The following is a 72,089-nucleotide window of genomic DNA, read 5'->3' as shown; positions in this document are numbered from 1 at the left end:
GCAACATTTTGAGAAAATCCATATTCAAATGATATTTTTCATTTCTTTTCCTCCCTTCTGTTTCATTTCCTATAAGTACACAGTGGAATAATATATAAACTACAGCCACACATCAAAATTAATGAATCATTTCACAAACCAAATGGATAGCAAGCAAAGTATGATGCATATATGCTATGTCATTTAAATAAAGAGTAAAAATTGTTAAAACTAAACTACATACAGAAATGTACACTGAGAGATAAATTATAAAAAAACAAAAATACATATATATTTAATAATTACCCATTTTTTAAAACAAATGCATGAGACACAGAAGAAATACTAAAGATGGCCTTTTACCTTTGGTTATGGATCATTTGGTGTTGTTTAAATGTACATGTAGTATTTTAAAATAAAATAAAATATTCAACACTCTGAAAAATACACAAACTTAAGTATGTGAATTTAAAAAGAAAAGCCCTTTTACCCAGAATGAAACATGATATTGAATGAATACAGACAAAAGAAACAAAGACCTGTGACTTCAGGGAGGCCTTCAGGTGGTTTGATGCACTTGGATCAATCAATACCTTTGTATAAGGAAGGCAGTCTGAACTCTGGAGGAGTTGCTTTCTGAAGGACTAAACATGGACTACTTAAATGTAGTTTGAGGTGACATACAATTCCATGGTTGTATTATTTGACTCTGATCTTGGTAAACAGACAATGTCCTAAACCCCATAAGAAGTAACAATAAATTCCACAATTCATAGCAGTTTTAACTACAGTGACCAAAGAATTGATGAGGACTGGAGGAAAGGTCTGCCTGTAAACCAAAAGCTATACATTTAAGTCACCTTCAAGGTAATCTTATAGGGCAAACTGCTATTCATGCATTTGTATGCAGTTAATGAGTAGTAGAAATTCCTTTGAGAGTTCATAGATACTTTTCATTTGCACAGAGTTAAAATTAAATTGCAGATTAACTGTGAAGGGCATTCTTCTGTTATCTTTTTTCTAGCACATCTATGTGTGAAGAAGAAAGGTCTCTTTGTCAATATAGGGTTTAAATTGTTGAACTGACAAATTTATAAACTTGTATTTCCCCCCAAGACTTTGACATGGCTTCTAAACTCCTGGAAGGTCTCAGAATGTGTCAGTTTAATAATTGTGTGCATAACCTTCAAATGTACAGTTAGATTCTGGTAAAGAAACTGACATTCACAGGAGGAAGTATGAAAGTGATTGGTAAATGTTTATTTTAGTAATTGAATTTTAAAAGATACATGTTTCCTAGGTAAAGTATAAGACAATAGGCAAATTTTCTTTTCTATTTAATAATCTTAATTTTTATTGAAAACAGATTTTTTTCATATAATATATTCTGATCATGGTTTTGCATCCCCCAATTCCTCCTAGATCCTCCCCACATCCCCATCCACCCAAATATATAACCTTTCTTTTTCTATCTAACTAGAAAAAAAAAACAGGCAATAGCAACAATAATAACAAAACAGAATAGGGTAAACCAAACAACCAAACAGGAAAACAAAACAAAGAAAAAGCACAAGAAACACATACAGATGCAGGATATACACATCTACATATACAGAAATCCTATAAACGTAGTTCCACCATGTTGCAAAACTGAAGTGGATGGAGCCAGCAACCAAAGCTGCTATTTTAGTCCTAGTAACGCTACCGTTTAAAGCAATAGGTTCACAATAAAATAGATTCAGATGAGACAGTTTACAGTGTGTATAAAAATGTACATAGGATTGAAAAAGAGAGGAAAAGGAATATAGACAGTTATATAAAGAAATAGAAAGTTTTAAAAACTAAAGTCTTTACAGAGATAGTAAAGGTAATATAAAAATAAACCATGTAAAGATGGATATTACAGAAAATCTGGAATGTGTTGTCTTTGGGATTTTTTTATTTTTTTATTTTATAATTTAATTTAATTTTACATATCAGCCACGGATTCCCCTGTCCTCCCTCCTCCCGCCCCCCTTCTCCCCACCCCACCCCCCATTCCCATCTCCTCCAGGGCAAGGGCTCCCCTGGGGATTCAGCTCAACCTGGTAGATTCGGTTGAGGCAGGTCCAGTCCCCTCCTCCTAGGCTGAGCAAAGTGTCCCTGCATAGGCCCCAGGTTCCAAACAGCCAGCTCATGTACTAAGTCCCAGTCCCACTGCCTGGGTGCCTACCAAACAGTCCAAGCTAATCAACTGTCTCGCTTATCCGGGGGGCCTGATCCAGTTGGGGGCTCCTTAGCTGACATTTGATTGTAAAATATGCTGAGTTATATCAATATGTATATTTTAAAGGTATCTCGATTTCAAAATCTATGTATCCCAGTTTAAAAGCTGACAGAAAAGCTTTGAAATTAGAATGACTCAATCAGAAGATAGAAGATAGAAGAATATCAGTACTCAAATATAGAGTAAGGGATCTAGATCCAGTTAAGATGGAAACCATAGCCCAGTAAAACAGGTAGGCTGCCCACAGACCTTCTCTTCTTTGTCACTTTCTCCAGACCCAACTCCTCAAGTCTTGTTCCTGGAACAGCAAACAGAATACCAGCTGCAGCCTTATTTCCCCACTTCCCACATCTTTTGTGGATCCCACAGAATATCCCTTCCTATTATCCCTCCTCCAACTTGTTGCTTTTTCTGATACCCCAAATCTGGAAGAAATCCATTACTCTCCCAAGGGGAACTTCAGCCAGGGAACAAGTAGGTTGAAGGCAGGACCAATACATTTCCTATATTTCCTGATATCTGATCTCCTCAGCCTCATCCCTAGCTTTATAGCAGGAAAACTAATGTGCTTTCACTTTCTTCTCTGATCCCATACCCAGTAAAAAAAAAAAAAAAAAAAAAAAAAAAAAAAAAAAAAGAAAAGAGGTTCTGCTTTTGTTTCCACAAAAGATGAGAACCTATGGATTGCTTCCAGGCTAACATGGTTTGACCAGCCAAGACCCCCTGAAAGGTCTTCAATGACACTGTGGCCCAGATGATCTGACATCCAAAATCAACTTCAAGGCAACTGGCTCAGAGAATACAGCCTCACAGACTACTCCGGTCATGACTTGACCATAATTCTAAAATTTTCTTTGTATCCCTATAAGAGTACATTGCCCTATATCAGCAGAAAGTAGCCTAGAAAACTACACCCACTTTCCCAAAAAATGAACTATGGATGTTTGTCTTTGTTTAGGTTGTTGGTTACAAATTGTTATTGGTCATAGTCAATCTCTTTCTAAAAGAAGAAAGGGGGATATGATATGGATATATAGGATATAGATATGATAGGATAAAAGGGTAGATTGTTGAACCTACTTTTGAAGATCAACTTGCTTAAAATGTTTTACATTGGTATAGATTTTGGTTTATCGATACAAATTTAAAGTTAATTTTGTTATACCATATATATTTCCACTCTCATTTAAGGTATTATGCTTATGTAACTCATTTAAATTGTAATGGATAACTAAGAAATACAGATTAATAATTAGTCTTTTATGATACTCAAACTTATAGTCATGTTTAGTTTTCTAGATATACATACATATAATTCAATTAAGTATACATAGATATAATTCATTTAGGTAGGTCATCTTCAAGCACTTCAAAGACCTACAGAATATGGCATTTAAAATGTTTTAAAAACTTAGACTTTCTGGACAATGAGACATGTCTGCTCCTGGCAGCACTGGTTTACTTCAAAGAGAAACATAGGCACCAAAGACACTTCATATAGAGTTTATCTTCTTCTTGGCAAAAATAGCCATTTGGGCAAGAAACTGTTCTTGCCTATACTGCTTGACAAAATGTTGTATCTACTGGACATGCAGGACCCATAAGAAGGTGACCACTGAACTTTGCAAGGCAAGACAGTCCTTCAGGTTCCTGCTTCATACAAGAAACTGCCAGACATTCTACAGGACACGGAAAGAAATGACTAAGAGACTAGGCCTATGGGATGAAGAGGGATGCCCTAACATTACAGAGGAACTTTTGATGACTGTCCAGGTAGGCAGCTGTCTCTGTCATTCTAGGTTTTTGGAAGTTACTTACAATGCTCTTTCTGTTTACTTAGGTAATATTATATACTTCTGAGGTCTTTGATGTGGTTTAAGACTAGGTAGTTATAATTTTCCTTGCTTATGATAAAAGATACATTAGATAAGAAACTTTAGACTCAAAAATATAGGATAAATAGAATATTTTCTTTGAATTTGCCAAATTCAAATAGACTAGATATTATAACTGTAATTCTTGCTTGATAACTGTTTTGTTATATATATTTTTACTATGTTAAAGTTAAAACTTTCCTTTTTAATTAAACAGAAAAGGGGAACTGTATGGAATAATGCTTTTGTACACTGGTTTAATAAAAACGCTGACTGACTAGTAGTCAGGCAGGAAGTATAGGTGAGATAAGCAGATGAGGAGAATTCTGAGAAGAGGAAGGCTGAGTCAGGAGTCACTAGCCAGACACAGAGGAAGCAAGATGCAAAGGCAAAACTGAAAAAAAGTACCAAGCCACATGGCTAAACATAGATAAAAATTATGGGTTAATTTAAGTGTAAGAACTAGTCAATAATAAGCCTAAGCTAATGGCCATACAGTTTGTAATTATTTGTAATAATAAGTCTCTGTGTGTTTATTGGGGTCTGAGCGGCCAGGCAGGACATAGAAAAACTTCCAGCTATAGGAGAGCTTTCATGGAGTCATCCCATGTAGGACTGACTGCTCCCAGGCTCTCACTCTCTGAATGCTATCTAGTTGTGGGTTTCTGTGTTAGTTCCCACCAACAATGGATGAGTATTCCCCTTTCCCCACATCCTCCCCAGCATGACCAGTTATTTATTCATTGATCTTGGCTGTTCTGACTGAAATATGATGAAATCTCAAAACAGTTTTCATTTCTAGTTCCCTGATTACTAAGGATGTTGAACATTTTTAAGTGTTTCTCAGCTATTTGTGTTTCCTCTTTTGAGAACACTCTAGGTCTGTAATGCATTTTTTAAATTGGGTTATTTGTTATCTTGATATCCCGTTTTGTTTCAGTTCTTCATATATTTTAGATACTATCCTTCAAATTGGTGTATAGTTGGTAAAAATCTTTTCCCTTTCTATAGGCTGCCACTTTCTCTGAATGATGGTGTACTTTGCTGTAAAGAAGCTTTTCAGTTTCATAAGGTCCCATTTATTAATTGTTGATCTTAGTGCCTGTGATATCAGTTCAGATAATCTTTGCCTGTGGAAATGAGTTCAAGGCTATTCCCAACATTATCTTCTATCAGATTCAAGATATCTGGTTTTATGTTGATTCCCTGATCCATTTGGAGTTGAGTTTTGTACAGAGTGATAGATATGGATCTTTTTGCATTGTTCTGCATGCAGCCACCTAGTCTGATCACCACTAATTTTTGATGATTCTGTCTTTTTTTCCAGTTTGTGTTTCTGGCTTCTTTATCAAAAAAATGAGATATCCAAAGTGTGGATTAATTTCCTGGTCTTCAGTTCAATTCCATTGATCAATATTTGACAAACTTTCTAAGTGTAGTGCAGATTTAAGTTTGAAAAGTTTATTGTGGATTTAAATACCATACCTAAAAATTTATTCAGGAATAATAGGGAATACAGCAGCGGTGAGGCAATGAACATTGAATCTTTTATAATTTCTGTTTGAGAAGTCTAAAGTGGTGGTTATGAGCATGATTGATACAGAATGTGTCTTTTCAAGCCCACATATGTCTGATTAACTATCTTCAGCTTTAAAGAAACTAATAGTCATAGGTCTTGCTTCTTAGGCGTAGCTGCATATGTGATGTTTGCTAATTGGATGTTTAAGAATTTCTGTTTGTAATGGCCTGCTCTTTCCTGAATGCTAAGCTAAATTGTCAACTACCCTCTGAAACCTTCCCTAATTCCATCATTCCAAAACAGAGCTAATGTATCCTCTTCTGTGTTCTTACAACACTCATTTATACCAGTAACATGTCACATAATTCACTACTCACTGAGCCACTACTCTCAAATATGAAAACTGAAAGGTTTTCATGTTCATCTAGTTGTTTATATCATCTGCACTGTGAAGAGCTGTCCTATATTTGAATTTACTTATGTGTCTGCTTATTATTTACTTATTTGGGGGAAAAGAGGGAAAATAAAAGTTAAAAGTATTATCATAAATTGGCAAGAATATGACCCATTCTCATAGAATATTTGGGAAAATATTTAAAAAGATTCTACAGATATACTTGTGAAAGAACATCTCCATTTTGGAGACATATGAGACATTACATTTCAAGAAAATTAATGCTGTTCTAGGAAGTCTCCCATCTGAAGCCTCTACATGATTTATAGGATAAAAGGGGGAAATAGAAAAAGATAAAATAAGTGGCTAGCCAATGAGGGGAATGAAAAACCCACATGCATGTCTTCAGACCTCTAAATGGTACAATTATTCATTTTGGAAGACTCATTAAATAATTAAATCAAGTCACAGCATGTAGATAGTATAGGATTGTACAGAGATGTCCAATATTATCAGCTGTTAATATGGAAAAAGTTCATAGGAAATAGTAAGTAGAAAATATGTACAAGCTTTGATGTATTCCTAAATTTACTCAATATGCAAGAAAACACAGCCTTTGTGTCTTTGCAAAGCAGGCAAAATGCAGAATTATGTTTTCATAAATGCATAAAAATATAAAAGGTATCATACCTGGTTATCCAACACATTTAATCAGCACATAAGGAATAAGAAGGAAGAAGATAAAATGGCTGGAGAATGTCAATTCTGGATAGTGAAAAGGTCTGCTTACTTGTTACCTTTGTGAATTGCTTGGATTTTCAAAAAAAAAAAACCTAAACATTTTATTTTTTAAATTTCAATTAAAATCATCACATCTAGTTCCAAAATTAACAACTTCTCAACAAAACCTAAAGTATAGGTGATATATACCACTTCATTCAATGTGAAATTTATCATTGTTTTTTGTATTTATGTTTGGGTGAACAAGTATGCACAGGTATGTATGTATATGTGTGAATGCACGTGGAGGCCATAGATCAACCTCAGGTGTTATTCATCAGGAGCCATCCATCTTGGATTTTGAGACACCATCTTCCAGTGGAACTCAAGTATCACAGATTCAGCTAGGCTGAACAGCCCATGAAATCAAGGTATCCACTTGATTTCAGAGTTAAGATTCTAAAAGCAAGCCACCACAGTCAGAATTTATGTGGTAGCTGGGGATAGAAATCATAGCTTCTTGCTTGTTTGCATGGAGAGTACTTTACCTGTTGTGTTATCTCCACAACTCTACTAAAAATATTTTCTTTCTTAATACTGAAAAAGGTACTCAGACCAGCTACTAGGAAAAGCTGATAAAACCAGAATTCAAAAACAAACAGCCAGTTTCTATTGAAGGTTTATGAGACAGAGAGGAGATAGAAGTTGGGTGATCATGAAAGCAACAGGTATAAACATCATGATAAATCTATGTCTTCTTGTGGTACAAATAGTAATATCGGGGAATATTTTGACTATGGAAATTAATAAAGATATATGGCTAACTTTGGTGCAGATAAAATTGAAATATAAAGCTATTTCTCCACATTAATTAATCCATTTGCTCCTTTATCTATCAAAGAAATGAACACAATACCATACTTGGCCTCTCTTTGCATTTTTGAAGCCCAGAATCTAATTTATTCACAATTTTGACTTTGAGACAATCTCTAACAGACTAACTCATTGTGTGAAATAATGTTGATCTTTTTTTTTCATGTTACTGTCATTAGAGTCTCCCCTTAAATATAGCACAAACTCAACTTCTTTTGTATAGTGAGAATAGACATGTATAGAAGATCCCTCTACAACTTGTTCATTTCTCTGTTTTCTACATTCAAGTACAAAATTTGACAGTCTTTTGTTCTGCATTGAGCCACACAGTAAATAATGTAAACTGTATGAGCTAAAGGGCATGAAGTCTGAATGTCTCTAACCATCTCAAATGTAAAAATAGTTATTATCTTATAAGGCATATGAAAACAGGGCCAGGTGTGACACACAATTTACCAAGTCCTGTTTTATTAAAGCTATGTGGGATACCGGAGAGGAGAGAAAAGTTGTTCTTCCTCTTCAGTTTCTTTTAAGGTAAGATAGTCAGTTAGGCTCTGGTTTCTGAGGAAACTAGTCAGCGTAACAGTTTTCTTCAGACCTTAGAGACAGCACATACCTGGAACAGAAATGCAGCCTTTGCACCTTTTAGGAACTCCAGTCCTCTGTGTGCATATCTTTAAGCCATTTTTCTCAAATTCCACAAAATAGTAGCATGTTGAAAGTGTGTCATGATTTACACAACTACAATAAAATGAGCTGTTGTGTACTTGTATCCCCACTAGGGAAAAAGCTTGAATGAGCCAAGAAGCACGTTTTATTTATCTTTATATTCTTAGCACCTAGTCCCCCCTTGTCCTTCTACATATTATGCACTCAATAATAGCTTGTCAGGCTGAATGGAACTATAGTGCTTTTTATTATGTTATTTAGGTTACTTTTTATGTGGCCACTTTTCCTTTCGCAGAATTTAATTCTATTGTAGGAAAGACTCTGAAACCAAAGCCTTCCCTTTTGAGAACAGAAGGAGGTGTATTTTCACTACAGTTGACATTATCATAAGGTCTAAAAACAATCTTTGTGACATCCTATATTTTCAGCTGGTATTTGTGTCAAACTATTGTTTTCATTTACTTGAAGAAAAACTCTACCATTGTGATTATTCTTAAAATATTTAATGCATATATGTTCTCTGAAAGATGTTCTCACACAGAGTACATTATCAGCAAGCATTAGACAATTCTTATTTTGCAAATATTTTCTATGTAATTAAAGCATTTTAGTTCAACTAATCACATTTTTGCCACCTTTAAAGTAAAAGTTCAAGGACAACTTACTTAATGAATTTAGAATGATTAATGCTTGTATCATCCCCAGGATTGAGGACATGAAATTGATACCTATTTCAGTTCTGAAGTGTGCTAACTGCAGTAGTGAATGATGGTACTAATATGATTATCATGCCAGAGCAAAACAGAGCTTAAAGTTTCAACTGTAGTTAAAAGAATCACTTCTTATAAAAGAACCACATGTAGCATGTGATAAAGATAAAGGTGATGTGTATGAATATGATTGGAAAGGCTGTTAACATACAGTACATTCACATGAAAATTTAGAGACCCTTTCTTGTCTTCCATCTTTCAAATAAAATGGGCAACAACCAGCCAGTACTGTTCAGGGATGTGATAAGTTGTGTCATTATATGGACATCAGTAGGGTGGAAAAGAAAACATGAGGAATTCTCCAATACCAGCAATTTAACGAGCAATTCAGAAAGGCAAAATCAGATATAGATATTCAATGAAAAGCAGGCTTCATAGCACAGAAAAAAAATGAATTAAAAAAAAGATGAGCTAAAGGGCTTGTCTCACCATGAGTGATATTATGTCCCACAGCAGTCCATGCAGAGATGATTATAGATAATTACATAGATTAAAGCACATGTGGTTCTCAATCTCCTTGTTTCTTCACATGCTTCAGTAACATATTGGGCATTTTTTCTATCCGGACACTACTCAAATGGCATTGCACTCATTGTTTTGTATATGTTGATTGGCATGCCTGCATTTATGCTTAGAATGATAATGTTTTATACGACAGAAAAAAGCTTATCTTATATAACCTTATCAAATTGTCATGTATAACACTATAAGCATTCATACCAGAGTAAAACAGATTACAGTGTATCAAATTGTGAGAAGACACATATCTTGTGAGATCCCTTAAAGATCTCTTACAAATGACATAATTGACAAGTTTGGTCTCTTATAAGTACCTGGCTCTATTTCACTAACTGATGTCCATCTAATGGACCAACCTTTATCTTGAATGCCCTACTCTGACGTTGAAAAGAGCAAATATTTACACAGAACTTAATCAAACATCAGAGGAGCAACAGGAAGCTTAGTTTAGGGAAATCAGTTCAGAAAATAATAGAGACATCAAATTCTCAAAACCTTATCATCTCATTATATATGTTCAGTTATGCAAAAAAACATTTTTTAGTTATTCAATATCATATCAATTTAAGGATGTTGCTCTTGTCATAGGGTTTCATGTAAACTTTATAACACAACTATTGTGTGAAGATACTGTTGAGGAAAAGGGTCATTCCACTCATGGTAACATTTGTGCATGTAGACAGCTCTTATGATGGTTAATTTTATTTATTCACTCTATGAATTTTATGAAATATATTAATCATTTTTATGTCTGTGTTTTACCTCCATTGTGTACCAAGTGCATGCAGTGCCTGTGGAGGCCAGAAGAGGGAGACAGATCCCTTGGAACTGGAGGTAAAGTGTCCTTTGGGTGCTGAAAATTGAACCCTGGCTCTCTACAAAACCAGCCAATACTCTTAGGACATAAAGTAATAAAAATTTAAAAAATAAATAATTTCAGAGATTTTAACCAATTTTAAACAATGATTATTTCAGCATGAACCTAAAAGCAACAAAAGTGGGCCTGAAGAGATAATTTACTCTTTCAGAACACATGTTCCTTTATCGTAAGGACAGAAATTCAGATTCCAGCACCCACATAACAAGATGGGTGTGAGTAGGGCAGGAAAATGACTGTGTTTTACTGGCTTCTTGCCTACTCAAGAAGATGAGAGTTCCAGGTACAGGAAGATACCCTGTCCTCAAAATAAATGGACAGAGAATGGTAGAAATGGACATGTGCTACCCTCTTCTATCCTTCAGGATGTTCACAACATGTGCAGTCATACAGATACAGAGACACACAAATCAATCAGTCAATCAATCATGTAAAGACCTCAAAATCAAAAAAGTCGGGATACATAAAAATAAAAGAAAAATATGAAAATCTTCATAATAAAAATGTCAATAGAATAAAGAGACTTTGGGCAGAATGGGAAAATGTACTTTTAAGCCATATATTTGATACTGTCCAAAGCATCAAATAAATCCAGACAAATCAATAGTTTAAAAAGTAATCTAATTAAAAATATGTTCAGACATTTTAGAAAGAAATCATGAATGGCCAGTGAATAAATGGAAAAACGTTCAACATCATGAGCAACAGGTAAACACCTATCAAAACCATACTAAAGTATCATCTCATAGATGTTTCAATGGCTATTACTAAAATGATAAAAAAAAAATTGGTGAAGATGTGGAAAGAAGGAACCCATGAATATTATAGATAAAAACAAACAAGAACAAAACAGAACTACCACATGTGATCTAACAATCCTATTACTATGCATACATTAAAAGGAAGTGAAATAGTATGTAGAAGAAATATCTGCGTTTCCATGTTCACTGCCCATGACTCACAATAGCCAAAAATATAGAATCAATATAAGTGTCCATGAATGCAATAATGGATTAAAAAATGTGGACTATATACATACTGGAATATTATCCAGCCTTAAATGAGGAATTTCTGACATTTATGACTAGATGGATTGATGAACATGAAATAAATCATGGCAAGTTAAGTAAACAATGTTGAAATGATACACTTTTATGTGGACCATAAAAAATGAAACTTACAGCAATTCATAAATACAAATACATAGAATGGTGACTACTAAGGACTGAGGAACCAGTGGTGGTATTGGTTAGATATATTTTATTTTTGAAAATTTATGTAAAAGTACATATTAAGTGTTCTTAAATACATAAAATTTAGGACATAAATGAGGTAATACATATGTCATTAGTTTATTTGAGTCATTACACAAAGTAGATATATTGTAAAGTATGTTTAGTACTGTAAAACTTTGAAATGTTACTTGTCAATTAAAACTATGTAAAAATGAGGGGATATGGTTTAGGCTTTAAGAGAATAAACATTTCTTAAAATTTTTGAATGTCAGTACACACGCACACACACACACACACACGTACACACACACACACACACACACACACACACACACACACACACACACACATAGAAAAGCATTGAAGCTTAACCTAAGAAAAATCCCTTTGACTACTTTCTTCCTTGTTGTTTGATCCTCCTGAATGGTAAACAAAAAAAGGACTTGAGTATTTTGCTTTGAGGTTAAAAGTGGAAAGAATGCAAATTATTTAGAAGATTAATGGTAAAATTTACCACTCCTCTGAAGAAAGCTCCTTAAGAACCCAGAGAGATGCAGCTAATTAATAAGCACCTGATTAGACTTTTATTTGCAATATGATGGTAAAGTCAGGTAAAAATTTAAATACATTAAGAAAATCTACTTGTTTAAACAATATTGCTGTAAATCCTTTTATAGAGTAGCTTTTTTAAATAAAAGGATTTATTATATTTAGGAAGTGATCTCCTATGCCAATGCATTCAAGACTACTTCCTACTTTCTCTTCTATCAGGTTCAGAGTAACTGGATTTACGTTGAGGTCTTTGGTACTGGCATACCACTTGGACTTAAGTTTTGTGCACGGCGACAGATATGGATCTATTTGTAGCCTTCTACATGTTGACATCCAGTTATGCCAGCACCATTTGTTGAAGATGCTTTCTTTTTTCCGTTGTACAGTTTTGGCTTCTTTGTCAAAAATTGTATGTTCATAGGTGTGCAGATTAATGTCAGGGTCTTCAATTCGATTCCATTGGTCCACATGTCAGTTTTTATGCCAGTACCAAGCTGTTTGTATTACTGTAGCTCTATAGTAGAGCTTGAGGTCAAGGATCATGATGCCTCCAGAGGTTATTTTATTGTACAGGATTCTTTTGGCTATCCTGGGTTTTTTGTTTTTCCATATGAAGTTGAGACAGAGAAATGGATGAGATCTACATGAGCAGAATGGACGTGAGGCAGGGTAATGAAGGGCAAGGGTCGAGGGAAAGAGAGCTTAGGGGAGTGGGAGATCCCAGCTGGATCAAGAACAGAGGAGGAGAACAAGGAAAAAGAGACCATGATAAATGAAGACCCCATGGGAATAGGAAGAAGCAAAGTGCTAGAGAGGTCCACAGAAATCCACAAAGATACCTCCACAATACACTACTGGCAATGGTTGAGAGAAAGCCCTAACTGACCTACTCTGGTGATAGAATGGCCAAACACCCTAACTGTCATGCTAGAAATCTCATCCAATGATTGATGGAAGCGGTTGCAGAGAGCCACGGCCAGTCCCCAGGTGGAGCTCCGGAAATCCAATCAGCAAGAAAGAAGAGGGATTGTATGGGCGAGAATTGTTGAGACCAAGATTGGAAAAAGCACAGAGCAATAGCCAAACTAGTGGAAACACATGAACTATGAACCAATAGCTGAGGAGCCCCCAACTGGATCAGCCCTCTGGATAAGTGAGGCAGTTGATTAGCTTGAACTGTTTGGGAGGCACCCAGGCAGTGGGACCAGGACCTGTCCTTAGTGCATGAGCTGGCTGTTTGGAACCTGGGGTCTATGCAGGGACACTTTGCTCAGCCTGGGAGGAGGGGACTGGACATGCCTGGACTGAATCTACCTGGTTGAGCTGAATCCCCAGGGGAGTCCTTGCCCTGGAAGAGATGGGAATGGGGGGTGGGCTAGGGGGAGGGCAGGGGGGCGAGAGGAGGGAGGACAAGGGAATCCATGGCTGATAAGTAAAATTAAATGAAATTATAAAATTAAAAAAGGATTTACTATTTTTTTAAATGTTATATATAAAGTATATATTATTACTTTCAAACTTTCTAATTTTTTATTTAATATAAGGATGATCTATCTGTACCTTTACTGGTCTGATACTTGGATGATAGTAGGTGGATTAATCCTTGCTAACTATAGTTATAAAATATATTATAGAATAAAGAAACTAGTTTTGCTTCCATATAATGAGTTCATTAATGAACTTCTTGCTGTAAGTATAGAATGTATAAATTGAAATAAGCATGCTCAAGTGTTTTAAATCAATTATTCTACTTATGAATGAGCACCTTTCTACCTTAAAGGTCCTAAGTTATTGTGACATATTCCATATTCACAAGTATAAAATGTATTGGCATGTAGCAGTTCATTGCTTAAACTCACTAACGAATCTACTTTATCTTTCTTTTAAATATGTAAAATTATATTATGTTGTGGTGATATTGTGTCCCCCCAATATATTGTGCACCCTAATAAACTTATTTGAGGTCAGAGAACAGAACAGCCACTGGATGGACATAGAAGCCAGAAAATGGTGGCACACACAGCTTTAATCCTAGCATTCTGAAGGCAGAAATCCATCCAGATCTCTGTGAGTTCAAAGTCACACTGGAAACAGTCAGGCATGGTGACACAAGCCTTTAATTCCAAGAAGTGATGACAGGAAGCAGAAAGGTATATAAGGCATGAGGACCAAGAATTAGAGCCCCTTTAAGCTTTTAGAATTTTGAGCAGCAGTTCAACTGAGATCCATTCAGGTGAGGACACAGAGGCTTCCAGTTTGAGAAAACAAAATCAGCTGAGAACTTGTCAAGGTGGGGATGGATGTGGCTTGTTCTGTTTCTCTGATTTTTCAATGTTCACCCCAATACCTGGCTCCGGCTTTGTTTTTATTAATAAGACCTTTTAGAAATTCGTGCTACATTATGTTTCTTTGGACACACTTTAGTATCCATTTTCTTTATATACTTTAGCAGTAAAACAGATGCCATCTGCTGGCTGAAAGAAATATACAACATAACTGATTTTGAAAATACTTTCTGGAAACCCAAGTGTTCCCAGTTATTTCATTGAACTTATTTCAAATCAAATATAACAGATATAAATTTTAAAACAAAGTATACTACAGTGTGAAATTTTAAATATTAAAAATTTGACACTCAATGTAAGAAATAACCTCATTTTAAATATTTTAGATCTCTTTATAGAATTGACTTGCATTTTGAAATTTCTTAGTAATGTTACATCATAAATATTTTACTATGCAGGATTCAAATGATGTTCACATAGAATGGCTCATTCTCTAAGTGTGTTGGACACCTAGAAAATGGAGAAAAATTGATTCCTTCCCTTCAGCCAACACAGAAGGAAATAATTATACAATGTGGGGAAAATTCCTTTATTTATTCCAAAATTTATATTCATATGTTTAATCTACTTTGAGTTAAATTTGTATGTGGTATAAAGCAAAATTCTAACTTCCTTCACCACATTACTGTTCAGAGGATTGTCTTTTCTAGTTTCATTCTGTTATTATTATGAGACACACTGACCAAAAGTAATTTGGGGAGGAAAGGGTTCATTTGACTTCCACTTCCAAATCATAATCCATTATTGAGAGAAGTCAGGGCAGAAATTCAAGGAAGGAATCTGGAGGCAGGAATGAAGGAGTAATGCAGCTTGCTGCCTGCTCCTATTTCATGCTTAGCTAGATTTCTTATACATCCCTGCCTAGGATGATACTTCCCATGGTGGACTGAACCCTCCTCCCACATCAATTAATAATCAAGATAAACCCTCACAGATACATCCATAGATCAACTTGATAAATAGAATTGCTCAATCAAAGCTTTTCTCTCAGATGACACTAAGCTGTGTCAAGTTGACAAAGCTAACTAGGCCTCATTGTATAATCTGACATGGTAGTAGAAAATATTTTAATCACATACATGGGGTTTATTTATACAGTCTATCTTCTCTTCCATTATTCTACATACCATATGCTTTTGGTTACTATACATTTGTAATATGCTTTGAAATTATAAAGTATGAGGTTAGAGACTGTTCTCAAGACAGTTTTGCTAATATTGGCTCCCTTAAAATTCCACATTAATTTTAGAATTTTGCTTGCTTATTTGTTTCTTCAATGTGCTTAGAAAATTTTCTGGAAAAATCTTAGTTTTGATTTATAGCACTGTTTTTTTCCTAATATTTTGCTACATCTTAGCAAAGGAAGTTAGATACTTTATTTATTGATATGACTGCTTTTAATGCTGTTTAGTAATTTATCCTTCAATTATCATTTCACAAGGGTCTATACCACTCCTCACTCATATTATCTTTGGCTTATTATAGCAACTTACTGAATCATTCATTTTTAGTCATGGAATTCCCTTTGTAGTGCCTTATACCCTGAAACCATTGTCCCATTTTACTTCCCATTTTTTCCTTTTTATTGTGTTTATCCAGTTGTTTCTTCCTACTTAGACTGAACATGTTCATTACCTGCTATGTGTCTTATGAATTACTACCCTTCTGCTTTCTAACTAACCAACTACTAGACAGTGAATGAATGCTTCCTTCATGGAATTATAAAGTGTTACCCTATCCCTGGTACCAGGGATTCAGGTAAGTATCAGAAAAAAATGCATCAAAGTAGGCCTCACAAAGTGTTGTGACTAAGGGTGTCACTGTGCAACATACACAGAGTTTATCTTTAAATATATAGTCAACTTAATTGAGAAAACTTCGATTATTTTCTGAAGGGTCATTGAAGTCTGGGTACATCTGTTTACAGTAGCAATGCAGCATCCAAAGATTAACTGAAGCATGTTTAAGTTCTATTTAGCAGTAAATGTGTAAGTGTGTGTGTTCACTTAACAGAGATGATGAAGGAAAGAATTCAAAATGTGATTAAGGGATTTAAAACATTTGTTATCTTGTGTCTTGGACCAATTCTTGAGTAATAGATATGGCATTAAGCCCATAATGTCTACAATTATACCTATTTGATATTCTTTGTTTGTTTTGTTGTATTCAAACAGCTTAATGAAATAGATCCACAATTTGAATAGATAATGTGTTTACAAATGTAAATAAGATGTGATAATGCCTAGAATTATATGATAAGATCACTAACAAGTAGATAATATGCTCATTAACAATGAAGAGATTTACAACTGAAGAACTACATCAGGTTTTAACAATGTAAATATACATATATATATATATATATATGTAATAAATAAAAATAAGCTGGAAGAAGAATGTAAATATATGCCAATGTGATTTTTAAAAAAATAATTATAAATTCCATGGTAACATAACTAATGATGTGCTTGACTATAAAATTCTTTCGGATACAAATGTAGATGTTCATTGTGGTGAGCAGGTGTAAGAAAACTATAATGAACTGAAAATAAAATTGATTTTACAATTATGACTTTTACAAATATCACAATAAGCTTATGGTAGAGGCATTACCATTCTCTTACTTCCTGTGCAAAGTCATTGAATGCATCATGATTAAGTTATGTATTCAGTGTTTGTATTCAGGTCAAGATAACCCCCAAATCTATTTCTGTGCCACTATGCCAAAATTCATAGAATAACTTTGAAAATTAAGACACTGATATATGCATATAGATAAAAGTTGACAGAGGAATTTTAGTATGTAAAGATCACATTTGAAACTAATGTTGAACATTTTGAACATCTGTTATGTGAATCTTTGTGGTAAATGTTTTCAAAATATTATTAAAAATATATATATATAACTTAATGACAACAACATGTATGGTGGATATGTTGCATAACTAATTCTATAAGTTATCATATAATATATATATACAATATATAAATACCAAATGCGTACACACACACATACACACACACACACACATTATGAGTTTATTTACTTTTTAAAAACAAGATCGATATCTGATCACAGTGTCTTGTTCAGAAATGCATATGAGCCTTCCAAACTCTCATGTTTCCCAGTATAATAAAGAAAAACAACATGGTCTCTTTTATTTATACTATCTGACCCAGTTCTCTGCCTGAAAATTCCTTAATTCTTAGGCAGACCACATTCGTCTTGGTTTCCAGGCACACCTGTAATCCCAGCACTCATGAGGTAGAAGTGAGTGGGTCTCTTTGAGTTCAACGCCATCCTGGTCTATATAGTGAATTCCAGGATAGCCAGGGCTACAAAGTGAGACCCTGCTTTAAAAGTCATCATAAATAACTTGTCAAGAAGTTGAACACTAAAATCATTTATTCTCATAAACCTTATGGTCCCTTTACTCTCATCCTGCTATAGGAATCCAATAATCTAACTTCTACTCCTTTATAAATATCATTGCTTTGAAAAGAACATTTTAATATCTTTCAGTGAATCATCAGTGCTAGTAATTTTAATCTCAAGCACTAAGCAGCAGTTAAGAAATAATATTAGATATTCTGGCACTCAGTTTTAATACTAATTATTTAATAAAGTAATTAACAAAATAAGGGACATATTACTACTATGCTGTATTATGATTTAGATGAAATTTCATATGCAGATGCACAATGTAGAATTGCTAAAACTGCATTTAGAAAATTTAGCAGTGTATTTAAATATTTCTCATTCACAGGCTACCAGCTGTGATGGAGGAAGCTGTATTTAAATAGTAAAAATTGAAGGTGCCAGCAGATTTAAACAGAGCACGTGAAAGAGAATTGCATATAAACTTTGTTTTTCTTCTTAATGTGGTTTGTCACAACACTATGAAATCGCAGTGTTGGATCTATTTTAACCACCTATGTATATTTTAAGAATTATATATCACATTCTGTCCTAGGCATACAATTTTCATATAACATTTATGGGAAAACCAGTATGTAATTGTGCCAGACACTGTTGATGTGAATGGACATGGATTTAGTGTACATATTGTTGTACTTCTTGAATGTAATATCATTCAACAAATAAATAAAATCTTGTGAAGTTATTATGCTTTTATGGGTGATAAAACATATTTGCACTAGTTAAATGCCAAAAATATGTGAAATATATATGATACATATATGTATATATGTTTATTTGTACAAATGTATATATTTCTCAAATATTTGATTTTTTTACAACATAACACTATAAGATAGATTTTAAATGTATTATAAAATTTCTAATATATGCATATTAGCAAAACAAAAATATTCCTAATTAAACAATATTCCTAATACACCCATAGACTAAACAGTTGAAGGAATCTAACCCCCTTTTATTCATTTCTCCTTTCTTTCTAACACATAATATGAAAACACATATTATTTTAGGGCATTATTGTGATCTATGAGAATGTACTGGCAGATAAATATCATTAGATATTTGTCCAGAGCAAGAGAATCTCCAATACAGAAAATGAACCCTAAACTAACTGTTGAGTTGGAATAATGGTGGTGTGTCATGTGTGTTCTTTAGTTTTAAGAAATGTACAACTTTAATGAAGATCATTGACAGTGAAAGAGTCTATGCATATGTGGAGAAAGAGATATATGAGTTATCTGTACTCCTTCTGCACTCAGTTTTGATGTAAAGCTAATATTGATCTAAAGAAATACTCTACAACATGAAAGAAATAAAAAAGAACATAATAACAGGCCCTAACACTAGGATAAACATAAATTAAATCAAATATGTTACAATACTGATGAAGCAAATCTCTTCTGTCCAGCAATAAATGTTAAATTGAAGGAAGCACATGGCTGTTTCTCTCTTAAAATTACCGTGTTCCTCATTTTAAATTATGAGGGGTCTAATTTTGTATGGCCTTATACAAAATAAATCACATAGAATGCTTCTTGAAATCTAGTAACGTATATTGGATGAAAAAGAAAAGACTTAAAAATCTGTAAAATGCCATGAAAGTATAAAAATGGTACATAGGTACATACAAGGAATACAAAGAAATCACTGTCCAACAGCCCTAAAGCAAAGTGTGTAATAAAGGAAAGTGTAAGATGCAGGAGGCAGGTGTATAACCAAATGAGATTAAAATAGGAAAAAGGTTGACTCTTACTAAGCAAACTGCGAAAACTGCAGAAGTTGTAGGAACTTAAGTGCTGTGCTAAAATAACCAGAACATTTACCATTTACTATAGACCAGAAGAAAGCAGAAAGAGAATAGAGTGAGATGGGACCTGTTGGAAATACAAAAGAGAGTAGTTTGTTATTTGTGAGAGAAAAATTTATTGCAAGAAATGATTTGCAAAGTTTTGACTTTATAATTCCACAGAAAGGGCAAATACAAATGAATATATATCACAAATGAATGGCCTAGTATGGACAAATATTGTAACTTTAAAACAGATGATACAACAAATGCATTGAGATGAAACAAAAATCAGCAAGCCAAAAACATGCTCTACAAAACATGATGACATTTTTAGTTGCATAGAAGATTGTATAATGTTGGTTTATTAAAATTATTTAAAGAAAAAATGATTAAAGTACATTGATATTACTATCAGAAATGTACAGTAATTCACAAGGAATTACAATAGATTTATTTAGAGAGGCAACATAAATCATGAAATTTCAATGTCATCCAGGTGAGCTAGCATTAGTCACTGATGAACTATCGATAGTTATCCAGGAAGCAATGCTTTAACCTGCTTTACAGGTTGCCACAACTTAGTGTGACACACATGGGAAGCTGTAATTGCTAGCTGATTGGCCAGAGGAACAAGAGAAAAACTGCTGCAAAGTCACCAGGCACTGGCAAACAAATTCAGGTGCAGAGAAATTAGCCATTGATTATAAGTGTGAGCAGTTTAAATGTGAATGCCCTAAGTGGTTCCAAACGTTTTTCTTATTTCCAGTTTTTTTAACATGGGCTTCATTTATGTACCTTCTGACAAGCTTTCCAAATAAAAGTTTTCAGATTTATATTGGCTACTTGACCAAACTCAGTCCCAGACTTCAAGATTTTCTAACCAGTTATACTTAGAGTAAGTAAGAATACTATCTTATTTGTCAAAAATAAGTCTAACTCTATATAATTCCATTTCATTCAGTTTTACTAGTGAGACACTCATCAGTGGATTGTGCATAGTATCAGGAATATGTAATCTATATAGTAGTCTGTGGTAATGGAAAGATACAATGATTAATAAAACAACAGTCCTGTGAGAACTATACTATTGTATGGAGAGGGATAGACTGATTAACTCTAAAAGAAGTATTTACAGTATTTTATGAAGCACAACTGTTTGAAAAATAAAATAACAATAAATATTTTTAAAGAATGCTAATAATTTTTCTGATAGAATATGTCTTTAAGCAACTCATGACAGAAAGGTTTCCCATTTTACAAATGAAACATCATCCATGTCTTCAGGGGTATCATATATGACACGGTTGCTAGAATGCTAGAGTTTCATCCCGGATGGAATTATAGCAGCAGAAAATGAATACATTGCACAGTTAAACTGGGATAAACAGAATGCAGAACAAATGATCTACCAAGCATTATGCTATCATTAATAGTACTTGTTTTCATTTGTAGCCCTATATCATTCCCTCACACAAAACACTTAAAATATTGTGCCAAATAAGAGCAAGATCAAGCATGGTATAAAAATGAGAGACAGGAATCAGGTCCACCAATAAAAGAATTTTAGCATAAAATAACTGAAAAGGATGAAAAATGATTTCCCCAATATGTTTGAATATGGCTGTTGATTAAAAAAAAACTATTACATGGAAAAGGTGAAAAACAAGAAAAGACTGAAATTCCTTGTGTCTGAAGACATCATAGAAGAGAATATAGGATTGAAGGGAGGTAGAACTTGAGTTGCTTTAAGAAAGAAGGTCATGAAAGCACATTGTAGTTGAGACAGATCTAGTTGGAGGGATTATAAAAGAGATTCTGTAACAGAAATTTTTACAATTTCAATATTATAAATAAACTTACAAAGTAAAATAAAATCACTCTGAGTATAACTTGGACCAAGGTTTAATCAGTTAAGGCTAATATCTAATGCTGTGTGGTCATAAGTTGCTCTCTTAATGAACTTGTTCTCATATCAATTATTCTTTCAATATACCCTCTCAGACTTAGGGAATAAAGACATCATTTTATTCCAGCAAGCAGAGTAAAGAACTCTATACAAGGGACAATAGTTACATGGAAAAGTCATTTCAGTTCTGTATAACCAACATTATATAGTAAAGAGGACATTTGGGGGCTATGATAAAATGATAAAGAGAGAAAAATATGGGGTAATATGTGAAGCAAGTGAAAAAGAAAAATATGAAAGAGTCAGAGAGCTTGTCCAGACCAAAGCTATTAAACTGGTAGGGGTCCAGTATAGCTTCCTTGAATATGTCCAGTATTGAATATTAAAAGGTACCTATTGCTATCAACTAGATATACCTTTAGTTTCACATTTCTGAAAATGAAGTAGAAAAGAAATCTTGGAAATCACTATAACTGCTTTAAATTTTAGTTTTACAAAATCTAATAAAATCAATCCATTAGTTATCTCCACATTTTCCATCAGTTTTACAACACAGTATATATTATGGCCTGGAATTCTTTCTATATTATATCCTATTTCTAGAATAAGCAAATAGATCTAGAAAGTTGACATCATCCATGTTGTCATTCAGCATTTCAATGATTGTGGAAAAGGATGAATATAAAAAACTAATTTCAGAAAAAGAGAGAAGGATGGAGGGAGCTTCTCTAGTTCATGCAAGACGACAAAATTTCCAGTAGCCAAGAAAAAAATGAAGAGGGAATAGTGAGAGCCTTCACAGTGGTACTGTAATAGGGAAATAACACCTAACAGCCATGGCCTGGCTTAGAATAAGGGAACCACGAAAGGGTGTGAGGAGGAAGGTAATTGTAAGGACTCCACAAAGCTTCATAAAAGTTAGAGATGATGCGTGGGCTCTGCCGGGTGGTTTGATCCCAGCACTCGGGAGGCAGAGGCAGGAGGATCTTTGTGAGTTCGAGGCCAGCCTGGTCTCCAAAGCGAGTTCCAGGAAAGGCACAAAGCTACACAGAGAAACCCTGTCTCGGAAAAAAAACAAAAACAAAAGTTAGAGATGATGGAAGCTATGTTTATTTCCTGCCTTGCCTTGATTGGCATTGTGCATGTGTTAATAACTAACTTATTGAAATCATATGTATAAAAGTGACTTGAGGGGTGTGTGTGTGCCTATATTCATAGGCACAGAGGCTTTTTGGGATTTGTTTGCTTTTGTTCTCTCCACTCATTCTTATTTTATGTGAGTTTTTGCTGGCTTCTAACTTTATAATTAGTCTACTGGTCATAAAATGTACACCTAAAATGAAACATGTATTTAATATTTGCTAAAGATTGACATCATAATTGTCATTGTTTTATGTTGGTGGAGGAGGAAGACATCTTCATTTGAAAAACAGGTAATAAACATGGTTTCATTATATATATACTAAATGTGTATGGAAGGATGGACAGGGGTACTAAATAGTCAAAAAGCAGGCCATACTGGTTATTGAGCTGTGGTCTCTCAGCTGCAAATATATGTTCTATATATTTGTGATGCTAGTTCTTGGACTTTGCCCATCACATTTTGCTAGCCAGTTTCCTGTTTTTTTTTTACAATGGAAGAGCTTGAGAGAGGCCACAAAGTTGAAAGAGAAACAAAAAACTTTATCCTCCTCAATAATTTGTGAATTCTGTGCAAACTCCTTAGAAACAGGCATCTATATTTAGTTTTTAAATTTTGTTTTGTATTCTTGTTTTTCTATTACTTTCTACCTCATCATTTAGGTTTATCTAACTTATAAATTATAAAGTGTTTTTATATCTATTTAGAGTCTTCAAGAGGTTTGTAATAATAAGAAAATATCTGTGATGCTTCTTAAATACAGAAAAGAATTTGTAATTTTGAGCTAAGGTTCAGTATGAACAAAGAAACAATCTTCCATATTAAGCCTTTTGGAAAATATATAGGACCAATCCAGATTAATGACTAATAATCGGTCAAATAATAGTACAGTGGGAATTGCATGGATTTTTTTTCCTTCCCAAATAATTTATTTAATGAAAATTCTAACTTCAAGTATTATGAACAGTAACAGGGCATTTCAGTGTAAGAGACCAAACACCAAATGTTTTGGAGTGGCTTTTTGTTTGTTTATTTCTCTTTTATCTCTTCATTTTGGGCATGTGGTGCAAAACAGGGAAGAGTGGAATTTTTTTATGCTGTAAGGCAATTGAATTGAACAAAAGAAAGGAAATTTCTGACTACTATTTTCTAATGAAATTGCTGCTTGAACTGAAATACAGTCCACAAAAATATTTATTGGTGGTGAGCTGAAGAAATACACAAATTAAATTCTTAGAAAAAAAATCAGAGCAAAACAAAGGGAGGGATAAAATGTACAGTGTCTTGACATACATAAAGAACAATGAGAATAACCATCAGGCTAAGGTGGGACTCCCAAAACTAAAAGAAAGCAAGAAGTGATACTGCAGGCTTATGTCCTATGAAGACAAAGTCATAAAGAGATTAACCTTTCAATTCTGATGAAATACTTTGAGTAAAATTCCCCTCATTCTTAAAATATTTTCTGAATGACCAATTTAAATATTGTTGCACCTATATGGGAATTATTAAAAACGTAATAATATAAAACTGCAATGCTTCTACTTAGAGTGTTACTGCCAGCTGCTCATGTTTTTTGAGACTAAGTTAAATTTTTCTTGTCATTGTTGGTTCTCTAGAGGCCCTTATGATTGTATATACTAAGTGAGAAAGATATATGTATGTTGTTCTTAGCTCCCCTTGTCAAGCCAAGTCCCCAACAGCTGTACAATGTTCTGACAATCCTTATGTCACCCACCATGAAGTTCCATACTATGTACAACAAATTCGATAAGATCCCATTTGTTTGGTGTCTTCTTTCATTTTCTGTCTTTTGCTTATGTGGGTTATTTTCATTTCTGGCCTTTCCAAGTGATTTGATTTCTTATTTTATAGAACATTTCCTGCTGCTGTCCTTTCCAAATATGCCTGGCACATTGTGAATTGTGACTCTGTATTCTGGAGGAGTATCAAAGTTTTGGACTGTGTCATCTCCAGAAGGACATACAAGTTACCGACCTTACCATTTGATGGAAGGCAATGTTCTGATTTTCTTAATTTCTTTGATTATGTGCCATGGACGCCTACCATTATTGCCTTCTACTCTAGTGTTTCACAATATTTAATAAAAGTAAGAATATTTGATAAAGTTTGAAGGTGAGCATTCAGAAGTTCAAGGTTATTTGAATTTTTTGCACAATATAAGAGTATTTGTTATAATCCATCCCATTGAATTATCACTAAAATTTCAGATCTTGGAGGACAGGCAGTTCTTTTTGCTTTCCTATCCAAAGCCTGACGTGTAATAAGTGTTCAATGCAGACTTAATGGCCTAAAATATCTGGTTGAACAGATAATTTGAATGTAAGCTACTTTGACAAAAATATCTATGTTCTGGAAATTCTAAAAGTTCTTTGAGTCTAAACTGAAAGGAAAATTTCTATTTTTAGGATAACTTCCATGGAAAAGACTAGCTTGTTTTAAGTGTTTGTTTAGTTCTTTTCAAGAGAAGCTATCAAATATTACTATAGGGTGAGGATAAGAAAGATGGACAGCATGATTTCATTTTTCAAAATTTTGGAGAGTTTATGTGCATATGATGTGATGTAACTGACTTTTTAAGAACCTGGGGAATAACCTTTATTTCTAGAAAAGCTCTGAGTGCAACTGTATTTAGTTCAGAGGTTTCAGTGTATGAAAAAGTGGAGAAAATGCTTGGTTAGCAAAAGGTTAATAATTACTTGAAAAAGGTAATCATTTGAATGAGGACAAACACCTACTTGAGAGTTATGTGTAATTTATAATTTGAATGCATAGTGTGCTGAAATGTCATCTGTTTCTCCTTTATCCATTCCTCCCCTCTAGGCTAGTCTGGTCTTGCCACTAGCCGTAATAAATGATAAAAGTGAATCTCTAATGAATTGGAGGTATCTTATATAATAAATTCTAATAGTGAGCTAAAAAGGGATCCAGATACATTTACCTTTTGAGTTAAACTCCACTTAACCATTATGTCTTGTAAGTCTATTACCACTATGGAAATTATACATGAAAGGATTACCCTTATAGCGTTTCCATTATGTTTACCAAATTAAATTTCTTTTACAAGACATTGCTCTCTTTAGAAATTTATCCTCCCTAAAATTTAGTAAACTTTTAAAAACATATGTTTACAAAAGGAAATAACTCTTGTTAGTATACTTAATACCAAGTGTAAATGTTAGGCGTAACTAAGAGACATTTAGCTGAAGAAAAAAGGACAAGCACAAGTTTGATATTTCCTATACTTAAATCAACACTCAGATTTGGTCCTCAGGCAGGGGTATATGGGAGGAAAATCCAACAGATTTCCAGAATTATAGTCCAGAGATAAAAATGCCCTATCATATGTTACATAGGACAGATTTTCAAGGAGAAAATTAGAATGACTATCAGTGAGATTCTTCTTCTGTCAAGGTTCAGGAAACTCATATCTCTTGAGACACAGGCAGATGAAAGGAGTCATCACTGTATGGTTCATTTATATTTTTTTCTCATCACCCTGAGTACTTGGATCTCATAGTTTTGGCATGCCGAATAGTCCTTCATCCATAAAGATAATAAAAATGAAATTTTATAAAATACCTTCAGTTATAAATGGAAGTAGGATGCTCAAAAACTTTAGCTCTGTGGGGGAAATAAAGCACTAGCTAGAAGTCACCCCCTTAACTATTTAGTTTTTAGCTTAGAATAATTTTACTATAAGAAGGTAAAAAAAATTGTATGCAGCTAATGTAAGTTATAGCTCAGCACTTTCAACAATGAATACTCTAAGAATAATTTACAGTAGATATAGTAGTCATTATATCTGTCTGAATACTTATTGAATGACTGAGATTGAATTAATTTGCACATAATTTATCACATTAATGTTACCTTAAATATGACTGCATTACATTTTGTCAGGTATGACTTTCTTTTTCTCTCCAAACAGCACATGTCACTCTTATTACACACTGTTATCAGACAGAAAAATATAAGTTTTGTTATTAAGTTACTAAAATATATTAGGTGCTATTGATAAAATAATAAATTAGTATTCCCAAATCATTTGAGCCTGTTTTGCATGTTAAAAAATTAAAATTACAAATACTTTGTTCCATTTCTTTCTCAGTGCCTATTTTCCCTTAAAGATATTTAGTGATGAGATTCTGAAACCAATCATTTTTAATAATCTCTCTGGTGTCATGACAAGGGATTTTGTTGAAATATTAACAACACTCGCTGTGTTGAGCTTTTGAAATACAGACTCTCCTCTATGATCTTTCAAGTCAGACTTTAAAAATACTCATTGAGTTTATAATGCTAAGCTCTCCTATTGATTTTATTGTTATTTGTTTAAAAGTCCACAATTAATGAAGTGAAAATAGAAAATTAAATAAAGGATAGCAGTAAGAGTTTGTAGATTTATTTAAAAACAATAGTTCTAGGTTTAATATAATTTAAAATATGTAAACACAAACTCTGCAATGAATCCCATCTGTATTGTCTGTTTGTCATGTTTACACTTAAGTAGGAAAGGAATGTATAATCTCTAAGCTTTGCTTTTTGTATGTATAAAGTTTATTCTGATTACGAAAAAGGAAAATAAAAAATAGTTTTTTAGAAAGGTATATAATATTAGGTGTTTGGCCAATATGGTTTAGCTAATAATCAAATTCAGGGAAAATAAGTTTCTCATCCCCATTTGATAGATGAGGCATTTCAAATACAGGGAAGATACCTGCAATATATATCACAGACCTATTAAGTAGGGAAGTAAGAATTTCAGTCCATGTTTATTTGAGAGGAAATTTCACATGCATTAATGTCCTAATAGGTCTAACTTTATTCCTTTCATTTTCAAAGGCAAAGATTTCAAATTTTCTATAATTAATATTCTGGTATATGACTGGAGATTCCTTCTTAGTGAGCTCTCTGTCACTGGGTTTCATCAAAACAGTGATTATTTACCTGATGTATATTTCAAATTTGACTGAGGGTGGTTAAAATAGAAGTTCCTAGTCTCTTTAAGCTCTAAATTTTCATTTAGCAAGAATGTTGTATGCATTAAAAGTAGCAGCAATTCTCTGTGATGACACTATTTTGCTATACTAATCCCTTGGCATGGGACTGAGGACAGTCTTCTTATGACGACCTTATGTGGGTGGACATTATTCAATTTGAGTCAGAGTGGGGAATTAGAAGCTCCAATTTTGAACTAAAAAAAAAGTAGTCAATCAAAGATATCTGACACTAGCTTACACAGATGTTCTGTCTTCCTCTGACTCATTCTTTGAGGATGAAAAAGATAAATTTTATTTTTGATATAGTAATTGGGGTACAGTCATACTATAACTCATATATTTCAAATTATTATTTTTTTGCTTTGTTTTAATGCTCCTGGTTTTGACCCAAGATTTAAAATGTCCAAGGAGTTTCTAAAGTAAAAGATGGTATTTTAGTAACAAGATAAATCTTGAAAGAAAGGTATAAGTTCATGTTTCTAAGGAAAAGTAATACTATCTAGTAAAGAATTAGGGGAAAAGGGACTCACAATCCTTTTGAAACAATAATGATTATAATGTTTTGCTCTCTAGGCTTAGCAGTCTTGCTCCATAAACAGAGTTGAGCATGATAAAACTAAAGGATTCTCATCAAGTTTCTGTCTCCCTCATGGAACTTGTACAGCCCATGGGAGTAATTCCCACACAAGATTATTTAGCTCTTAACTTCATATTTTTTATTTCATGATCTTTATTATCTTAGAGTTGTTGAGGGTAGCTCAGCTTGTTTCTTGGCCCTAATCTTTGACAGCCATTGAGAAAGATGAGATTTGTCCAAGTAAAGAATATACATAAAGAAAAATATTTAAAAAAAGCAGTGATATTCCCATGTTATCACCCATGGAAAAAACAAATAATATGGCAGACAATGTAAGTGGTACTAATGAGCCATGTGAACAAATACTCATTATCAGACAAACAGAAATACCCTTCAACACAATACACACTTCTTTATTTCCACAAATACTAATTTATGAATGAAGTTCCATGACTGTGTCAATGACTGGAATACTCTGACTTTAATATATTAACCATATATTAACCACTCACCACATAGTTTCTGAGTAAGAAAAGTTATTAGTCATTTTATAAATAAATCTGGAGGATACAGAAGGTCAAGTTAGTAGGTACATTCTATATAAATGATTAACTGGTCTCCCATCCTCCAATTTACTCTATGTCATATTGCATGGCAGTGCTTTTGTCACTAGCCTGGAATAAACCAAGAGATGAATGCTACTCCTTTACATAATTCCTATTTGCAGGAGTAAAAGCAATTGTCCCTAACAAGGGACAACTGAGACATCATTGCAGACTGAGGATAATCTCGATATGAGAACCAGAAGACCAGAATTCATACCACAAGCACACTATTGGCAAAGGGTAAATAGAAGTTTGATTTAAGACATTTTGTCATACATAATTGATACAAACTGATTTTCACACACTTCATTGGTTTATTCTTGTGCTAAATATTGGTACTTTAATACTTGAAAACAATTATGTCTTGACTATTTACCTTTGGAAAATCTATCATGCATTTAAATCTATTCTGTTTTTAATCTTAAAAATGCCAAATCCCTCTAAAGAAAAGGACTTTTGGAGCAGTAGAAAGGCTTCCAATACATGGAATCAAATCCTATCACATATTCACTGTGTGATCCTCAGGAAATTATTTAGCTTCCCTGATGTATTTTTTTAAAAGAAACATAATTGTATCTAGAGTTTTCCTGCCTGGCCCACAGTCAGGGCTAATCTTTCTCACCTGCCAGTCCCACAGCCGCTCAGACCCAACCAAGTTAACACAGAGACTTATATTGCTTACAAACTGTATGGCCATGGCAGGCTTCTTGTTAACTGTTCTTATATCTTAAATTAACCCATTTCCATAAATCTATACCTTGCCACGTAGCTCGTGGCTTACCGGCATCTTTACATGCTCCTTGTCATGGCGGTAGCTGGAAGTGTCTCCCTGACTCAGCCTTCCACTCCCCAGAATTCTCCTCTCTCCTTGTCCCACCTATACTTCCTGCCTTGCCACTGGCTAATCAGTGTTTTATTTATACAGAACAATATCCACAGCACATAATAATCGCTCCTTTGTGCCTTTAACTAAATAATGACTAACGAGAGGAGCTCACTAAGTAGTAGCTACCATTATACCATTCAGTGATGACCCCAAAACTTTCTTTCACCTCCTAGATTACATTTGCACAGATAAACAATCAGCACAAGATTTTCAAAGAGTAATAGTAAATAGATTGAATTGTCAAAGAAGTCTGCTATATGCTGTATCCCTTTTCCCTTGGTAAATAAAAATTCATATAAAACTAATTAAATATTTTGAGAAATCATAAAATTTAAAAAAGAACTTGTTCATGAACCAATGATCTTACAAACTCATTGTATCATGAAAAGTGCCCTTCTCAGATTATTAACTAGTTAAGAATGTTTTTTTTCCTGTCCCACTAAGAAAAACAAAAAAATGCCAAATTCTTAATTGTTAAAATAACAGATGATGATAATAAATATTCCATATTAACTTTAATAATCTGTAGTACCTGCATACCAAAATTGATGCTAAACAGTAAAATGATCAAGGCAGAATAAATGAGGAGTGATCTAAAAGTGAGAGGACACTGTTTAGGGCCAAGATTTCGCATTGTACTCATGTGGGTCTGCTGTTGTTTAATAACCGAAACTTTGTTTGGAACTCAAGATAATCAAGATCTCATTTAAATTCCTGGTGCAATTGTTTGTCCTGAGCGAGAGATACACAGCTTATCTGAGCAACATCATACTATGTGAAGTACTCCTACAAAGATAAGCTTATGTTCAGTACAACATTTGGAGTAATAATGAGAGGTAGCTTAAAAACTGCATATTTGAATTCAATTACTATATGAAGTGTATCAACTCTATTTTTTAAATTAGCATCAATAGTATTGAAGTTTACTTAACATTTCTCATTTATACACATACACACACACACACACACACACACACACACATATATTTCCTTTTGTAGAACTAAAATTTCTTTCAGTTTGCTCTTATTCTATCTGAATACTACACGAACATCTATGCAGTGGAAAAGCAATGACAGGATGCTGTGGGATGTCCTGTATACTGTGAATATATGTTGCTATGATTGATAACGTGTAAGATACCAGTAAGCCACGAGCCACGTGGCAAGGTATAGATTTATAGAAATAGGTTAATTTAAGATATAAGAACTAGATAGCAAGAAGCCTGAGCCACAGCCATACAGTTTACAAGTAATATAAGTCTCTGTGTTTAATTGAGCCTGAGCCGCTACAGGAGCCAGTTGGACACAGAAATACTCCAGTTAGAAATGATGTCCAATGGGTTGACAAGAGTTTCCACCTAAAACCTGAGAAAAAAGATTCTAAAAAGGAGCTAAAAACAGCTTCCAAGTTGTCTCTCTCGAGTTAGTGGCAGCCTTTGGGTTTGAGCTACTCTATAGCGGGTTCGTGGTGTGTGGCCTTGACCTACACTATGTTACACAGAGGTGACTCTAAGCTGCACACTGTGCTGTGTTTTGGATATAGTTTTTGCTAGTTAAAAAAAAAAAGAGGTTTCTGGGCTACATGCTACTGGATGGAATCATAGACCTACTGCTTCCCAGAGTCTGTGGGAGCATGGTTTCCAGAGCTGCCGGTAAACTACCACCATCATGTTGGGAAGCTGAGATGGGTGAAGCCAGCAGCCACAGTGGACTTTTTAGTTTTACAAATGCTGCAGTTTAAAGCAATAGATTCACAATAAGACAGATTCAAATGGGAAAAACCTCTAAACGACTTACAATGTATGTAAAAATGTACGTAGGCTTGGAAGAGAGAAAAAAAGCAATGTAGACTGTTATAGTAAAGAAATATAAAGTTTTAAAAAACAAATTCTTTAAAGACGAAGTAAAAATAATATAAAAAATAAGCCACGTAAAGATGGATATTTCACAGAGAATCTGGATTATGTTGTCTTTGTTATTTTTAACTGTAGAAATTCATGTGATTGTAAAAGCTTTTGAGTTAAGCCAATGTGTATATTTTAAAGATACCTTGATTTCAAAATTTGAATCTAAAGATATGTTGCTTTGGAAAGGAGGCTCTGCTTTTGTTTTTACAAAAAGCAAGAGATTATGGATTTGTTCCAGATTAAGATACATCAGATTTGACCAGCTAAGACCTCCTGAAAGGTCTCTGATGATACCATGGCCCAGATGATCCAACATCCAGAATGGTTTCAAGGTAACTGGCTCAGACAATACAGTTTCACGGACTCCCCCATAATCCTAAAATGTTCTTTATGTCCCCATAAGAATACAATGCCCTTCTCCAGCAGGAAGTAGTAAGAGAATCTATGCCCAAATTCCCAAATATACCAAGCTGGCTTTGGAGATGGAATTGGCTCACTCCTTCTCTAAACCCTAAGCATATTGAAAAAAAAAAAAAAGGTTAAGAGATTCTTCTGTCCCATATCAGAAGAGCCCTCTGATGTGGGACGGAGAAAAACCAATATTTTTATTTAAAGCAGGTTAATTATAAATACAATATCTTTCTAAAAGAAGAAAGGGGGATATGATATAGATATATAGGGTATAGATATGATAGGATAAAAGGGTAGATTGTTGAACCTACTTTTAAAGAGCAACAACTTGTTTGAAATGTTTTACATTGGTATAGATTTTAGTTTATTGATACAAGTTTAAACTTATTTTTGTTATACTGTATATATATTTCTTCTCTTGTTTGTGGTATTATGTTTATGTAACTCATTTAGATTGTAATGGATAATTTAAAAATACAGATTAATAGTTAGTCTTCTATGATAGTGAGACTTGTAGCCATGTTAGTTAAGTTTTCTAGGTATACATAGATATATTTAGATAGGTAGGTAATTTTCAAACACTTCAAAGACCTACAGAATATGGCATTTAAAATGTTTTAAAAATTTAGACTTTCTGGACAGTGAGACATGTCTGCTTCTGGTAGAACAGATTTACTTCAGAGAGGAGGATGGGCATCAAAGGCACTCCGTATGGAGTTTATCTTCTTCTTGGCAAAAATAGTCATTTGGGCAAGAAACTGTTCTTGCCTGGACTGCTTGATTGACTAGACATGCAGGACCCATAGCAAGGTGACCACTGAACTTTGCTTGGCAAAATGGTCCTTCAGGTTCCTGTTTTGCAGAGGAAACTGCCATATATTCTACAGGACACAGAGAGAAGTGACTGGGAGACTCTTGGCTTGTGGGTTGAAGACAGATACCCCAACTTTACAGAAGAACTTTGGATGACTGTCCAGGCTGCCAGCTGTCTCTATCTACTCTCACAAGACTCCCGAAAGTTGCTTGTGTCCTTCTCCCATTTCTCAGGTAAAATTATATCCTTTGGAGGTCTTTGATATAATTGAAGACTAGATCGTTATAATTTCCTTAGGTTATGATAAAAGATAAATTTGATATAAAACCTTAGATCCGCCGGGCGGTGGTGGCGCACGCCTTTAATCCCAGCACTCGGGAGGCAGAGCCAGGTGGATCTCTGTGAGTTCGAGGCCAGCCTGGGCTACCAAGTGAGTCCCAGGAAAGGCGCAAAGCTACACAGAGAAACCCTGTCTCGAAAAACCAAAAAAAAAAAAAAAACCTTAGATTCACAAATATAGGATAGATAGCATACCTTTTTTAATTTTGTCAAATACAAATAGACTAGATATTATAAATAGACTAGATATTGTAACTGTAATTCTTGCTTGATAATTGTTTTGTTATATGTAATTTTACTATGCTAAAGTTAAAATCTTCCTTTTTGAAAAAAACAGAAAAGAGGAAGTGCTGTGGGACGTCCTGTATGCTGTGAATATATATTGCTATGATTGACTGATAAATAAAATGTTGATTGGCCAGTAGGCAGCCAGGAAGTATAGGTGGGACAAAGAGAGGAAAATTCTAGGAAGTGGAAGGCTGAGGCAGGGAGACGCTGCCAGCTGCCACCATGACAAGCAACATGTAAGATACCAGTAAGCCACGAGCCACATGCCAAGGTATAGATTTATAGAAATGGATTAATTTAAGATATGAGAACTAGATAGCAAGAAGCCTGAGCCACAGCCATATAGTTTATAAGTAATATAAGTCTCTGTGTGTTTACTTGGGCCTGAGCAGCTACAGGAGCTGGGTAGACACAGGAATACTCCAGTTACAACAGGACTCCAAGTATCAATTTTAAATTACTTCTCAAGAAAAGGAAACATAAAGCATGGAGCTGTTACTTCTATTTTATGGTTGTGTTTAATGTTATTTTTAAAGTATTCATTTTAGTGAGCTGAATAGCAATCACCAATACAGCCTTAATAATAATATTAATTGCAATTTATCAGTGTTCTAGATGGTTTTGCTTTCTGACTTCTCTCTCCATAGTTCTCTCTTCATTGTTCCTGCAGTTAAATACCTAAACCTCAGACCAGTTTCAAAAGTTGAATAAATTTGGACATTTAAATAATCTGATATTTACTGTCCAACTCTGGCCTTTTGAGGTACCTCAGTACATGAAACTTGCATATTTTCAGACAAAATTTGTTCATTATATTGAATCTTTTTAACATTTATAGCAAAGACAAATAATTCACCTACCCTGATAAAAATACATTGTAGTTTTCTGAATTCTTTGCATTTCAAATAAAATGCCAACTTGTTTTGTTGGCCATTACCAGTTCTAAATTGCACTATGATATGTAATGCAAATTTGATCTCTTAATTAGCAGGATCTGTTCTGTTCAAGTGTATAACAGTGGGGAAATTTTTCAACATATTGCAGCTGTTACCTATGGAGGAAACAGATTTCATGTCAGTGAGAGAAGACGCGCCAGTACACGTTTCTGTGGACTGATCCTTTAGTATTTCTTTAAGCAACACTATTTCATAGTGGGTTTCACAATGAATATGACAGATTTTACCATTGCTGCCCACTCAATTTCCGCCTCTAGGTTATTTTCAAAAGAAAAGGATAAAAAAAAATCAAAGCAATGGAGAGTGTGGATAGAGGAAGAGTTCTTTATGAAGGTTTCATGAAGAAATAAATCTACATACACATACATACACATATTTAAATATGTGAATATTACACATGCATCTCTGTTAAACATGATATATTCAACTAACATTTTCACTTGCATGAATATAAACTGAAGGCAACTTCATGAAACAACAAAAATGAAAAAGAAAACACAAATAGATAGCTATATAGATAATATAAAATGTGGGATACTATTGAAAAATAGTATTATGAAACCTTTGTTCACCATTTGTTTGTTTGTTTGTTTGTCAAGATTTGGGGCCTTAAACATCAACCAATTACTGCAAATGTCTAACTGTAAGAATTCAGGTATATAACATAACTCTGATTTCAAAGCTGTTGCTAGTTTCAGCTTAAAGAATTTATAATTTTTAGTCAAAAGCATTTCTGGATACTAGTTATGCTAGGTTGTGGCTGGAGCCACTGAGATTTGAATAAGTGAACTGAGCAGAGCACAGATCTCAAAGAAATGGGTCGAAAGTCCTTCTGGAATTATGGCAAAGAATAGATTGTTAGTAATTCTAGGGGAAAGCTTCTCTTTTATAACTTCGACCTATTTACCTAAAGCCATTTTCCCCATAGATAGAAAGTAAAGAGGGACTTGTTTATTCTTAGCTAAGCACCTACAAAATATTAATTCAGGGAAGGAAGCAAAATCCAAGTTTCTTGTTTAGAAATCAAGCATTGGAAAGGTGTGTAAACAGCAGAACTAACTTATATCTGCCCGCTCCCCTAAGTCCCTTGGCTTTCTTAACTAAATTATCAATCTGCATGAAACTGGTTTGAACTTTAGCTCTTCCTCAGGACATTCCTACTTTCTTGTGCAAACATTAATCTTTGGGTACAAGGGATTTAGATTATCTAGGGGTGAGATCTGCAGCCTTCAGATTTTGACAGTCAGATGCTAAAGTCTCTTACTATAGACAAATGAGTGCTAAAGAAGTGACTCTTAATCATTTTCCCTCTTCTATCTCCCTAGTGTATCCCTGCTTCTTCACTCTTAATAGTCCCCTCTGTGCAGCCTAAACCATCTATACTCCACCCCCTCCCTAAAGACTCAGGTCCACCATCCCTCCCCACCTCCTGCCATCCCCAACCAAAGTCCCTTCCTGGTCACCTCCAAAGCCCGGAGAAGTGGAATGCACACAACGCCTCTGTTATAGGGTTTGAGCTCGAAACTGGGCATGCTCAGTAGCCAAAGCGTTTTTTTTTTTCCTGTTTTCTTTTTTTCTGTTTTTACCCCCTCCCCTTTTAGTTTCAAGCGCAGTATCACTCCCTGTCCCACAGCTCTCTTTCCTCTACCCTTAAGCCCCTGTTCCTACCTTCAGCTCCTTAATTCCTGCTTAACACTTTTTAGCTGAAGGCCTGTGGAGTTCTAAAATACACAGAATTAAGTCATATCCTGATAACCCTGCTAAATAAGCTCACTTTGGGCTAAAGCTTCACACTTTTGCCTTAAAGCTTCAGGCCCCTCACATGCAGACAGGTAGGGGGAGTGCGAATACCACTGGATCCATGAAATTGGTCCCAAGAAGGCTCTATCCAGAATCGCTGCTACTGAAGTATTCCCAAAGCCCCCTGTTCTGCCTGGTGACAATTAGCCAAAGGTACCCTACCCATGATATAAAAGCCAAGTACGACTGGCGCATTTCAATGTCATTGTTCTTCACTCACTCCTCTACTCTGGAATTATTCAATTCCACCACGTAGACTTGAAGACCCTATGTCTCCTACCCCAGCCCCCACCCCCATCTCCTTGGCCCGGGCTTTCCAAAATTTCTTTTCCATACCCCTGGGTTCTTGCTTGTTCTCTCAGAGGAACACTGTGTGTGTGTGTGTGTGTGTGTGTGTGTGTGTGTGTGTGTGTGTGTGTGTGTGTGTGTGTGTTCGCAAGCGCGTGCATGCTCGCGTTCCTTTCCTTGTTATGGTGCTGGAGGAAGAGAAAGGACTCGAGAATGCATATGTGGTAGGGTGATGTAGGTTAGTGCAACCGCGTTAGGGAACTAGGGTTTCAATGCCAAAGCATCAGGGTCGCTCCTCCCTAAGGGATGTTTTAGGCAAAAGAGGAGGTGGATGCCAGAAGGAAAGCGTTTTGTCTTTCCTTTCCAGTGTGTGGGTAGAAAAGGACTCAAGTGTGGGTGTCTGCTGGAGGGTCAAGGGGCTCAGGAATGAGCGGGCATAGAAGCGGTTTGGTGTCCAGAGGGAGGGCTGTGTGTGATCCAGGGGGCGGGGGCGGGGGCGGGGATTCGGTGCGTGTATGTAAAGGTGCAGCCCGTGTGCGAGGGTCTGGGTGCGCGCGCGGTGTCTGGCCGGGTGCGCGCGCGCGCCGCTGCCCGCTTGCTTGCCTGCTAAAGGCTGTTCGGTGGGTTTGACCGGCGAGCCAGCGCCAAGAAGCAGGATCTCAGATAACATAGAGACCGTCGCGGAAACTGAGGAGTGAGTCGGAACGCGGTGGATCCTGTACAGGTCTTGGGGCTCCAGAGGTGGGTGAATTTCAAGCCTGGTCTGCGCGAGCTGCAAGGGAAGGCGCGCAGCCTCTTTCCGGCTGGGCTTGGCACAGTGCATGTGCGCGCGCCTGGAGGGAAGCAGGTAGCTTATTATTTTTAGTTGGAGTCGTGTTGGTTTGGGGCCCGTTGAGTAGACGAAGTGGACATGTTAGTTAACCCCCAACCCGCAAAACACACACACACACACACACACACACACACACACACACACACACACACACACACACACCTCCCACTTGCCTGCCCACGGCGCGATCTCTTGTCCTCGAGGACCGAAAGAATCCGGGTGTCCTTAACATCCCTGCCCCTGGGGCAGCCTGGGCAGCAGGGAAAGAAAGTGTCCCGGTCTGTGGCACCGTGCGCTGGGGTTGCTGTGCTGATCTGGGCTTTGTGCTCTGTGCCCTACTCTCAGGCACTGTGTGGGGACTTGAATGTGGGGATTCAGGCGGTGGCCGACGGACTGCTCAGAGACTGCTGGCACTCAGCAAGACAGGCAATATGGGTGGAAGAGCCTGTGGGTAACTGAGAGCCCAGCAAAGCCGGGCGAACGCTAGCAGCAACACTTTTCAAGGTTCCTAAATGTTGAGCTGATTTCTGCCTGGGTGAACAAGATCCTATAGCTGGCCTGGGCAGGTGGGGGTGGGGGGCAATGACCGGGCCACAGATCGAGGCAACAGAACTATGGGGTTCACTCTGACTGTGGCAAATGGGTCTTTGATGCCCCGATGTTATACCCTGGCCTGAACTAGTCATCTCTTCCTCTTGCTCATCCACTGCACGTTCGGATCTAGAGAGGCCAAAGAAAACTCCAGCAGCTATCCCTTTTGGGACGGGAGCGCGCTGAGAATTGTGTGCGCAGCGGGACTGAAGGCCCCCGCGACATCGTGCACAGTACCCCGCCCCCGCCCCCGCCTCCCAGCCCGGGAGGCTGCTGCTCCGGCCGGGTATCCAGGAGGGGGCTGCGTGCCGGCTCTGGGCACCGGGATGCGGCAAAACATTGCGGTACGCGCCAGCGGCCCCTCCAACCGCGTCGCCTCCAGCTAGAGGTAGCAGCGCTCAGGCGGCGACAACGGCTGGTCTCTCTACCACCCCACCCCCACCTCGGTCGTCAGGGAGGGGGCAGCTAAGGTTTCCCATATCTTCTACTATGATGCCTCATCGACTTGTGGACCCCTTTGGCAGGCTAGCTTTCTCCGTTTGGGCATGGAGCGCTAGGAGCGGCACTCTGGTGGATGCTGGATTTATGGTAGGGCAAGGTTTGTGCAGTCCTGGACAGCCTTTGGAACTGAATGTCTTGCTAGGCACCACCAAGAGATGGAAACACAGAAAGGCAAATTCGACCCTCATGGAAGCCTGAGAGGTGGTTTAGGGTACCCAACCCATACTTCGTAAGGTTTTCTTTCTCGGTTTGTATTTTTGCTGTTTGTCACAATTTTTAGAATATGTTAGTGGTATCTTTTTTTCTTACAGTTACTCTTCCTGGCTTCTTTTTTTCTAACCTCATTTTTTCACAGTTCTCCAACTCTCAATTTCTGTTGCCCTTTCAGTGCTTGTTTGCCTCTCCTTGGTGGGCTGACTCTTCCTCTGCCTTGCTTGTTTGCTCCAGCTGCTTTTGGCTTCCTCTGTTTCACTGGAACAGCATTTGGGAACTTCCTAGCTCTTCCATGCGCCTCCCCCACCCTTTTTGCTACTTAAAGTAGAAATTACTAATAAGAGGGCAGCTCTTTATGTATTTTCACATCTGTTATGCTTCTACTTCTTGTTTCTGAATTCTGGTTATTCGAATTTTGTTTTGTTTTGTTTTACTTTTTGTGTTTTGTTTGTTTTTAGTTTGGTTGCATTTTGGTTTCTTTGTTTTTGGGTGGGGGTGGTTAGGAACAAGAAATGACTCAACTGAACCAAAATAGCTGTTGAAAGCTACATCAACACAAGGCGAAAAAGACCAAGTAAAATTTTGATTTTACAATTGAAGTTGTTTTGGGTGATGTCATGCTTAAAAAATATGACTTCTTTTTGCAACGACACTCAAGCCATAACAGTGAATAGGGGAAATGTCCACCTATATGGCAGCCAGATAGCATCTCAGGGTTGCTGGCTGTATTCTGAACCAAGATACTTTAAATGTAAACCTTTCTAGGTCTTGGCTAATGGATTGTCTACCTTGAGACACATTTGGTTTTACCACTAGCTGATTCCTTGTGAGGAAAAAAAGAAAAGAAAAAAAAAAAGAGTTTCTGTATGACACATATTTTCTTATTGTTTTCCTGAGTGTTTTATTTATTTAATTGATATTTGGTGGTGACCATATGAAAATTGCAGCCAGCTTCCTCACATTCACTACTGGAAAGATTCACAAGCCTAAAATTGCATCAGTAAAATGCATACTGTTTGTGTTCCAAACTCTCTTTCTCTCTGTCTCTCTCTCTCTGACTCTGTCTCTCTGTGTCTCTGTGTGTCTCTCTCTGTCGCTCTCTCTCTCTCCCTCTCTCCCTTTCTCTTTCCCTCGTGTGTGTGTGTGTGTGTGTGTGTGTGTGTGTGTGTGTGTGTGTGTGTGCGCGTGTGCGCAGGTTTTTAAGTGTTTGGCTTCAAAGGGTTAATTTTTGAGCCATTAAACTCTTCCAAGAAGTAATTCTTCATTTGTTTACAGGCAGGGGCATGGCATTATCTTTTAGGGATGGTGTTTGGGAACTAAAGGTTTTATGTAAAACTGAAATATTTAGAATTGAATATATCTGCTTCTGCAGATAAAACTGCTCAACGACTGTGGCATGTGGACTCCTCTTCCTTAGCACTGACAGGCTGTGGCCAAAGTGAAGGTGATATGCATTTAAACCAAGGGGTCAGTGGGGATTGGGTTCAAACTGACAAATGAAGAACAGGAGAGGGACAGACAGGCAGAAAAGCCATTTCTGGTGGGTGGAAATACTGCCTGAAAATCAGCTGAGCAGTGCAAGAATAAGCAGGTCCCTTTTCTGCTTCCAGGGACCCAAAGACAAAAGCTTTTTAACCCCATTTGTGAAGTGACTGACAGCAAAGTAGGTGCTGTTTATTAATCTGACAGTTTTCTAGAGCACCATAGGGTCACCTATGCTTTTGAAAGCAGATTACAGGAGCGAAGTGATTCATGGCAACGTGCTTACCTAAGTGCCAAAGCACAGGCAAATTTCTTTCCAGGGCATATTCAATGTAGCTCTTTTAACTGTCTTCTTTAAAGGAACCCAGCCCTCCCACTGCCATCCTCCACTGAAATTTGAGTTCAATTATGGTCTCGACCCAGCCTCTGTATCTAGCAGAAGCCTGGAGAATAGATTTTCACCAATTGTGGTATGGTTTTGGTGTAGAGGACTTGAAATAAGTGTTGTTCTAGTATGTTCATTAAGTTACAAATAGCAAGCTTGGGGCTAGTGTTAAGGGCAAAGTTTGGTGGTTCAAGTTAAAAATTTAATTTATTAAGATGTCAGTATGATTTTAAATCTCCTTTCTTACCATTTGTTATATATTCTACACATGTACATTTTGTACAAATTACAGATATAAAGTATGTGACATTTTTGTGGTTATTATTGTTCAGTGGAGTACAGATCTGGCTGCCTTAAAAAGTACTGTGCTAGAGATTGTAGCCATGTATTCACAATGAGATGATTTAAGCACAAATATTTTTTTCAAGGAATAATCATTGAAAAACTGTTTTCTTTTTATTTTTTAGATTATTTCTCTTTATTCAGAAGCATAGAGTTGTTTGCTGATTGCAAGAAGATGTTTCTTTGGCTCTTTCTGATTGTGTCAGCCCTGATTTCTTCAACAAATGCAGATTCCGACATATCAGTGGAAATTTGCAATGTGTGCTCCTGCGTGTCAGTAGAGAATGTGCTCTATGTCAATTGTGAGAAGGTTTCAGTCTACAGACCAAACCAGCTGAAACCACCTTGGTCTAATTTTTATCACCTCAATTTCCAAAACAATTTTTTAAATATCCTCTATCCAAATACATTCGTAAACTTTTCACATGCAGTGTCTCTGCATCTGGGAAATAATAAGCTGCAGAACATTGAGGGAGGAGCCTTTCTCGGGCTCAGTGCATTAAAGCAGTTGCACTTGAACAACAATGAATTAAAGATTCTCCGAGCTGACACTTTCCTTGGCATAGAGAACTTGGAGTATCTCCAGGCTGACTACAATTTAATCAAGTATATTGAACGAGGAGCCTTCAATAAGCTCCACAAACTGAAAGTTCTCATTCTTAATGACAATCTGATTTCATTCCTTCCTGATAATATTTTTCGATTCGCATCTTTAACCCATCTGGATATACGAGGAAACAGAATCCAGAAACTCCCCTATATTGGAGTTCTGGAACACATTGGCCGGGTTGTTGAATTGCAGCTGGAAGATAACCCTTGGAACTGTAGCTGTGATTTGTTGCCTCTAAAGGCTTGGTTGGAGAATATGCCATATAACATTTACATAGGAGAAGCTATCTGTGAAACTCCCAGTGACTTATATGGGAGGCTTTTAAAGGAAACCAACAAACAAGAATTATGCCCCATGGGCACAGGAAGTGATTTTGATGTTCGCATTCTGCCTCCATCTCAACTGGAAAATGGCTACACCACTCCCAATGGTCACACTACTCAAACAACCTTGCACAGATTAGTGACCAAACCACCCAAAACAACAAATCCTTCCAAAATCTCTGGAATAGTGGCAGGCAAAGCCCTCTCCAACCGAAATCTCAGTCAAATTGTGTCATACCAAACGAGAGTGCCTCCTCTTACACCTTGCCCAGCACCCTGCTTTTGCAAAACACATCCTTCTGATTTGGGGCTGAGTGTGAATTGCCAAGAGAAAAATATACAATCCATGTCTGAACTGATACCAAAACCTTTAAATGCCAAGAAGTTGCATGTCAATGGCAATAACATCAAAGATGTGGACATTTCAGACTTCACTGAGTTTGAAGGACTGGATTTGCTCCATTTAGGCAGCAATCAGATTACGGTGATCAAAGGAGAAGTGTTCCGCAATCTGACCAATCTACGAAGGCTTTATCTCAATGGAAATCAGATCGAAAGGCTGGACCCTGAAATATTTTCAGGCCTTCATAACCTGCAGTATCTGTATTTGGAATACAATTTGATTAAGGAAATCTTAGCAGGCACCTTTGACTCCATGCCCAATTTGCAGCTTCTGTACTTGAACAATAATCTCTTAAAGAGCCTTCCAGTTTACATTTTTTCTGGAGCACCTCTTGCTAGACTGAACCTGAGGAACAACAAATTCATGTACCTACCTGTCAGTGGAGTCCTCGATCAGTTGCAGTCTCTTACACAAATTGATTTGGAGGGAAACCCTTGGGACTGCACTTGTGACTTGGTAGCGTTAAAGCTGTGGCTGGAGAAGTTAAATGATGGAATTGTTGTGAAAGAACTGAAATGTGAGACTCCTGTTCAGTTTGCCAACATAGAACTGAAGTCCCTCAAAAATGAAATCTTATGTCCTAAACTCCTAAACAAGCCATCTGCGCCATTCACAAGCCCTGCACCTGCAATTGCGTTCACCACTCCGTTGGGTCCCATTCGAAGCCCTCCTGGGGGCCCAGTGCCTCTGTCTATTTTAATCTTAAGTATCTTGGTGGTCCTCATTTTAACTGTCTTTGTTGCATTTTGCCTTCTTGTTTTTGTGCTGAGACGCAACAAGAAACCCACAGTGAAGCACGAAGGTTTGGGGAACCCTGAGTGTGGCTCCATGCAGCTGCAACTAAGGAAGCATGACCACAAAACCAATAAAAAAGATGGACTGAGCACAGAAGCATTCATTCCACAAACCATAGAACAGATGAGCAAGAGTCACACCTGTGGCCTGAAAGAATCTGAAACCGGGTTCATGTTTTCAGATCCTCCGGGACAGAAGGTCATGATGAGAAATGCTGCCGACAAAGACAAAGATTTACTGCATGTAGATACCAGGAAGAGATTGAGCACAATTGATGAGCTAGATGAACTATTCCCTAGCAGAGATTCCAACGTGTTTATTCAGAATTTTCTTGAAAGCAAAAAGGAGTATAACAGCATTGGTGTCAGTGGCTTTGAAATCCGCTATCCAGAAAAACAACAAGATAAAAAAAACAAGAAGTCACTGATAGGTGGTAACCACAGTAAAATTGTTGTGGAACAAAGGAAGAGTGAGTATTTTGAACTGAAGGCAAAACTTCAGAGTTCTCCTGACTACCTACAGGTCCTTGAGGAGCAAACAGCTTTGAACAAGATATAGGTCATGTAATCTAACTTCATTAAGAGGTCATTATTTAATGATGAAAGTGCCTTTTGTTGACTTCTAACTTCCAAATACTATATTATCATTAGGCATAGAGGCAGGTGTTTCCAAGGGTATCTCATTAACTGTAGCTATAAAGATGTGTCAAGTAGAAGAGAATTTCCTTAATAGATTTTACTACATAAAACCTATACTGTGGAGACCTGTGGGGATACTGCAAACTCTATTGCCGAAGGGATGCTTTATAAACATAATACACTGAATTTAACCTCAAGAGGCAAATCAGTTTTGTACTCTGATACAAAACCTCCGTCTCTTTGTGCTTTGTAAAGCAAACTCAAGAAAACTGGTACCAGTGTTTGTACCTCAGCTGGGTCCTTCATCTTGCACGTAGATTAAGTTGGTGAAACTGGAATAACCCTTTTGATTTGTGGCATTGTAACAACTCTTTGTAAAGGTTACCTTAAAAGTGTAAAAAACAAATAAGCATGCAAAGAGAGAACATTTGGTAGTATTTGTAAATTGGTAAAATTTATGGCCTGCATCTTGAAACTGCTGGATTTACAATGTTAAATCATGCAAATACTTGTTTAAAATATACCATGCATTACATAACTATAAAATAAATTTGAACACTTTAAGTATTACCTGTCTATACATAAAAACCAAAAGGAGAAAAAACAATCAATGTGAGTTACATAGCATTTGTGGTGATTTAGAGAAAAATATGATGTTTATCAGAATTAAACGTGGCTCAAATTAAACTAGAGTTTGTTCTCAGTTATGTCAAATACCCACAATCCTTAACGGTTGTCCCAAATTAGCAAAGTGCTTACCATGTGAGCGCACCCAAAGCTATTTTTGTAACATAATTCATATTTATGAAGTACTTTGTATACTAAATAGGAAAACATGTACTCCTTAATATGTATTTAATATGCCTGACTTATTTTCCTGATCACAGCAAATTTATCAGTAAGTATAAATTGAGATAAAAAAATACTAAAGTGAAACTGAAGCTAATGTGTACAGAAATATTTGGGACTCTGTGATCAAGTATAATTTAAAAACAGAAAAAAATACAAAAATTCCAAAAAATAAAAAAAAAAATCCGTGCTATTCTTGTGAATTTAGTGTATTATCTTCAGATTTGTTACCAACTGTGCATTTTAAAATAGGCTCCTTAGTTTTATAGTATTGTGTCTGGGGCAGTTGTTATTTGCCATCAATTGTCTTGCTTTCCAAGATTCTATGAGCTTAATTCAAATAGTTTTAATTACAATATTCAACAAAATAATGACTAAGATTAATAGTATATTGTATGCATCAGTATCCTGTTCTTTCATCATTCTGACTACTATCAGATAATCTAGTAGAACTATAAACATCATGGTAATCTTGGCTATCAAAGCCATAGTGTAAAATGCTTGCACTGGTCTCAGATGAATTCATGTTCTACAACTACAACGGAATTGCCCCTGTGTTTGTGTGTGCTCTTAAGTTCTAGATCAAAATTGGTCAAATGAATGAAGTATTTGCTCATGGGTTGATATCTGAAGATGTTTAGGATCTCTGATTAGTAAATCAATATTCAGAAACTCATTGCCTTCTTTGCCAGCTTTGTGTGTGTGTGTGTGTGTGTGTGTGTGTGTGTGTGTGTGTGTGTATGTGTTGTGGTGTGATGAATTATTGTATTATTCAGTAAGGTAACCAAGAAAGCAAACAGACATTCTTCATGAATTTCAAGTGGCAGATATTTTGATGCAGTTTCCAAAAGGATATTGTAACAGCAATCCCTTTGTTAAATGCTAATTTCAAGACTTTATGCGTTTGTTTCAAAATTTTAAATAAAATTTGACATTATTACAGGACTATGTATGTGTGTGTGTGTGTGTGTGTGTGTGTGTGTGTGTGTGTGTATGTGTGTGCATGCATGTGTGTTTGGTTATATATGCATATATAGATAATTAGGAAATTTTTTTAGATAGCAAATAAAATCTCCCTATGTATGTGCTGGTGCTCTTAAAACTTTAATGTGTAATTTTCAGTTTCATGACAATGTCTGTGAAAACTTTATATGAATATAAACACATCCAAACAAATAATTGCTTTCTGATCTTGAAAGAAAAGAAGTGTGTTCAAATGCTAATTTTCATCTGCAGTTTCATAAGGACATTTAATATGCCATTACCATGCATGCGTGCATCCATGGATTTAAGGGCTCCTAATGCATACTGACAGGATAAAGATGCAAAGGCTTCCAACAAAGTGTTTTTGTTTATCCCGTCAATAAAGTGTGGATTCAGAAATCTTAAATGAACACTTATAGGAGGAACTAGAAAGCTCCATGCATAAGCTGGGGCTAATAGGTCATTGGGATGATGTCCTTTTATTCAGTGTAGTGATGGTTGGAAGATGTTTCAAGATTTCTGCAGAATTGTCAGCGGCAAGAGTACCTGCTACCATCTCAAAGCTTGCTGTAGTATATTGTCTATCTCACACTCTACTGCTGGAAGCTATAAATGCTCAAAAATTTTTAAGAAAAAACATAATTTAACTGTATGTGCTTATATGGAGGTTCTAATTGTAAATGGAAGTAACAAATTCTTAGTTAAGGCTAACATACTTTCCTTAACTAAAGTCATTGTGCCTACATTATACAGTGTATGCTATTTTGCACCAGTCTCTCATTACTTCTTGTATCTTTCATGATGCTGTAGTTAGGTATAAATTCTGAGTTGAGTACAAGAGCAGTTTAAATACTGTATCTGCATTTTGTTGGCTTCAGCTATAATCTTGATGTTAGTTTAACCCCTTGAAGTATGATATGTACATGGTAAAACATTTTTTTAGTAGACTTTGATTGAAATTTTGAAAAGCCAAGAATTGGTCATCTTTAATGTGCTATGACACATCATGGTCTTCTTGGCATAGTATTCTTGTGTATGGACTGTGTTAGAACAGTTGCAGAGAAAACTAGATCTTATGAAATCAGTGAAGGGGTAAGATAATATATTGTGTCCGTGTAATATAAATCAAGTTTTAAATTATTTTTTTATGAAATCAATAAAAATGATTCAATTCTTTTAAAGTAAATCTTTGTGTAATTTTATGAGAAAGCAGCTATTAAAGTACAGTGATTAAATATATAAGGCAATTTATATCCTATACTTAGTTTTCCATTCTGAATAACAGTATTAACAAATATATTAATTATAAAGTTATTAAAAACCATTATTATTTGTGATTTTCATAAACATTTAGTTTTGTACACCATAAGGATGCATAAATATTAAAGGGCATGGCCTCATGAGTAATGTCACAGTTATTTCAGAAATATCAAAGTCAATCTAGAAATGTATGGCGATAACTTTAATCTACAATATCATTTGCATGACTTCCATGGATAGTATATGAAATGAGCACAGCGAGATTTTTTTTCATCTTTATTTTTTTTCTCTTTCAATTTTTTGTCGTCCTTGCATCCAAAGAGTTAGGGAGAAAATATATTAAGAATGTATTTATAGGTACTATTTTGAAATAAAGTAGAGAATATGTATTATATTGTTTTTAGCCTGCTTTGATTATTTTTATTTTAGATTAATTAATAAAAAAGTAATGCTATAAAATCTAATGTAAATCACAGCAAAGAACCATTCTAATGAACTTTGTTTGCTTTAAATTACACCAAGATATTAGAATTTATTAAATGCCATTTTTCTGGAACCATTAATAAAATTATTTGGTACAATGTTATTTTTGAAGCCACTGTTTGTTAAGTATATTTATCTTTTCATTGTTTTTCAGAAAAAATAATTAAAACAGTAACCAAACTGCTGATTATATCACTCAAATTTGAGGGATATATATATCTATATCTATATATAGATATATAGATATAGATATATAGATATATATATAAATTTATAATACTGTTCACACTCAATTGAAAGATGTTTTCTTTACAAACATAGTTGCAATCTGTATTCCTTTGTTTTGTACTGGCAGTCCCTCAGAGAACAGTTGTCAGTGTACAAATCAACATACTTTGATCATTTTGCATTCTCACCATTTAGAATCTAACAAATTCAAATAGGCAAATATTAGTTTTCAGTTGGGAACTATCAACTCGAATACTTCTACAGAAACTTCAGAATATCTACATTCCACGGCAAGCTTGACTAATTTCAAGTTTCTTACACACTTAATGTGGTAAATGACTATTTTTAACTGAGTTTCTTTTAAAGTAACCAAAAATATCCGTCAATCACTTGATGCATATTCTGCGGTTGAAAAAAAAAATGAACCAATTGTATTATAGTTATATTCAGAGCAGAAAAAGAAATATCAAAAGGCTTCATTTGCCATAAGGAGGTTTTAAATCATGTGTCCCTAAACTAATTGAAGTAGAGTACACAGAAGTATAAATTAAGATTTATGTGACTTTACAACTATATATAAACTGTGCTGAAAGTTGGCACAATATAGATAGTAAGCACAAGGTAGTTGTTCCCAGCCATTCCATTATGCAGACAAGTGGCATCAAATCAAGGGTCATACTCATGTTCAGTGTTCATTCAATTAGTTACAGGTCAGATTAACTGAATGAAACTATTGGTGGTGTCCCTTAATAGGAATAGTTATAAGTTTAAGTGACAATTGTTATCTCTCAATTACAGATTTCTAGGGGATCTGTCTTTTGTTAAATTAAAACCAAATGGGAGGTTAAATGAACCTAAATGACTTTTTCTATAAAAACTGCCTACAGTGTAAATTTTAATTTAATTTTCTTGTATTTTTTATTCTATTTAGTTTCCAGTGATTAAGAGGATAGCATTGGAAAAGGAAAAATTAAAGAAAGTGGTTCTACTATATCTTCTATTAAATACTATGATCTATAATTTTTTAAAAACTTTTTTAGTTTGTTGTTCTTATATCTACACAGGGGAAATGCATTGAAGCTTTGAGGCAATTAAATACTTTGGGTCGAGAAAATATGAGACTGGGAATATAAAAGATTTGAACTCCACATTGCTTGGCAATTACAAGTTAAACTGACAATAGAACCCAGAACCAAGAGATAACAAGTCAATCTTTCACTATAGTTTACTTTTGTAGACATTGCCTGCACATAAACACAAATTCTAGCCATTCTAATATTAAAATAGAAAAGACAAATTGCTTGAAAAATTCATTAATGAAGTCCTTAGAGAGCTAATGGGAGTATATAGTGAATAAATACCTACCTTTACTTTTAAATTGGCTATAGAGAAACAAAACGGTCTTTTAGAGTACCTGAACAATATTATTTCTCTCAGTTGGCAACTCACAAATAGTAGATCATGTCAGATGCTGTTGATAAACATCTAAGGAAGCCATGTTATGCAATGGATAATAATTATGAAAATGTTTAAGAATCACATTAAGCATTGTTTTCCCTACTAAGCAATTGCAATGTATATTTCCATCATTGTTTTATGTAAACTAAATCATTGTGGTAAATTTCTGGAGTTGGTATGGAGTAACTTTAATGCTGTTTTCATGAATAAAAGTCTTTTCTTATAGGTCATATGTGTAGCCATTCAGTGTTTTTATTAGTCAGCTATTAGCAAAGCTCAAGTACAAAGAGAAATTCAAATAATTTGCTATTTACTTGGTATGGTTATCCTATTAGTTGACATAAGTAAGGAAGTTATATCTGTACATACACAAATGCACACAGAAAGTAATACACACAAACACTGAGTGATACACAAATATGGATATCTAGTCATTAAATATTGAAATGTTCCTGCCTCATTTAAAGTTTGCAAATGACATAGTTATTTTATTCCCATTTATAACTGTTTTCCTTTTAAATTGGAACATAACTACAGTATATAGTAGTAATTGGACTGAGATTATCCCCTTGGATTTAAGTCACCTAACTGTCAAGTGATTTGAATTTTATTTTCCTCATTTGTTGAATTTCTCATTTGGCTCATCATTTGTGTGCTTACTAAATGAATACCATGTGCTATTCACAGAACACCAGCCTTGGTGTAAATCAAGCCTGCTGCAACCTTGTATAAACATGCTCAGAGAAGCATGCAGATACTATTTATATAGAGCCATCTATATACAAAATATGGAATCCCAGGGTGAGATTTGTGATTAAAAATTATTAGAATATGCAAATCTATTATAAAAGAAGGATCATTTAGTTGAAACTGGTGACTAGAGATTAAGTAGGGTAAAGAAGTTAAAGGAATATTCATAGAAATAAATACTTATCAGATCTCAAAACCTAAATGCTGAAAAGTCTTCATGGTAAAATTATATGAAATATTAAACTCATTTCCTTATTTTAACTATGATTTGTTTATTTTAAATTAATATGAAATCCAAGCAGTGCCCATAAAGCCATCATAATTATTATTTTCAGATAAACTGGTCAAATAAGACATATCCTTTGGATGATGTATTTTTGTTGTTGTTGACTGATGTTATGGATTGATGTTGGAGCCTTCTGATTTGTCATTATCTGTTAAAATAATGACAAGTGATATTTCTGTTTAAAGAAGTAGGTAAAATATACATATTATACCTAAGATATTTTTAGGGAATAAAAGAGATCATTACAAGCATTAGATTCCAATGTTGTAGTAAAATGTTGCTTGGTCTTCTGTTTTGTTTTCAGAAATTTTACTTCAGTAGAAAATATCAAATGCCTATTTCGGAAGCCATTTCCTGCACGAAACCTCAGGAAATCATGTATCTGCCATGGATCCCTTTGCTCAATAGCAGGATATACCACCTTTGCCAAGTCTTCCCTGATGGAAATTATTCTCTATTGCAGTTATGAACAGCCAGTACTATCTATGTCACAGATTAGCTTAGGGAGACTTTTTCCAGTGGCAATATACACATAACTATAGGATTTCAGGGTGAAGCATGTATTTACCAGCATAAGATTATGATAGTAAAGTGTAGCTGAAGTTTTCTCCAGTCCTGCCCAGCCCCACGGACCCCGCAGCCACTTATAAAATAATCACTCAGAAGCTTATATTAATTAAAACTGTTTGGCCATTTGTTCAGGCTTATTACTGACTAGCTCTTACATTTAAATTACCCATAATTCCTATTTATGTTTAGCCACTTGGCTTGGTACCTTTTTTCAGTTCTGCCTTCAAATCTTGTTTCCTCTGTGTCTGGCTGGTGACTCCTGACTCAGCCTTCCTCTTCCCAGAATTCTCCTTGTCTGGTTAATATGCCTATGCTTACTGTCTGACTACTGGCCAATCAACTTTTTATTTATCAACCAATAAGAAGAACATATTTTCACAGCATACAAAAAGACATTCCCCCATCACTCAAGAGCATTTTGGTTTTGTGTATTTTTCACATGAACCTTCCTTTTTGTTCATCAGTTTTCCTCCAGCCCACAGGAACTGCTTGTTGTTTTATTCAATACCATTCTTAAAAGTGGAAACTACTCTCCACTCTGGAAACTCACACTTATTTATAGGGAGAATCCTCACAATCCACCAATTTCCTCTTGTAAGTTCTAGAAATATAGAAAATTTAGTATAGTAAGTCTTGCTGACATAAAAATAATTACAAGAAGACAGAGTTATAAGCAGAAATGTCAATTTTGCAAGATGTTTCTAGTGTTTCAGATTTGTTTGCAATGTTGTTTTAGGTTGTAAACCAAAATCCAAATAATCACTGTTCTCTCTGGAAACCCCTACTCTAACTACAGAAGTGCATTATTGCTGACCAGTTGGTAAGGCTGCCCATGGGTTGCCACAAGCATGTCTATTATTTTCTCCTTACACTCAGTACGTCAGAAAATATTCATTTTTCTCAGATTTGGTGCAGCTGCTGAAATGCTGCTGAGTCAATTCTCCCTATGAAAATTCACTAAGCCTTGTTTTCAGTATGCAACTAAGCAGTTACACATTTCAGTGTATTGGAAACTGGATAAAACCATCAGGATTAAGAAGTCAACCAGTGTTTCCCTAAGAAAAGAAGGCTTTAAGAGACTCAACAGGAAACATTTAATTAAAATTACATCTAGGTCCAGAAATTCCCCTTTGAACTTGTCAATTTTTTTCCATAGGCTTCATTGTGTGTATTCTAAAGAAGTAAGACAGCCTATAGGCAGCATTTCCGTTCTCTGTTTACTGTTTCCAGATGCCTATACCATGCCACAAAGTCAACTGTGTAATCACAGACTTGACTATTTAATCCCAAATGCATACATGATTCAGATTCAGATTGTCATTTGAATAGAAATATGTCTAAGAAGCTTAGACATATGAATGTCATATGAATCTTACTATGAATTTACTATATGTGGGTAAGACTACACTAAATGATCCTTGGACCAGCATACTCTTTATCAGAATAAGGGTAGACCAAGTAAATTTTGGTAAATAGACATCTTCCTTGTTTAAGGACCATCAAAAGAAGATGATTTGGTCTCTATCACTTCAAAAAAGGCTTGAGAGGGAGCCTGATTTACCCAATGTCACATAATATATCATTGTCACCCTGGTCCATGATCTTCTGACACACAGAATAATGCTTTCATTGTACTGTTTTGTTTTATTTGGAAGTTCCAGAGAAGTTACAATAATCTATGGATGAGGCTATACAAGACAATCCACTGAAGCATAACTGTGATTTTCATAAAGTTCCACAGCAGCCTGCAACTAGAAAAAACCAGCTATAGGACCTGGATTTCTTTATCCTCGGTGCCCAAGGTGAGAATGGTCCAGAAAAGGAAAATTAAAGTTATTAAAAAGCAACTGTTTGAATAAAGACTTACACTAGATGATCTTAGAGGACAAATGTGTAAGGATTTTCTGAGTGTGCACTGATACAATTCAAGTCAAAATTATCAAGCAAAATTTATTCTGAATATTCAAAAATTAATCTATTTCAGTTTATTAGTAAACAATATCTTCTATGCACTGTGATTGCAAATCAATAACCACAAAATGCTATATATATTTTAAGTATCATGTTTGTTAGATGAGAAATACAATAACCTTTCTAATTCTTAGTGCTTTGACTTTTAGTGGCAGCATTTTACAAAGGAAAAACAGCTTCCTCTGTCCATTGCACTGAAGATGGCATTCTAGTACCAGTCTCTTAGAATGTTCTATTTTTTATTTCAACCCTAAAATTCAATTTTTCGTTGTTCTTTGAGCTGGTAAATGAAGTACAAAGTTCAGTAACATTGTATCCTCTTCAGTAATTGCAATTGGGTCATTTTTTTTGTTTGTTTAATTTACCCTTAATTAGATGCAATTGTAACTTATTCCAGTGAATTATAGGTATTGTAGTTCAGGATATAAATCAACAGAAAATGCTAAAAACAAGTGAAAATTATCTTAACTATAAAAATGATATACTCATTAATATTCATTGCAATCTAATTCCCCTTTGACAGAAAGTTATCTTTAAAAGAAGAGGAAAAGAAAAACTGTGTCTTCAGATCTCCAGGGTTTTGATTCTTTGGTCTTTCTAAGTATTTTCTTTTAAGATTTTGGGAGCCATTCTGTGATGGCTGTAAATGCAGTTATGATTTTTATTTTTAGTTCAATACTATTAACAAGAAGCTCATCAAATGTGACTACTCCATAGTTCCTGGGCCTTTTAATTACAAAAATCTATTCCTTCAGGTACTGGTAACTCATTCAAAGTTAACAGCTTTATACATTGAACTCCTGTTTCACTTCTAAATAGTCAGAGTGTTAAATGAATAAATAACCTCTGCCTAATTAATTTTGCATTAAACTTAAGAAAATAGACAGAAATAAAAATACTTCTCTTGATTCAGCACTAACATGTTTAAATGTTGATGAGGGCAGGACATATTGAACCCTACCTTTGTTCTCTCCACCGTGCGTGGAACCCTGATCCTACTACCACTTCATTCTGCACTGGGAGTCGCACAATGACTCACTCAAACACCTTATTTGTGATAGAATTCATGTACTCCCATTCATATTAAAACTTTTTATGTTTAAGTTTTTTGTTTGTTAGTGTGTTTTCTTAATTCATAGATACCAGATTTACAATAATTTTTAAGAGACAATGTCAAGAGGTAGGAAAGGAGACTACATTAATTGAACAGATGATAGTATTTCAAACATATGACAAACTAGGCCTTTCTTAGTATCCTTTATCATTATCACATGTCAAGCTGGTACAGCTCAGATCAGTAGTGAGTGAGATGGACTTAAGCCTACTCTCAAGGAGTCCCATGGGAAATTCTTTTAAGGACATTTCATTAATTCAATCTAATTCAGTATCAGACAGGAGCAAAAGGAACAGGGCCAGCCAGTTAAAGATATCCCTTGGAAATGACATTTAAATTAAAATACTGAGAAATTTGTATTAGTTGTTGAAGACTGGGGTTGGAGGGAGTATATGAAGTTGAGGGAACAATATGAGCTATGGCATCCATGTGGTGAGGAAAGTAAGAGCTACATAACTATTGGTAGAAATTTCTGCAAAGTACCAGAGAATGAATATGGGAGGTTTCGCCATCCATGTGGTCTCTGATACAAGTAACTGACTATGCTCTTGTAAGACAAAAAAAGAGGCATATAATAAGTAAACCTACTGATGTTGTGGTGTTTCTGATAAAAAAAAATGGTGAACAAATATGGCCTCTAGGCCAAGGGGCTAAAGACCAAGCTAGTGAAGAGCCTGGTATGAGTAGAACTTTGCTGTACATTAGGAAGTAAATGAAAGTTTTCTAAAGCAATGGCATCATCAATCTTGTTAAAGACAAACGATTACCTGGTATATGGAAGATCAGAGAAAAGAGCGAGGAGCAGAGTTTAAATTGGTAAAACAGTAACTCACTCTGTAGACCAAGCTGCCCTGCAACTCAAGAAGATTCACCTGTCTCTGTCTTGTGAGTAAGTGCTGGGACTAAAAGTATGCAGTACCATGACCAGTTGTAAGTTATACAGACTTTGAAGAACTAGTCGGTAAACTGGAAGTGAGAGTCAATAGTGACAGTGACTTTACATTCCTAAGTTTATGAAGATGCCTTCCATTGAGATGTCTAAAGGAGAGGTGTCATAGAAGGGGACAATAGGACCAGAAAGCAAAGACCATCAATAAATGTAGCTTGTGGATTTGTTCTTTACTAATTTCTCTTCTGTGTGCCTTCTGCATTCAAATAATTTGAAGTGCTCAGAACTCCCTCCCAGAATCTTTGTGCATAATTCTTAGTATATGTATATGTGTATATGTGTGTATATATGTATCTAGATAGTCAAAGGGAGAACAAAGAGACTATAGAGCCCAGGAAGCAAAGAAAAAACTGACATTTAAAAGTAACACAAGGGCCAACTGTGTTTAGTGCTGTTGAAAGACAGCAGAGCGACATAGCAAGGCTTTTCTGGTGTCAGCATTGCTTGATCTCTATACAAAACAGATGCAAAAACAGCTGTAGGACCCTAAGTCCTAAAAAAGAGGCAGAATTTCAAACATAATTGCATAGATAAGGGATAGTCTGAGAAATGATAGACAAGACCCAGATCCCAAATACTGAGCAAAGCCAAAGCAAACGATGAATACAGAGAAGAGAGTGGAATTCTTCAGTGAATCATGGAATCAGCAATTCCAGCAGCAAAAGAGTTATGCCAAGAGAAAGAATTTAAAGGGAAAACTAAGATTCAGTACCTCAAAGCAGCAGAAGTGAACTTCAGGAAAAGCTCACAAAAACCCAGCACCTTTTAAAAAGTTCTATACCTTGTTGTCCTGCAAAACCAAGGTCAAGTGACAAACAAGAGTTTTTGAGCTTTGGTTGTTTGCTGAAAGGATTGAATTGTCACACATTTTGTCAGGAAAAATACACTCCCATTCTTTTCTAACAACAGCTCCTTAGCAGAATATGTTATTTAAATTGAAGTTAATGCATATTTACTGCCTACCTACTAACTACTTTCTCTGGGCTGAAACTGAAGGAAGCAGAAGCATTAGAGCAAATACCTGAGTACACAGGAGTCAGAGTCTAGAAGAAGAGGCAAGTATTAAAAGAAAATGACTGAATAGCTGGAACAATGTATTCTCAGTGCTGGATAATAAAGGCAATGTACCACAAAAATGAGTTGTTTAACTATGAGAAGGAAAGAAGACTTCGTGGTTGAGGTACATGTTGATCCAACATTTGAAGGATAATATGGTGTGTCTTATTTGCTTTCTGTTGCTGTGACAAACACCATGACCAAAAGCCACCTTTGGAGGAAAGAGTTTGTTTCACATTACAGTTTATCATGAAGGGAAGGCAGATCAAGGACTCAAGGCAGGAACCTAGAGGCAGGAACTGAAGTAGAAACCGTGGAGGAACACTGCTTACTGTCTTGATCCCATGGCTTACTCAGTTGCTTTTCTTATATAGCACATGATTACCTGTCCAGGAGTGGCACAGGCTCCAGTAGGCTACATCTACCCATCTCAATCATTATTCAAGAAAATGCCCCCACAGACTTGCATACAGACCAGTCAGATGGACTCATTCTCTCAATTGTGGTTGTCTTCCCAGATGACTATAGTACATTTCAAGTTGACAAAATGCACATCTAGTACAGGAAGAGAGAGAACTTAACCTATAGCCAACAGTTAATGGGAAAACAGAGAAAGGTAGCTGAGCACAGTCTTCTCAGGGGAATGTCTAGCTCAGTGTGGCCAGAGCATCTACTCCTTGAGGGAGAGCCACTCTACTTACCTGCCATGTCTATCTGGATATCTAACAAGAATCTCAAGCTCAGAGATGCCAAAGTGGCCTTACTGTTCTCCCTTCACACAACTGTTTTTCTGCCATTGGCCTCTAGGAGGCCAACTTCTTAGCTGTATGGATATTATAACTGGAATTCTGATCTAATCATGATCCCCTTCTTGTCCTTCATCCTACATCAGGAAGATATGAGTATCCTTCCAATGGCCTCCTTTTACATCATTGACCACATGCTCAGCTGTGATTTAACTCTTATTAAGCCACCCTGCTGTTCTCCCTCTTCTGACATAGTTTATCATTAACTTTCCATGCAGCATCAGCTACTGCATCATCTTTAGCTTCAAGTCTTACTGAAGCCTGTTCAGTGGTTTCCAGTTGTCTTCAGGATGAAATTAAAATAGATAAAATCCATGTTAATTTGTCAAGTGCTTATTGTCTGCCACCATTTGAGGCAATTAATAAATGTTATTTTCTGTCATCTTTCATTATTTTTTTTTGAAGTTCACATGGTTGCTTTTCATTTTATATATTTAAGTGGTACACAGCAACATGTCCATGTTGGCTAGCATTAAAAAAATGATGCTACAGTGAACATGGACACTTGTCTCCATATGTCCTGAATTTATTTCCTTTGATTGTATATCCAACAGGGAGATTGCTTGGTCATGTGGTTACTTCTATTTTTCATGTTTTTGAGAATCCTACATACTGTTTTCCACAGCAGTTGTATAAGCTTACATTCTCACCAACAGTGTATGAGGGTTTTTTTTTCTGTTGCTTTACCCACTGTTACTCTGGCTTTGATAACTTCATTGTAGCTTTGATTTTTTTCTGATGTTGCATTATATTAAACATTTTTCTTACAGTTTTTGGTCATTCTTATGTTTCTTTGAAAATGTCTTTTCCTACCTTTGTTCATTTTGAATCAGGTTATTATTTGCTATGAGTTGTATGAGTTCTTTACTATTTTTGATATTATCACATTATCAGATAAGTGATTTGCAGATATTTTCTTCAAATTTTTAGGATAAGTTTTCATTGTACCATTCATATATAGGAGTTTTATAGTTTCATGTAGTTATGCTTGTATATTTTTGTGTCACATCTAAGCATTGTACTCAAGTTTCCTTATTAACAAATTTTCTAAAAAAAATATTTTGTAGAAACCACAATAGTCTCCAGTTTACAAATACAGAAATTTTGACCTGGGGCCATGGAGGCATTTCATATGAGAAATTTCAAGCATGAGACCTAAACTTGAATACTCAAAATCCACGTTAAAAAGCCAGGTATGTTAACACATGATTGTCACATTTCAGAACTGGGGAGAAACAGGCAGATCCCTTGGACTCACTGATCAGTCAGCCTATCCTGACCAGTTTATAGTGAGCCAAAGGTCTCAATGAGGAATCTTGTCTCAGAAAAGACAAACAACAAAATGAAAAGCAAGGTGGGATGCTCCAGATAAACAAAACTCAAGGTGCATACATATATGCACCTGCACACATCTACATATATGCTTTCACATACAAAAAATTAGAGAAAGAAATGGAGAAAAAAAGATTTTAAACATGTTTCCCAATAAATCACTTACTAATGAAAGTTGAAATACTAAGCATCCAGTCTCATTTTGCTATCCATAGCTTGGCCTCCAATCTTCAGACCACAATACATTCTTGCAATTGGATCCTTCTTTCTTTTAATATTTGATGTAGTCTACTGAACTAAATGGCTGGAATTGTGTTCAAGTGTTATTCCCTTCTGCTGTTAGGCTTTTGAATAGAACAGTTATATTCTATTTCCCCCATAACCCCTTGTTCCTCTTGGTCACATTCTGGTACATTGTTATGTTCCAGTTTCCATACAACTTCCTCCAAGACACTGTTCTTATTCTTCCCTGTTGCATCATGCACTAACTCTGATTGTACTCATTACACCTAATCTGGCACTTAGTAACCAAATGTTAATTAAATCAATAAATATGTTAATGGCTCTGACAGCAGATGAAGTTTGAGAGAGGATCTGGAAACTTTGAATGTCATGCTAAGTTTGTTTGAATTTTTCTGCAGACAATACAGAGTCATTGAATTTTTTGTGAATAGATATGATATAAGCTTTTTATTTTAGGAGAATGAGTTGGTACTCTATAAAGATTAAAGAGAAAATTATATAGTTATGACGTTATGAAGATAATTTGAAAATTAGAGTCAGTAAACTTTTACATACTAAAAATCTGTCTCTAAACTCAGAAGTCTATATCATCTTTCAATTGTTTTGATGTTCTTCTTCAGAGTGTAGATGAATAGTATGGCTAATCTAGACTGACATAGGCATATCTCTTTCCAAAACATAGCCACAAGTCTGTCTTCATTATATATTTCTTATTCTTCTGTGCCCAGCTAGCTACCCAAAGGGAAGCTGTTTTCCTAGTGGTCAGAAGCACAAGAGGGCAAGCTCAACTACAATAGTTCTCAGCAAGCTTCTGCTGCATCAGACAATTGGCCAAAGCTGGTACAAAAGCAAGTCTAACATCAATAGGACAGAGAAAATATTCCTGCCATAAAAGATAAAGGAGAATGAGTGATCACTGCTTAATAATAGTGTAATCTGCCTCAGCTCTTGTTACAAATAAGAATATTATGTCCCTGAAGTCTGGCATAATGGAATGAATGCTTAAGAAATGTTACTCCAGATGATAGATGGTATGAGCTTAGAAGATGAGAGGGTGGAGCAACACAAAGAAAAGCAAATGATTGGTTACAGATTTAGGAGAAAGAGGAGTCAATGATGATCTGAAATATTAGAGGCAAGGCAAATGATAACACAGAAATGGTTTGATGAAGATAAACTAGGAGTTGAAGAAATTCACTCATTTAAGATCTTGAGATGATGTGCATGTCCCTTATCCCTAGGCAATGAAAACATGTGGTTCCTATCTACATTGGTCTTGTAGTCCAGTGAACAGAAGACATGTATATACAGACATAAGTAGAAACAAGCATTACATAGTCTAGAAAAAGTTAAGTGTCACTAAAAAACCAAACTACAAGTGCTTAAGTCTTCCTGTAACAATACTGTCAAAGTGCATAATACAGAAAATGATCATGATTATCACTGACCTAAGTCTTAAATTTTTAGGATGTGAGGCAAAATTTATATGTATAGCAAGAAGGTATAAAAAGCAGCAAAAACAAAACATATAATTAGGAGACTCAGGCATGCAAGTGAGGTGCAGTGTACGAAAGGTTAGTGAGAAAGTTCTGAGTAGTTATTCTTTGGGTCCATTTGCTAGAAAGAGACACAAAGCCAATCTGAATTAGCTTAGGAAAAGAAACAAAATTTCTAGAAAATTAGAAAATGCTCTAAAGACTCACCAAAAGTTATGCAAGAGGCAGGGGAAATAGTACATACATAGTGTAACTACACAGCCACAACATAAGTACAGCCACAGGATGGAAATTACAAAGGAACTTTCCAACTTAACATATCAACCAAACATGTCATAACATGTTACAATAAGAATAGGCACAAACCCTCATATCAAGGCTGGATGAGGCAACACAAATGAAGAAAAGAGTCTCACAAGCAGGCAAAAGAGTAAGAGACAGCCTACATTCTCACTGTTAGGAGACTCACAAGAATTCTAAGCTACACAACCATAACCTGTATGTACAAGGCCTGGGTCAGACCCACACAGGCTCTCTGCTTAGAGGTGTAGGACCCAGAGGCTAGATAGCTCAGAGTCCTAGCTTGGAACCAAACATGATTGGCAAAAGAAAGAAAAAGTCAATATAACGATTCACATATATTTTTAACTGCTTATGTATGTGAATCTCCTGGCCATGCCCTGCTCATGATGTTGATTTTACCTCAATGTTTTGCTTCTCTAGAAGAATGACAGTTTTAACATACACTTCACCCTGGTCTGCCTTGAAATGGTGTATGACATAGGAGAAATACATGAGAATGTTTCACTGGGATATACAGGACCCAGCTAGACCCAGACTTTCTGTATTGTAATCTTTTGTCCATAAATGATTAACTAAAATGTTTGTTCCCACTGACAAGTCCAAACACATGTGATCAGCTGTTATCAGTCTTCTCTTCTTTCCCAAGATCTTGAACTCTGACATGCCTTCAGCCTCCCTTTTAGGCTGCTTTCCAAAGCTGCCTGGCTTCAAGGCAATATATTCTCATATCTTCTGTCTAACCATCCACCCTGTTCACTCCACTTTCTGACACCCAATTTTGTTCTAGCCTCTTTATTTTTCCCCTTGCCTGACTTATTGAGCTATTTGCAGACCTCATAGTCAACCCTTCTTATTGGAATAGGACCCTCCCTCCATTCAGCAAATTATCTCTTTGCTTAAGTTCAGATTTATTTTTCAATCAGCATTCCTTAACTAATTTTTGTTTTTCTTTCTTTCCCCATTTTTCTTTATTAAGAAATTTTCTACTCACTCTACATACCACCCACAGATCCCACCTCCTCCCTTCCTCCCAAGCCACCCCACATTCCCACATCCCCCAAATCAAGGTCTCCCATGGGGATTCACCAGAGCCTGGCACCCTGAGCCTAGGCAGGTCCAAGCCCCTTCCCACTGTACCTAGGCTGCGCAGGGCGCCACAACACAGGCACCGGATTTCCAAAAGCCTGCCCATGCACCAGGGATGGATCCCGATCCCCCTGCCTGGGTGCTCCTCAAACAGTTCGAGCCAAACAACTGTCTTCCATATCCAGAGGGCCTAGTCCAGTAATGTGGGGGTTCACAACCACTAGTCTACAGTTCATGGGCCTCCGATAGTGTGGCCGGTCATCTCTGCACTTCTTCCTTTCATGATCTCAATGTTCCCCGCCTGCAGAATCCCTCCTATATACCCAAGGAATGCTCAATCTTAATACAAGGACACATGCTCAACTATGTTCATATCAGCACTATTCATAACAGCAAGAACCTGCAAACAACCTAGATGCCCCTCAACTGAAGAATGGATAAAGAAAATGTGGCACATATTCACAATGGAGTACTACTCAGCAGTAAAGAACAATGATATCATGAAATTCGCAGTCAAATGGACGGAACTAGAAAATATCATCCTGAGTGAGGTAACCCAGACTCAGAAGAACATAGTATGTACTCACTCATAAGTGGATACCAGATGTGTGGGAAGGGATGATCAGACTGCAACCTACAGCTCCAGAGAGGCTAGATAACAGGAAAAGACCCTAGGAGGGACACATGGATGATCCAGTGAAGGAGAAGTGGATTAGAGCTACATGAGCGGACTGGGTGTGTGGCAAGGTGGCAGAGGTCAAGGAGTGGGAGATGAGAACATAGGGAAATGGGAGGGTCAAGCTGGAACAGGGACAGAGTGGGAGAACAGGGAGGAAGATACTATGATAGATGAGGACATCATGGGAATTTGAAGAGGCAGGGTTCTGGGGAGGCTCTCAGAAACCCACAAAAATAACCCCACCTTGGTCTGCTGGCAGTGGTCCAGAGGGTACCTGGACTGGTCTACTCTGGTGACCAGTCTAGTGAATACCCTATCATCATAGAACCTTTGTCCAGTGATTGATGGAGGCAGATGCAGAGATCCATGGCCAGGCGCCAGGCTGAGCTCCAGGAATCCAATTTTTGTTTTTCTTAAGGAAAGTGGCCATGTATTGATTGTCTCTGGACAGTCAGTGCCAGCACTAGGCCTGCCAATGTAGACACTGCTGTATGTATTCTTTTAATGAACACATATGAAGAAATAAATACTGCATGCTGGTTCTGTAGTATTTGCTTAGGAAAGTAAAGGCTCCTTCTTCAAAGATATAACACTTCATACAATTCACTGTAGTGATTCTTCTCTTAGACTCTGAAGTTTTGTTTTGTTTAGGTAAAAATCTCACTTTGTCTCAATACCACAGAAAATGCCTGTCATACACTGGCCTGCATTTCTGCCTATTCATTTATGATTTAAATTAGGAAGGACTAAAGTCAAGGTGTTTTTTCAGTCAATTGCCAGAGTTTGTATCTCCTTTGAGTTCAGCAATGCCCTTAAGGGAGAATGGGGGTTATTGTTTTTAAAACTTTGAAACCCAATCTAGTGGGAAACAATTCCTACTTCTATCAGTGGGTGTATACTGCTAAGCTCAAATGAAACTTTTGTTGCAGGAATTTGTATTGTTCTGATTGATTGCAGGCATGTCAGGGTTGAAGGAATTAAGCAGTATATATTTTAAACAGCTGTTAGAAAGAGAAATTCCCTTCACCTGCTTAGCTATTTTAACATAGGGTCCTTATGTCATGCACTTTGACCTAGAGTCTGATTTCAAGGTACAGAGAGAATGGTCTTTAACTTTCCTTTGTCCTTTTTTTCAGTTTTGCCTCCTTCTCTGTAAGGAATAGCCTGCTTTCATTTTCTTTATTGTGTCACGTCTGTTTTGTTGTTTGAGGAAAGGGGATCTTAGTGAGCTCACCCCTTTCTGACCACTGTTTCCTCTTGGAGGCAAAGCAGCAAGGCTGGGTCATCTTTTCAGTTGTACATGGCTCTCCAATGATAGAGCATTGTGGATCAAATATCAAAAGACTGGAGATAGTGAGCCCACTCTATAGGCTGTGTATCCGACTCCACTCAGTTCATAGTGAAACTGATGCTCTATTCTGATGACAAAACACTTGTATTTGCCCCTTCTCATAGGACTTTATATCTGTTGTCAGATATAAAGGCAGTGATGTCTTCTGTAAAGCAGATTTGGGGAGAACAGAAAATCACAAGCAATTTCCCAACTTACAGAGACTCAGAAGAGAAAGACAGAAATGTCAGTTTCTAATGCAGAGTGGTACCGAGTCAGACTGGCTTAGACCTCAGCCTAAAGCAACAAGTGAGAAGAAGCCAGTGAACCATTTGTTAAAGCAAACATGCCTTTTCATATTTCTGAGGTTCTATATTTGGCTTTTCTCTCATTTTATATGTGTTGGAGGGGGCAGAAATAATTGCTATGACCTTTTTTAAGTGAATTCAGAAAGAGCTACAAAATTTTCAAAATGTTTACTACTCTAACATTTGTCATGCCATAGCCAGTAATGACTGTCTTTCCTTCTTATTTCCTTACATATATAGATTTGCTTATCACTATGGTAAGACTCAAAATTCTTTTACAGTCATTCTGTTCTTTGTGGCAGCTCAGAATAATACAACAAGAAAATTAAATTTACAAGTGTTATAAGCTACTTTACACAGCAAAAAAATTAAGACATTTCTGAAAACTCAAATAGTATTCACCAAGAGATGGATAAAAATTCATTTGTCACCAGGAGTAGTGGCAGACACCCCCTTCTCTCAGTATTCAGGCCAGAAGGAGCTACATGGTGAGACCTTGACTCAAAAGGGAATAATCTGTCAAAAGATTTGGCTATGATGAATAACATGAATTAGACAAATCAAAGTACTTATTATATAAAAATTGAACATTAGAAAAAATCATTTTTTCATGTCATTTTTATTAAAAGCAGTGAATAGATTTTTTTCCTTTACCACACTTTTGCCTTCCTTTTCCACATACATCCTCTAAAAGTCACTCTGGACTTCTCTTTTGTGAACTAATGTGTTGAGACACTGTTGTTTGTTTGTTAGGGTTTTCTTCTACCATTCACTTTCAAGCACTTTGCATTCAGTCAGGCAGCACCCTGAGTTGCTGTCATCTATCCAACAGAGATATCCCTATGTGGGCCTAGAAAACACTATTACAACACTGAAAGGTCAAGTATCTCTAATGCCTTTCTCCATCTGGTAATGAATCTTTTTCTTCCTTCTTGCCAGCTCACTATAGGAGTACTGCTAAAAAACAAGAGTGATTAAGTACACTGAACTGTCCAACTCAAGGAAATCCCAGCGTATCAAAGAATCTTAAGAACTTCTGGTCAAATTCCCATGTTGGAGCAAAATGAATAATTTTGTCTCATAGTTCAAATTGTCCATGCTTGAAAACAAATAAACAAACAAACAAACAAAAAACCCTCAACAACTTGAGAGAAGTATAGCTTCTGGTGATATTTTATGGAACATTTAGAGTTAAGGCACCAAGAATTCTATAAATTTAGTGGCATTTATAACCAAATTCATTACTTTCTTTTTTAGGACAAAACAACTAAACGATTGACTTCGATGTCTTGGCTTGCCATGGATATATGTCTAAGAATCATGAAATTTAGCACCGATTAATACCTGCTATTAGGCTGTTCCTGGAAAAAAAAATCATTATTGTGACCTCACTCCTTATCTTTAGCAATATTTTCAGATATTGTACCTGCATTTTAAGAAATTCATGTATCTATAATTTACTATGTTATAAATGTAATGAAGTAAAACAATTTCATTTACATTTTATAAAACTAAAAAAATAAAATATATAATTGAGAATTATCAGAGCTGTGTTACTTTTAACCCCAGGCCTCCATGTTACATTTCTATGCATCAGGTGCCAATTGTACCAACTGAGTTCCTCTCATGTTAAGTGAATCTATGAAAGTGTGTTAAAGGATATCAATGGATTTATTAAGATATAAAATGGGGAAAAATACACTCATGGATACAAAACAAAGTAAACAGATATCATCAGCCTCTGCAATGTTGGGGCAACCATTATTGGCTACAGGCCTAGAATATCTGACAGACCATTTTCAGAAGCAGGAAATTTTGAAACACTGTCCTACCCTGTCTTGGCAAGGTTCGGCAGTCCCTTTTTCCTTTTTCTTGCTTGTCTGGATTGGACAGCAAGCTTACTGTCAGCAGTTGAGTCAAAGGAAGTTCTTCTCCCAACAGACCATATTTGCCAAGAAGAAGACAAACTCCATATGGAGTGTCTTTGAAGCCCAACATCCTCTTGGGAATAGATCAGTGCTGCCATGAACAATTGTGTCTCATGTCAACAGAATTCTAAGTTATTAAAACATTTAATGCCATATTCTCTGGGCCTATGAAATATTTGTTGACAACCTATCCATCAATCAAATATCTCTGTATATCTAAAAAACCTAACTAACATAACTATAAGTATGATAAGCATGGGTGATTATTAACCTGTAACTCTTATCAACATATAGAACTTAAAGACTAAGGCTTCACATCATAAAATTGAACAGTCTGTACACAGATGTACAGTATAGGGACAATGACCTTGAAGTTTTGACAATATACAAAAATATCTTAATCAGAGGTAGAAATGTATAGTGCAATATGAAAACAATACCCTTAATTTCTATCAATATACAAAATACCCTAAACAGAAGTAGAATATACATACAGTATGACAAGTACAAATTCACATCTGCATCAAGACACAAAAATATTTTAAAGAGGAGCAGGAACATATGTACAATATGACAAATATAATTTTATATTTATATCAATATATAAATTATCTTAAGTAGGAATAGAAAATTAATTTTATGTTTGTATATACAAAAATCCCCTGCATACTGGAATTTTTTTTACTCTCAAGAAATAAACATTCTTGCTGATTGCACATGAAAATGGTGGTCTTTTGTGGGATGACTCACAGACCCTAACAATAGTCTCCTTTTTACTTAATGTTAATAGTGTTCTATTGTTTACATGTACTGTAATACCTGTATCCTTTTAATCTCCTCATTAAAATTAGATTGTTTCTATCTACCCTGTTTTCTTAGCCAAAAAGTGAAACAGATGTTTCCATGCCTTGATTACTATGAATAATAATGTAAGGAAAACAGGAGTGTATCTCTGATATAGAGCTTTCAATCTGGCATAAATGCCCAGAATTTGTATTGGAAAGCCATACAGTATTTTTTAGTTTTGTTTTTGAAGAATTGAAATAGCAAATGCACCACTGAATGTTACTACAGGGATTCCAATAGTCTCAATCTCACCAGTTCTGGCATTTTATTTGTACAGTGGCTTCCTAAATAGATATGAAGATTTCTTTGTTTGGATTTTACTTCCATTTCCTTGATGATTAATGGTGCTGAGCTTCTTTTCACATGCTTGCTGGCCAATTGCATGTCTAACTTGGAGAAATATCAATAGTCCTTAAACCATTTTTAAATTTAACAGTTATAGCTTTACTTGGGTTGATGTTGAGCTGCATGAGATCATCATATACTAAATTCTATGTAATATTTCTAATAAAATATATGTCTTAAATGTATTTTCTCCCATCCTCTAGGCTTCCTTTGAAAGTCTGTTGTTTTCTTTTCTGTACAGACAACTTTTTCTAGGTTTTACAGATTTTGTTCCCAGAAACCATTATATCATGAAAGCTCTGATGATATCAAAGAAGTCATCCCTTGATAAATTCATAACATGATGCTATTATTGACAGCTGTGCAAAGCAAGAGGCAGGGCCTAGATCAGAAAACACATCAGTGGGTATTCCATGGGAGAAACTGTCTTTATCTGCCCATTTCCTGTATTTCTTCTCCTCATGATTCCAAGCCACCACTACTTAAGCTATTCCACTATGCTTTACCCTTTTAAATTATAAATGACAATAAAGATTTCCTCTTTACATTATTTCTACCACTTTCTTGACCACAGCAATGAGATATTATGTCTGTCTATCCTATAAATGCACAGATTGCTGATGAGTAAGTCATCTTACCAACAGTTTCTACTCACTACAGTGATAACTAATTGTATCTTCTTGAGAAATATTCCTCAGTCCAGAAGAAATGTCTTCATTCAACATGCATGCCTGTGCTATCAATAACATCTTCAATGACTCTCTGCTAATCTATAAAGTTTGTTTCTGTGTCTCTTCATATATCATGTGTTCTTGAGATAGTAATATGCTCATAATTTTTTGTCAGTTGATGCTCTAGAAATAATAAATTAATGAATAATTAAATGAATAGATTTTTCTATCGTAAAATTGAAACTATTAGAATGCTGCATTTCTGTTTGAGAATGAAATAGACACAGCTATTATGTTAGCACTAGAATCTGTTCTGAGCACTGTGGTAAGATTTTAACACATATTATCATATTTACTGTACAAAACACTTTGTGATAAAATGCACAGTAATTCTCATTTTTGCATGAGATTAAAAATAATGACATGACTAAAGAATATCTAATTATGTAATGAATGCATAGTAAAGTTAAAGTTTAGATGCAGGCTTCCAACTATAAATTGTACATATATTTAACTATGCTAAGTTACCTCCAGAAATAAAGCCTGTGTTCTGAGTATGCACTGAAGAAGAGGCAGAAGATGATGTACTGACATATGTGTAAACAGAAATGGCAAAAAAGGAATTTTACACATATGTGCTCATACACACACACATACACACACACATACATATATATGATTTTAATGATTTCCTGTAAAAACAATTACTTTGTTTATTAATGCCTATGTCTCTCTGTGTGTATCTGTGTGTATGTATGTGAGATTGCATGTACCATGTACATGTGCAGAGGTAAGAGGACAGCAATAAACACTTGGTTCTCTTTTCCACTGTGAGTTTTGGGAGCTGTGCTGCCAAATTTCCTCATGTATATAATGTGCTATGTGCATGTAAATACCAGAAACAGTGTTTCTGATGGCCATTTGAGGGACCATATGAAAATCTACTACTATAGAAGCTTACTAAAATATATACATATCTGAAATAAAGTAACAGGGGAGACAACACCCCCAACTAGACATATTTTGCCACCAAGTGAAAACTCCAGTGCCAGCAATGCCTTACATCTAGTCGAGTCATTGGCCAAATAGACTCCATGGAAAGCCTCAAATATCTCAGACTATTGCCAAGGCTATTAGTCGCCCTAATGCTGAAGACAACACCACCCCATCTCATTGAACATCTTGAATTTGAGCTGGTACCTAACTAGTACCTTTACCTCTTCTGACTAGTGTTCATGATACTGGAGGGTGCCCTGAACACTGCCAGTGGATAAAAATAACCACCAATCAAGCTAGAAATCCTGGAACCTACATTGGTGAGTTGCCTATGTGAAATTCTGGTACAATCATGGGACAAACTGTGGGAATAACCAGCTACTACCTGGTTGGATTTAAGTCCTGTTCCAAGAGATGGAATGCACTACTAGGATATCCAAGAACCTGAGATTAGATAGACTATGAGCCTAGGGGAAAATCACATATCATTTTTCTGCTAAAGGAATATACCAATAAAGTGATTCCTATTGGCATTCTGCTATACCCATAGATCAGTGCCTCATTCAGTTGTGATCAGAGAAGTTTCCTCTTTCTGTAGATGGGAACAGATACAGAGACCCATAACTGGACAATGTGTGGAAAGTGAGGGGTTTTGGAACACTAAATCTTAAATAGGATGTATTCTTTAACCCCGCCCCCCTTTTCAGGGATCAGGGAACTATGCAGAAAAGGAAGTGAAAAGATTTTGAGAGCCAGATGGGGATGGATACCCCATCTGGAAAATATAGCCTTCCAGACACAATAGGACTGATGCTCATGTAAACCCAGAGAAACTGTGACTTCATACACAGGGCCTTCACTGGTTCATGCCAGATAGGTCCCAGTGCTGTGAGAGAGAAGTGGACATGGGCTCCCACCCATAATCAAGAAGCCATCTGCAACTGGTACTTTCTTGCTAAGGAAAAATTAGCTTTCTCCTACAATGTCTCATTGGGTATATTAACCACACTTTAGGGTAGTCCCCATGCCCAATAGTAAATGGTCAACACACAACAAACTCAATGGTATTTTTGTAGATATTTGTTTCATATCGCTTTGTTTGGGCAGTTTTGTTTGTTTTATTTGTCTTCTGCTTGTATATGATGGTTTCCAATTTAGTGTGTGTGTGTGTGTGTGTGTGTGTGTGTGTGTGTGTGTGTGTCCAAGACAGGGGGTGCAGATAGGGAGGGAGGGAGGTTATTCTTGAATTTTTTCAGAGGGTTGCTTAGTGTTTTATTTGTTTGTCTGTTTCCTAAAGAGAGAGAGAAAAAGAAAAGGCATGGAATTGGGTGGATGGGGCAGTGGGATCTGAGAGGAGGTAGGGTGTAGAAAAAAACGTGATCAGAATATACTCTATGAAAAATTTTCAATAAAAAAAGAATCAGTGTTCTATGGTTTCTAATTTATTTTTCCTTTGCAATGATCTTTTAAAGAGTCTTATGTCATGTAGAACATTCTTTGGGAAGTCCAAACTACTCAGAGTTTCAAATGCTTTTTAACTTTGGACATGTATGATTTCCCATTTTTGTGAACAGCTAAAAAGACATAAGGGAAAGACATAGAAAGATGTCTTTATTGTGTTTCTACATGAAGCTGAGCTGCTTTCAATGAAATGATGGAAGATTGAAAATACTAGGGAAGGAAAGCACCCAGTCTCAAAGATTTGAAGGAAATTCCAGTCAGGAAAAGGAAAATATGGACAAATCAATATTTGGCATTTCTTTGAATAGCAAATAAGAATAGGATTATAGGATTATATAGTCAGTAATTGTACATTTTATAAGAAACTGTCAAACAGCTACCCATGTCAACTTTAGGGCCAACAGGCTGTGCTCACAAGCAATATATGAAGGGCAGTCATTTTATATATTTGTTTAAACAACTGGTATTTTCCATCTTTTCAGTCCTTCCCCTGAATATTTTCAAGAAACAGTTGCTGACACTGTGTATGTATGTGTCTCTTTCTAGTTATCCTACACAGCTTGAAATCTGTATATCTAAACTATACTCTACATCTTTGTGCCTAAATTATACATGCTTTAAAATAATTCTGGAACTGAACTTCCAGTGTGTTAGTTTTTATCAAAATTGTGTCAATTACTCTGGGCCCTTTATATTTTCAAGTACATTTTAAATTCATATGGTTAATTTATCTAAAGAACCTATTAAAACTTCACTAAATTGTTTCAAATTTTTTAATTAACTTAAGCAAAATCAACAACTTACAGGACTTCAACTTATAATTAGAGAACATTTGTTTAATCAATATTATTGATTTTATTTGTTTTCACTATACTGCTTTAATTTTGATATTTAGCAATCTTACATTATTATGTTTTTATAGACAATGTAAGTTATATGACTTCATAGTTTTATTACATTAAATAGAAATAGAATTAAATTTTAAGGATTAAGCTTATAAGTTAAAAAATATATATTTACTGTATATTAAAACATAGTCTATGTTTCTACTGTAAAAACATAGTCTATGTTCCTAACTAGGCTCAAAGTGATATTTAGTATGAAACTTCTTGATAGGATAATTGATAGTCCTGTATATTAAGTAGAAGGATAACATTCACATCAGAGGTTCTCAATCCTAGCAGCACATCAAACCCAACTCAGATTGTGCTCTATTTTCTACATATACTATAATACCTGTATCCTTTTAATCGTTTCATTAAAATTAGATTGTTAACAGTGTAGACTTCTGAGACTAACTCCCAGAAATTCTATTTTGGTTAAGATGTTTCTCAAAACAAATTTAACAAACACTCCAGGTTCTATGAAGCATATATTTGCTCCATATATGAAAATTTGGAAAGAACGTAAGATTAAGTGTCAAGAAAATAAGAAGCTGAGTGTGATGGCACATACCTGTAATTACAGCACCCTTTAGGCATTGTCAGGTGAATCTCCATGAGTTCAAGCAAGACTAGCATACACAGCAAGTCGTAGACCAGCCAGTGGTAAATAGTAGTGAGAACTTGACAATCAGTCTTTTAAAAAGGCAGTGGGCAGATTGTGTGAAGGCCTGTGGTTTAGCTCAGTGATAGAGCAATTGCACATCATAGGAGGTCTTGAATTTCAACCCAAGAACAATAAAAAAAATGATAGAACTGTGAGTTCTTCTAAATCTTATCCATGTACTAGTTTCTAGAATTCTATTCAAGCCCTTGGAAGTGATGGAGCAGTGCCTGAATATGTATTGAATATATATATATTCAATACTTACCTGGAAGGGTAAAATAATCAAGAAGGCAGTTTTCCTGGTATTAAACTTATCCACTATGCTAGACATGTTGATGCTTGCAATTTCCCTGAATGTGAGGGACTTCCACTGCAAAATTTGTTGCAGTGAGTGACTATGTTCATGCCTTTCTCTGACCACTAATACACTTCATAAAAACAAACAAACAAACAAACAAATAAAACACCTGTACAAGTTGTTCTGATATTGTTGAGTTATAAATATATGACCAGAAATCACTGGATTAAATGAATTTCGATTCTTTCCAACCATGATATCCTTTAATTGTGAGAACATAATTTCCCCAGTGTACTTTACTGCATACAGAGAACCATGGTGTATAGACTGAAGTTTCTTCTGGCTCCAGATAATAACTATGCTGGTAAGATGAGATCAGTGACTCTGCACTTAGATATGGTCGCTGTTTTCAGAGGAAGAAAAGACAAAAGTTACAGGGGAGGGTTGAAGATGTTGAGAGTATTCAAATACGTGAAATTTCGGGGATGGTTGAAGGGACTAAAAGAATTTAGCTTGGAGTGGAGGATGAGTATGCACAAACAGAATTGCTATTTTTAAATATTTAAAGGGTTGAT

At 35.7% G+C, this 72,089-nt stretch overlaps 1 protein-coding gene across 5 annotated transcripts; it reads left to right on the top strand.

Moving 5' to 3' along the window:
• The first annotated feature begins 37,283 nt into the window (after positions 1 to 37,283).
• On the top strand, positions 37,284 to 49,372 carry Slitrk4 (SLIT and NTRK like family member 4). 5 transcript variants are annotated; one of them, XM_052740175.1, is made up of 2 exons: positions 37,284 to 37,506; positions 41,237 to 49,372. In XM_052740175.1, exon 2 carries the CDS (start codon positions 41,287 to 41,289, stop codon positions 43,798 to 43,800), a length of 2,514 nt encoding a protein of 837 aa, XP_052596135.1. In that variant the 5' UTR covers positions 37,284 to 37,506; positions 41,237 to 41,286; the 3' UTR covers positions 43,801 to 49,372. The 5 variants fall into 5 exon arrangements, with proteins under 5 accessions (XP_052596135.1, XP_052596172.1, XP_052596162.1 ...); XM_052740212.1 differs by lacking the exon at positions 37,284 to 37,506 and adding an exon at positions 38,448 to 38,532; XM_052740202.1 differs by lacking the exon at positions 37,284 to 37,506 and adding an exon at positions 38,557 to 38,576.
• Positions 49,373 to 72,089: the final 22,717 nt, after the last annotated feature.

The sequence above is a fragment of the Peromyscus californicus genome, unplaced genomic scaffold (assembly GCF_007827085.1).
Source record: "Peromyscus californicus insignis strain IS unplaced genomic scaffold, ASM782708v3 Scaffold_10__1_contigs__length_136768540, whole genome shotgun sequence".
Classification (NCBI taxonomy): domain Eukaryota; kingdom Metazoa; phylum Chordata; class Mammalia; order Rodentia; family Cricetidae; genus Peromyscus; species Peromyscus californicus.
This window is presented reverse-complemented; position numbering and strand designations above follow the sequence as displayed.

Excerpts from the sequence above, each read along its gene's own strand:
- Slitrk4 (XM_052740175.1), top strand. The coding sequence starts at position 41,287 with ATGTTTCTTTGGCTCTTTCTGATTGTGTCAGCCCTGATTTCTTCAACA.